Source organism: Malania oleifera, chromosome 6, assembly GCF_029873635.1.
Source record: "Malania oleifera isolate guangnan ecotype guangnan chromosome 6, ASM2987363v1, whole genome shotgun sequence".
In the NCBI taxonomy this organism is placed as follows: domain Eukaryota; kingdom Viridiplantae; phylum Streptophyta; class Magnoliopsida; order Santalales; family Ximeniaceae; genus Malania; species Malania oleifera.
In genome coordinates this window covers 11,264,137-11,336,225 of record NC_080422.1, presented here as the reverse complement: position 1 = coordinate 11,336,225, position 72,089 = coordinate 11,264,137, and the positions used below count along the sequence as shown (strand labels likewise).

At 34.5% G+C, this 72,089-nt stretch overlaps 2 protein-coding genes across 5 annotated transcripts; both read right to left on the bottom strand.

The window, feature by feature from the left end:
• Nucleotides 1-29,314: 29,314 nt before the first annotated feature.
• LOC131157156 (early nodulin-like protein 7) lies at nucleotides 29,315-30,242 on the bottom strand. Its single transcript, XM_058111076.1, has 2 exons — nucleotides 29,977-30,242; nucleotides 29,315-29,730 (listed from the first exon to the last, which is right to left on the bottom strand). Exons 1-2 carry the CDS (start codon nucleotides 30,182-30,184, stop codon nucleotides 29,366-29,368), a joined length of 573 nt encoding a protein of 190 aa, XP_057967059.1. The 5' UTR covers nucleotides 30,185-30,242; the 3' UTR covers nucleotides 29,315-29,365.
• A 2,352-nt stretch (nucleotides 30,243-32,594) lies between these two features.
• On the bottom strand, nucleotides 32,595-70,795 carry LOC131157155 (probable inactive ATP-dependent zinc metalloprotease FTSHI 2, chloroplastic). Of its 4 annotated transcripts, none has more exons than XR_009137233.1 (13): nucleotides 69,239-70,795; nucleotides 66,310-66,482; nucleotides 65,945-66,046; nucleotides 65,666-65,830; nucleotides 65,382-65,522; nucleotides 58,989-59,147; nucleotides 51,816-51,901; nucleotides 35,990-36,068; nucleotides 34,687-34,809; nucleotides 33,863-33,919; nucleotides 33,544-33,784; nucleotides 33,105-33,408; nucleotides 32,595-33,030 (listed from the first exon to the last, which is right to left on the bottom strand). XR_009137233.1 is itself a non-coding variant. In XM_058111075.1 (12 exons), exons 1-11 carry the CDS (start codon nucleotides 70,557-70,559, stop codon nucleotides 33,572-33,574), a joined length of 2,619 nt encoding a protein of 872 aa, XP_057967058.1. In that variant the 5' UTR covers nucleotides 70,560-70,795; the 3' UTR covers nucleotides 32,595-33,408; nucleotides 33,544-33,571. The 4 variants fall into 4 exon arrangements, 2 of the variants coding, with proteins under 2 accessions (XP_057967058.1, XP_057967057.1); XR_009137232.1 differs by having other exon boundaries at nucleotides 33,327-33,408; XM_058111075.1 differs by having other exon boundaries at nucleotides 32,595-33,408.
• Between the last annotated feature and the right edge of the window lie 1,294 nt (nucleotides 70,796-72,089).

Here is a 72,089-nt window from a genome sequence, read left to right as displayed (position 1 = left end):
GTATGGTCCAGATAGAAATCGTGGAATCTGTGACACAATAAACTATCTAAACAATGGAAAGTAGAATACATACAACCATGTCAATATATATAATACCAGAGTGTTAGAATTTTTCCCAAAATATGCATTCAGAACCATTCCCAAAATACCCTCATCTGGACCTTGGGACTACTCAAAAATGACTTCCCAAAAACACTCACCCTACAGACAGGACAGTACTATAGTCCCCTCTATCTGCGAGCCTGATCTGCTCGCCTACTTGGATCACCTGAAAAATGTTAAATCACTGGGATGAGACAACGCTTAATAAAACAGAATATGTTATTACTAGTATGAGGCAAATGAGTTTACATAATTATAAAATCTGATTTAGAAGTACTGCAAATAATTGAGTCTGAGAAAAAAAAAGCACATATAAATAATGTACAATATAACTCATACCTATGTTACCTAACATTAACTGTTTTTCTCAATTTTCTATTCATAATACTTCTAATATCATAGGTATGACTACGTTTTCTGTAAATCTTAATATAAAATAATTGAAAAAAATTCCCTGGATGGATAACTGAAAGTCATGATTTAACCCCTCATGAGAGGGTTGTGCGGCCCGCAGGCGGGACCTATCACTGGCTGGCCGATTAGGATAAGTCAACTGAATTTCGAAAGTCAGATCAGCCTCCTCAACCTTAATTGACAAGGAACCTGTCCACAACATAGGCATGATTGACTGCTGAAAATCCACATATTATCTGACTTATGTGGTTGCACTCTAAACTGAAAATGGTTACGATACCGTGCTCTACTGACTGAATCTGGTCCATCAGGGTCTGATACTATATATATATATATATATATAACTGATATTTCTATATTTCTGTTTTACCATGATTTTTAAATAACCATAACACTATAAAACTTATCTGAATAATCTGAAAATCTAAATAACTGACTGAATATTTAATATCTTTATATTTGATTATCTGTCTGAATATCTGAGTATCTAGGTGTTATGGTTCTGAAATCATGTTATTCAGAAAATGCTAAAAATATATGTTTCTACATATATATTGTAAATCAAGTATCTTGGAAATCATATAAATCATGGTATTCTGAATATTCTGTAAAATTTCTATCTGTGTATACTAAAAACTTATCATTCTATAGAACATTTATATATCATGATATTTTCTGCTAATATACTGTAAAACATGGTGTTTGTAGTTGCATAATTATTGTGTTAAACTGTTATGAGCTCATACCACACAATTTAATTAATTAGATTCACATGCTCTAAAATCTGTATTTTCTATTATACTAATATTTTATGATCTAAATGATAATATGGTAAAACATATAATTTATACTGATAACCATACTAAAATTTCCTAGCATAGCATATTTCCCTTACGTGACCATCTAAGCACTAATTGCTATTTATACTCTCACGCATGTGGCATTTATCATTTCAACATCCTAAGATAATACACATTTAATTTCTCAATCAAACAACTGAATTCACCTAAATAATTATCACATACATATTTCCCCAAATCCACATATGCACAATTTCTAGAATATACACCATGCATCATTTTACCTGGGTTCCTGAAATACCACCCACTGAAGTCCCCAAAACACCCTATTCTTGAAAATATAATAACCTGATTTTACTTCACAAAACTCCAGTATATTCTCATATAATTAAAATCTATGCTCAAATGAACTTGGTAATACAGGAAATACTCAAATAATCCACTCACTCTGGTTTTGGATTCCAAAACTTCTCAAATCAACATTTTGCTCCGGCTATGTTGTAGAGAATCTCCCCAAGATCACTGTGTTAGCTTCTGATCGTCGAACCAGAGAGAGATGGAGCCGGAACCCCGGAGAGAAGTGAGAGAAACCCATTTCTAGAGAGAGAAAATGAGAGAGGGAGAGAAATTCCTTCGCTGAAATTTTGTTTTGGGCTTTATATAGAGTGTTGTCCACGTGGCCTCGTCAACGAGCCACGTCTCTTCGTTGACGAGTCCAAGCAGTAGTCTCGTCAACGAACGCCTACCGCTAGTCAATAAGATTCAAGCCCTGAAATGGTCCTCTCAATAACTTCTCGTCGACGAGATGAATGTCCCTATTGACAAGCCCATTAGTTTTCTCATTGACAAGCACTTCTACACTCGTCGACGAGGCCCTGCTAAACCCTCTTATAAAATTCATTTTCTCTCATTTCTTTTATTATTTAATTGATATAATTCTTTAGGTCTCTACATTCTGGGCTGCCCTTGGCGTCATTGACTCTCTTGCCTGCACAGCGGGATTTTGAATTTGCGTCCTCGATTGTGGTGCGGGAATGGTGGTGGACTTCAACGGATGAAGCCGCGAAGGGAACTACAAAGCACATCAGGATCTGAGCGGGCAAAAGACCCATTTGTTCTAATTGAAAAATTCTTCGTTCCCTTGCTCTTCTCCTCTCCTCTCTTTTGTTGTGCTCATAGATTGCACAGAAAGGTGTATCCCTACAACCTTGTGTGTTGTTTCATTAAATCACCATAAATTTTGCTCAAATATTTCATATATAATATCAACTGGTGATGCGAAAATATATCAAATTAAACTTTTGACATTATGATTTCTTTTTAGATCTTTTGAATTTGACTTGCAAAACAAAACCAATCGAAATATGGTCGGACGATTGCCTTTAGATGCTTAAGTTAGATTAAGAAAAAGAAAAAAGAAAAAAAAAATGTACAAAACTTACCAAGCCTCTTGTTGGGTACTTGAGTGGATTGTTAATGTCCTTTTACACTTCAACCCGTATTTTCTTAGTTTCCTATTCAGTGCCAAATTAACACTCTTTTGATCCGAATGCACAATCAAGCTACACATTAAATTCATATTAATTCTTTAAAATTATGAACATTTTTTATAAGCGTTGATTTCTTTTGTCATTACACAAGAAACTTTCCAATAAAAAAGAATTGCACAAACATTAAACGCTAGTTTACCGTGGTTTAAGCTTTTATGTTGAACATCATTAATACAGTTGACGCCCCAAAGTTCCATTTAAACAAAATGATTCATTTCATTCAAAGTTTTGCCACAATAATTTCTCATAAATGTGCTCTGTTTCTAGGGAAAAGGGCAAAAAAAATTAAAAGAGGATCAGAAGCCTCGCTAGCTATGGATGTAAAATTTTCGGAGAAAAATCACAATCACAATGACAAATAAAGAAATCAAACCAATAAAAAATATTAATAAGAACCTAAGAAGGATTTCAAATAACCACAACAACAACAACAACAAAAATAATAATAATAATAATATTGCACAAAATAGTGAAATATCAGAGGCAACCAAAATAGTTCCCACTCCAGAAAATGGGTTAAATGGCACAGACTATAACAGTAGAGAAAGATTCAATTAACTGTACTAATTCTTAAAGATATCTAACGAAGCAAAGTTATTAAACAGAAAGATGGCAAAACTTTTACCCCAAAAAAAAAAATTATACCCGAAGCAGAAGAGTTCTGTTTGCAGCGTCGATTTGGCCGATGCTTCTTCTTCTTCTCCTTATCAACATCCTCTGTCCTCTCGATCACAGACTGATCAATGACATTACCTCTCATGATTCAAATCCAAAAATCAAAGACCCAAATAAAAAAAGCAAACAATAATTAATTAGGGAAAAATGAGAAACAAAATATATAAATGTAACGACCTGCCTATTTTACCATAATTTTTTTTAATAACATTTAACATAATAATTCTGATATCCTGATCAGCTGATAAAATATAATCAACCTGAACTCATAGGTACCAAGGATATACCTGAAATACAACTCTTATACCTAAGTAGCGGTAAACATAAAATCTTATACATATGAAGTCATCCAACCAACACAATACCAAAGTTCTACCAAACCTGTCATATACATATACACATCCAAAAAGACCAAAAAATGTCCTAGGGTCATAACCCAAAAATTCATCAAACCCTAGCATAACGACTTACCCTTCTAACAGGGTAGAACAGTCAACCTCTAACGCTGCGGAACTCTATCCACTCTTCTATCTAGGTTCCCTAAAATGTTTATATAGTTGGGGTGAGACATCTCTCAGTAAGAGAAATAAATTAACATCAATGTGTGGCAACATGAGTATTTTCGTGTTATACATATTACAGTCTATAAACCATATTTGACAAAATTGTCTGTATCATAACTGGATAAAACATAATTAATCATAACTTGGTATAACATACTGAGTTTCTATACATGAAATCATCATATATATCTATACATGAAATAACACCCTGGATGCATAGCTGACTGGTGTCATGTCTTACCCCCACATGATTAAGTTGTGCAGCCCGAATGCGAGACCTAGCAATGGCTGGCAGACCACGCTAGATCAACATAAGTCTGTAAATACGATGAGTTCACCCCTCCTGGTCTAGACTACCAGAGGGACACCTGCACTATCATAAAACCACATCAACTACTGTTCTCCCACAATCCCTTACGACGTGTGGTAGCACTAATATATATACATGATCATGAACATATAACTACGGTACCGAGCTTTGTGAAAGTCTAAACCAAGTCATCCGGGTTCTGATAACATATAATAAATCTCAAATAATGATACATAGCTGTTTCATAATAATATTTTTCATGATAATATTTTCATGAATTTTTGCATAACATATCATGTAAATCACGGCCCTTGCGTCAGCATATTTTAATATGTAAAACCCACGGCCCTTACGCCGGCATAATATATCATATAAAAATCACAGCTCTTACGCCAACATATCATGTAAACCACGACCCTTACGCCGGCATATTATATCATGTAAAATTACGGCCCTTACGCCGACATATTTTAACATACATAGTCTTGAAATCCCTGTACTATTTTAATATCATACTTTAAACATAGTTCCTGTACTGTTTCCTTGATTTCCCTGAAAATTAAGTAAAACATGCTTATCATGGGAAAATCTCAATATTTTGATATGATACAATTTCATGAAAATTATACTCATGCCACACAAAATTACGGCCCTTACGCCGACATATTTTAACATACATAGTCTTGAAATCCCTGTACTATTTTAATATCATACTTTAAACATAGTTCCTGTACTGTTTCCTTGATTTCCCTGAAAATTAAGTAAAACATGCTTATCATGGGAAAATCTCAATATTTTGATATGATACAATTTCATGAAAATTATACTCATGCCACACAAATATGGATAATGTTTTTTAAGCATAAAAAACCCTGATCTGAAATCATATTTCTTGCTAACATTAAATTCATTTTCCTGTTCAACGGTGGTATTCCCAAACATTATGCTAATACATACATAATTTCTGAAAATAAATGTTGTAATATGATAAACAATTTTATGAGAATTTCTAAATTAGTTTATCACCTTACCTGACTTATTGAAAATCCCACCAATTACTCCAAAACCACACCCGTGGTGTTCCCAGTCCAACACCCTGAAATTTACATTTTTTCCCAACAAAATTTCAGTATAAACCTATCTAATACCTTTCCTCGGCCCAAAAATATCAAATACCTTAATAAATATTAAAATAACTAACTTACTCAAATTTTGGAATGGTCCCAAGTTGGCCTAACCAACAAATCACTCCAGCAGATTTGTAGAGAATCTTCCTAGGAGTAACGTGGTGGCTTCGAATCGTCGAACCGGCGAAGAACGAGGCCGAAATTCTAGAGAGAAGGTGGAGGGGACGAAGTTAGAGAGAGAGTGGTTTCCCGCATGTTTCTCGTAGAAAGAAATGGATTCTTGACCTTTTATAGAATGCTGGTCCACATGGCCTCGTCGACGAGTTACATTCCCTCGTCGATGAGTCCAAGCAATAGTCTCGTCGACGAACATCTTCTTCTCATCGACAAGTTTCAGGCTCTAGAAGAAGTTCTCTTGGTTATTTCTTGTCGACGAGGCATGAGTTCTCGCGAATGAGCCGAAGAGCCCTGCTTGTCAACAAGCACTTCTACACTCGTCGACGAGACCCTACTGAAATCCCTTTCTAAAATTCCTTTTCTCTCCTTTCTTTTATTATTTAATTACTATAATTCTTTAGGTCTCTACAATAAAACTCTAGATAAGAAAAACCTAATCTAAAACTCGGGCATCTTCCGATGGCAAAAAATCTCCGACAACAAAGTCCAAAACACACGGCAAGCTCTGCACTGCAGTAGAAGTAGAATGGTACACCATGGTGAAAACTAGACTGAACAGGCAGCCAACAAAGCCCTCCTTGAGACAAACCCTAAAAATGAGGGACAATAGGAAACATTGACTTTTATTTGAGTTTCTCACTTTCTGTTGAACTCTCTGTAACGTAACAGAGAATCCAACCTCTGCAACTTTAGCTGTGACGCCCCAATTTTTCATACCATTTTTTAAAATCATCAATACACATCAAACATCACATCGGCCACGTCAACAACTCTGATACCACTCACATGACCCGACCCGCATTGGGTACCGGCTAAACAGACATTTTATTTATATTAACCTAACAGTGGAAGACATAAAGTACATACCATCCAGAATACAATACCCAAAGTATCAATATACATATATACACATTTCTATCATACCCAAAAACAAGACAACCCTAGGGGAATACACCTCCCTAGTCCAAAACTCACCCTACATATCAGCATTTCCGCTCCACACTATCTCTGATCCCTATCACTTGGTCTGTCTCTATTCCCTGAAAAGTTTAGATTATTTGGGTGAGACACATCTCAGTAAGACGGAATAAATTATTTACAGTGTGTGACAATATGAGTTCAGTTATAACACATTTTACTTTTCAAATCATCAATTCATCTGATAAAATACACTAATATAAATGTTCATAATCATATAGATATAAAACACAAGCTTTTATAAGCTTCAAAACCATTTCTCAAGTTCATTCATATACAACCCCTATTTACTAGCAAAGCTTCTGAGGATAGGGGAGATTGCACGCCCATACATGCAGCTCCCCTTTGCTCTAATATCGATTGTAACCTTACCTAATTAACTCAGGTTTGACTACAACTGATACTCATGGAGACACTCACCTTACTCAGTAAGCCCTTAGACAGAGAGTTTTACTTTGCCTCAATTATTTATGTTATAAAACACACACTCTTTCATTTCTCATATTCATTTCACATTCTAACTCATTAAATATCTATGTATACATAAATCCACATTTATGTACTTTACATAATACAACAGATCACATAATTTCAATTCTCAACACATTCACGATATCCATACTGAGCATACCTCCCCAACAGCATCAGTAGGAACTTCACAACACAATTTCCATATTGAGCGTACCTCCCCAATGGTATCAGTAGAAACTTCACACACACAATCTCAATACTGAGCATACCTCCCCAACGGCATTAGTAGGAACTTCACACACACAATTTTCATACTGAGCATACCTCCTCAATGGCATCAGTAGGAACTTCACACACACACACAATCTCCATATTGAGCATACCTCTTCAACGGAATCAGTAGGAACTTCACACACACAATTTCCATATTGAGCATACCTCCCCAACGGCATCAGTAGGAACTTCACACACACAATCTCCATACTAAGCATACCTCCCGAACGACATCAATAGAAAATTCGCATACACAATTTCCATACTGAGCATACCTCCCCAACGGCATCAGTAGGAAAGGGATACCCCATACCCACAATTATTATGTGGTATTGACATTTCATTAATCATATTTTAATGATCTCATTGCAGCTTCCACACTTTGCAATGTTCACATTTCCCAGAATTTACAATCAGTATTCTTAATTCAATCATCACATTTCAATTTCCATATTCCATTATTCACGTTGCAATATTCTCATTTTCTCATTCTCAAATCAACATTTATTTTACCATATTCACATTTCAATATTCATATTTCAATTCCCACATTTCAATATTTATATTGCAAAATTTTCGCATTGCAATATTCCCATTTCCCTTTTCGTAATTTCATATTCTCCAATCAGTATTCACATTTCAATGTTCATTTCATTCACGTACTAACATATATCATAATTCACGTGTTTCAATATTTCTCAAAATACCCATATCGGTAATTCACACATTATTTTCATAGAATCATTTCTATTCACATATAAATACCACATTTCAACATTTTCCATTAACATATCAATAATTTTCATTTCATTATTTTCTCAGAAATTACCCATCATTATATTTCACATTTTTTAGTATATATCATATGTCACACAATTTTCATCTAATATTCATAATATACTAATTTCATAGGGAAAAATATCATAACTTCATTTTCCACATATTCATTCAATCAATAATATCAAAATACTGTTAAAATTTATTCCCCTAACCTGGTTTCCTGAACTACGCCTGCAGGAATCCCGAAATTATACTCGCGACACTCACCCGAACCCTGAATTCAATAACCCTAGTTCAATCAACTTAACCTCAAATAAAATACTATTTGAAAATTCCCTAGGTTCATAAACTCCCAATAAAAAATTAAACTCTCATAAATAACCAATTTTCTTAATTCTCTAAATCTCACTCTCACTTTGGAGTGGTACCTAGGACCCCTAAATTGAAAATTTGCTCCTGTCAAAATGACGATGATCAAGACTAGGATCTCGTGGTAGTGTCCGATCGTCGAATTAGCCGAAAATTTAAAGGAAAATTGAGGAAAGAGATGGAGTATACCTTTCCCCAAGAGTGATGCCTACGTCGCTCCTACAACAAATCTGCTCCGGTAGAAATGTCGGTGCAGAGAATAGAGCCTAGCAATATTTTCAGATTTTCAATCGGCTGAATATTTGTTGAAAAATTAAGGAGAGTGGGAGAGAGAACGAGGAGAGAGACAAGAGTGAGAGACAAAGTGGGGGGGCTCTGGACTCTGCAATGCACATCAGGAGCTTTAGGTGAAACATATTTTATATATATATATATATATATATATATATATATAATATTAATAATATTATTATTATAATATTTAATAAATAATAATTTATTTAATTTAATAAAAATAAAAATAAAAATAAAAATAAATTTTATTAATTAATTATTTATTTTGTTACATTCCAAAGCATATAATTTTCTGTGGCATTACATCAGCTGCTGCTTAAACTTGTTGATGAAGTCATCGGCCTTCGCTCTTCGTCCTCGGCGATGATGTAGCCGACGACAAAGAGAGATGGAGAGACTAAAAGAGAGAGATCCAAGAGATTGAGAGATCGAGAGACGGAGGGAAAGGAAGAGGATTGGAGGGAAAGGAGTGAGCTTAGGGAAAGGATCGGGTGTCGGGAGTGAAGGAGGGAAGGGAAGGAGTATTGGAAGGAAAGGAGGGAGATTGGGGGAACCCTCGTGGGTTTTTCAATGTGATTAGTGACGAATTTTTAAAACCATCACTAATAGTGTTAAATAAATTATTTTTATATTTTTTAAATAAAAAACTATTAGTGATGGTTCTCTAAACCGTCACTAATAATCGACTAATAGTGATGAATCTTCGAAACCTTCACTAATAGTGTTCAATAAATCATTTTCATATTTTTTAAATAAAAAACTATTACTGACGGTTCTCTAAACAGTCACTAATAACCGACTAAGAGTAATGAATCTCCAAAACCATCACTAATAGTGTGGAATAAATTTTTTTTTTTTTTATTTTTTTTATGAAAAAGAACTAATAGTGACGGTTCTCTAAATCGTCACCAATAAGAGACTACTAGTGACGAATCTTTAAAACCGTTACTAATAGTGTGAAATAAATTTTTTTTTATTTTTTTTATATAAAAGAACCAGTAGTTACGGTTCTCTAAACCGTCACTAATAAGGGACAAATAGTAACGAATCTTTAAAACCGTCATTAATAGTGTGAAATAAATTTTTTTTATTTTTTTATATAAAAGAACTAGCAGTGACGGTTCTCTAAACCGTCGCTAATAAGGGACTAATAGTGATGAATCTTTAAAACCGTTACTAATAGTGTGAAATAATTTTTTTTATTTTGTTTATATAAAAGAACTAGTAGTGACAGTTCTCTAAACCATCACTAATAAGAAACTAATAGTGACGAATCTCCAAAACCGTCGCTAATAGTGTGAAATATTTATATATATATATATATATATATAAGAACTAATAATGACGGTTCTCTAAACCGTCACTAATAAGGGACTAATAGTGACGAATCTCCAAAACCATCACTAATAGTGTAAAATAATTTTTTTTATTTTTTTTATATAAAAGAACTAGTAGTGGCGATTCTTTGACTAATAGTGACAAATCTGAAAAACCGTCACTAATAGTGTGAAATAATTTTTTTTTTTTATTAATACAATAATAGTAGTGACGGCTTATTAACCATCACTAATAAATTCCTTTTAGTGGCGCATTGAAATCGTCACTAATACCCCAAGAATCATTGGTAATATTTTTCCGGGATAGTTTTCACGTGAAAAGTGGTTTCCCACACTGGTTTGAGCAGGAAAAACTGGTTTTTAGTGACTGAGGTATTAGTGAAGGATGAAATTCCGTCACTAAAAGTGCAGTATTAGTGGCGAATTGAATTTCGTCACTAATACCTAAACTATTATTGACGGTTTTAAAAATTCGTCACTAATACTGCACTTTTAGTGATGAAATTTCAGCCTTCACTAATACCTCTGTCACTAAAAATCAATTTTCTTATAGTAGAGAACTGAAGGCCTTGAAGCTCATCCTCTAACAATTCCCAAAAGTCCTATAAGTACCAGGAGGAGCAAATTCCAGATGTGATCCATCCTCCTACCAATTCTAAGTCACATTCAATACAAATATTCTGATATCTCAACTCTTTACGTAGCCGAACACCACTAGTAAGAGCCTGCAACTCCGCTCCATTATTAGTACGCGGCTCAAATTTTTTTAGAGAAAGCGGCCTTAATATTACCTGAAGAGTCGCGAATGATACCACCACCACCACCACAAGAACTCGGATTTCCCCTACAAGTGTCATCAATATTTAGTTTCAACCAACCTACAGGAGGCTTTTTCTAGACTACTTTTCGAGGAGTTCTAACCTTCAGTATCATTATTTTCACTTGAAACTCTTCCAATAAATTTTTATCAATAGAAGGTAGAGAACCCTTCACTCCTTCAGCAATTTTTGCGAGCCAAAACCTCACCAATAACCAAACTGCATTCCCTGACTCATACTTATTTTCTATGTTGGCTTTTCAATGTCTGAGCCATAGTTTCCAAGAAATTATTGTAGGCAACAAATCGATGATCATACCTTTTGTGTTGATTTTTTGGCACATCTGAACCATCTACTAATTTTCACCCTCTAAGGTTCATTAGCAAAATTTAGAATTCCCAAAATATACGCTACTCTCTTCCAAACCATACTTACGATGAACCCCGTACTTAGAACATGATTGATAGATTCCTCTTTTTTTATGCACACGCCAGTTGCAACATGAGACCATATCAACTCCGAGTTTCCACGGTCTCTCATTTATAGGAAGAAATTGGAACATGGCTTTCCACATACACATTGAAACTTTCTTAGATAGCAGTTTATGCCAGACCCACTCCATCCATGGGTACTACTCCTAATATTAATTTTAAGTAAAACAAGAAAGAGTTTGAAATGAAAATCAAGAATAGAATTCATTATAAGACCTAGTGTATCTCAAACTCGAACTGAGATGCTCTAGCACTACCTCCTAAGAGCAGCATGTCTACCGATTTCACCATAGAGGCTTTCTTGAAATCATATAAAATAATGAGTCACCATTGATATTGACACATCTGAGATCGTAAAATGTTTGGGAATTCCTCTATTCAATCCTTTTCCTTCTTCTTGTTGCTGGATATCTCGTTCGTACACATCTTCTCTTTGTTTCCTAAGCCTTTAGTGAGTTACAGACAGAATTCGAAAAGGTTAAATCATTGATGAAAACAGAAGAGGTTGTTACCTTCGTTATTTTGAAGTTATCACCTCCCAAGCTGAGGTAGTTGAAAATTTTCCATTAATGGAAGGCTTCCAAATAAATACATCCGGCCCGGACTTGTGCTTTATAAATGACAACAAAATCTCATCCGTTTTGGGGACCCCTACCAAATCTTTCAGTATATCAGTATCCCAATCCTCACAATTTCATATCTAAAATGTTTCACCAATATTGTTCATCCTCTTAGCCGTCCTTAGGGCATTTGTGAGTCAGTGACTTCTATCTCTATCTACTATTTAGCTAGCTCTCAGCAATGAAAAGGGCAATTCCTCAAAATGATAAAAACTCAAATAAAAATAAATATAAATAAATAAATAAAAACCTCCTGCAAATTAGTTAAATATTTTGATATTTGTTTCGGAGAATAGGTCCGAAATGGCGGGTGGTAATAATAATATTGATGGTTCGATAGAGTCGCTACTAACATGTTATTTTCCTAGATGAGGTTAGTTCATCTATTTACTACTCATAGATTGGTCCCTAAACTAATCCTAAGGCCAAGGAACTAGTAGTTGATTTGCTTTTACCAAAGTTGGGATCAGTAGTACAGTTATGCGAGGGGAAGATATTAGCATCCCCTACACACTTATTCTACGAATGTTACCTGATTAATTATGAATTACCCAAATTTGAATCATATCGTCCTTAATTAATTCCTAAACAAGTCCAATAAACATTGAAATTCCAAAATAAAATGCAATATATATTATGTGCGACTTAGGAATGTCTAATAAGACCTTTAAATAAGGGGATCTTATTAGATAAATTTCCTTCATAACTAATATAGGTGACATCTAAAATACCTCTTTACCCTTTATTTTATCATTGAGATGCATACATGTAACACACACACAAAATATGATATATACAAGTATAAAACAAGTAAAATGATCATAAAAATGCATAAAATTCAAGTGAAAAATATTTTAAAACATTCTCGGATTTTCAAAAAAGTTATCAAAATTTTTTCTAAAATTATTGAAAATTTTTCTACAATTTATGGGAATTTTTCTACCATTTTCTAAGATTTCAAAAGAATTTTCTATAATTTATTTATTCTTGGAATTTTTTTTTTTTCCATTTTTTTAGTTCCCTAGGTCAAAATGACTCAAAGAATTTTTATATATTTTTCTGATTTTTTAAAAAACTTTCTTGATATTTTATTTACTTTTCTGATTTTATGAATTAAAAGTGAATTAAAATAAATTAATAAATTTAAAAAAAAAAAAAAACGGGGTGGTCCAAGGATAGGGCTATGTAAATGGATCATAGGTATGGGATTTGACTTGGATTGAGCCATGTTGGTTTGGTTGGGTCAGGCTTAGTGTAATTGGTACATGGATCAATTGAATCTAAACTTAGGTTGAGTTAGGGCTATGCCTAATTGGGTCTGAGGAGGTCTGGATTTAATTAGGTAATGAGCTTGGTTTAAATGAGCTGAGTTAGTTTAGGATTTGGGTTGAATGGATATTGGGTTCAGCTTGGATTTGGACTATTATTGGGTTAAGGAATATTGGGTTGGTTAATTAGGCTAAGTTAAAACAAATAGGTTAAAGGGTTAGTTGACTTGGACTCGAGTCAAATTGATTCGGGTCCCTGGGTCAGGTTTGGGGTTTCATGGATCGAGTTTCTTAAACCTGGGTTCTCAAATCGAATGTTTGGGATTTTAGGCCAAGTTGACGCAAATCTTTGTGCCTTTCAACTTAGGTTTTAGTTAGGGTATTTTGACTCAAAATTTTGCGATTGTAAAAGACTAGGTTACGGTCTTTCATTTTGGGCTTTCAATCTTGGGTTCAAATTTTAACTAAGGGTTTTTTTTAAAAAAGGTTGAATAGAGAATAAAGTCAGTACTCAAATCAATATTGGCCAATTTTTTAGAAATTAATTCCAATTTTGCAAATTAAACACATTTTAAAATTCTGCAAATTGATTTTATCACACAATTCTCCCTATTTCTCAACAATTCTACAACATTTTCTTAATCAAACACATTTCATTAAAATGACCAAAACCACATGCATACATGAAAAATTAAAGGTACTTAATTACCTCTTAGTTTTTTCCTCTCCAGTCACTATCTTTATCAGCAGAGCTCTCCCTTCTTTAAATTCATCTCATCTAATTCTCTTATGCTCTCTATGCTACTTCTCAACAACTCTTAGCTACTCCTGTTTCTTTGAGGAGTTTTGACTTTTCCAGTGGTAGTGGAAATCAACTCTAGGAATCGGAATTAAAATGATTTTCATACCCAAGGTTTGTTTTACAGTAATCTTATTCTGATTCCCATTCCATGCAAGAATGGAATTTTCCTTTTTACCTATATTTTGGTTCCTAATTTTTACTCTATAATCAAATTCTGATACCTAAAAGCACAGTATTTATTATAATATGATAATTTATATTAATATAAGTATAGTATATATTACATAAATTTTAAAAATAATATTAATGTTATGATATCATTATTAATATTTTAAATTTTATGATATATTTTAATATAAATATTAAATCATCATTATTAATATTTTGTGTTATGTATAATAATGTTACAACATATAAAAAAAATTAATGGAGCTATATTAAATGTTAAATATTATAATATACTTGTAATATGATTATTGATTTATCATATTATTATTTTTAATCTTAAAAATAAATAAAATAAAATTGAATATTTATTATCATCAATTATAAATTATAATAATAAAATTTAATAATAATATAGTATAGAAAAGTATTTAATAGTTGCACATATGTGTTATAATATAATATTATATGTAATATAATAAGATATATACTATATAAATATAAAAAATAATATTAATCTAATACTATATATAATATAATATAATATAATATATTACATAAATCTTAAAAAAAACATTAATGCTATAACATCATTGAATATAAATAGATAATAATGTTTTTAATATAAAATATCTTAATCATTATTATTGACCTTTTGAGTCTGATCTCTGTTTTGATGCTAACAAAGTACTCATATATCATGTATTCATTTTGTGTTTTTTAACAGGTTTATGATTTAACACACAAATGAGGTAAAGGAGAAATGGAAAAGCGAAGGAGTTAAAGAACAAACTGTCCGGCGTATTCCATAAAGAACTAGAAGAGTAAAAGAAGAAGAAGAAGACATTTGATTTGATTGTAAATTCATTTTTGTTTCATAATTTGGTCTATAATAATGCATTTCATGCATGGTATCATGATAAAGCTCAGATGACCGTAGACAGACCTTAGGGCACCTAAACTTTAATCAAAAAATTTTTTTCATAAAAAGTTAAAATCAAACAAGGATTTTTGAAATATCTTTAGGGTCAAAATTGGGGCAAAAACAGGGCTAAAATTAATTTTACAAAGACTTCGGTCGACCGACATTGCATTTTTAGGCTTAATTAAAAAGTCTAGGCCGACCGACCACTCATGTACTTAAACTCTCGATTGACCGAACCTGCCGCGTGGGGCGGTTCTTTATAACCTCGGCCAACCGAACCAAAATGAACATATTGATTGGTGCAAAACTGCAAGTGCACAGTATTATAATTTTATAATATAGTGATGTGAAGGGTATCGTCCTCAGGGATTGATGTCTTAATTTTACCAAATACTGAAATTGTACTAATCCTGATTTTATTTAGAAAGATTAATAATTTTAGAATGCGAAATTGAAATAAGGCTACTTTAAATAAACTATTCAACGGAAAATAAAACTGGTTGCCACGTATCAAATTAATGAGGATGAAAACTTCTAAGAAACTGATTTCACCTAGTTTCTCACTATGTTTTACTCATCTAGCTAATTCGACCTCATTTTCTCTATTTGTTAGCAAATCTCCATTTTTTTTTTTTTTCAAAAACCTCTTTGGATAGTCAATCGGAACCTATTCTTGTTTATTATTTAACATAAGAGTATACAAATTAATAATGCAAGATCACAATAAGACCCTCGATTTTTTATGCTACGTAAGTTCATACAAGTCTTTCAATCTCTATATTTACCTATGCTGAAATATCCTAGATCTATCCTATAATTCCCCCTTTCGGTCGAAAATCACAAGAACAACATCTAATTAATGGTCAGTTAATTAAAAGCATTAAATGTAGAATAACTCAAACAAACATTAAAAAAAACTACTTCAGATTAGCATCGAAGACAAGCATAGTTTAAAACTGGGCTACATCGTTTTCCTAGAAAACAAAAATTAGCTTATGTCGAAAATTAAATAAAACATAAACGTTTTCACCATGCGTTCTTTTATTTGGAGAGTAGAAAAAAAAATCAACACCCACAGCGCGCCACGAACACCCTGAGCACCATTGTTGTTCGCTGCTCTCCAGTTCCTGAAAAGATTTTTATTTTTCAGCGTACCGCCAACCACCATTGTTGTTCGTTTCTTTCATCTCTGCAGCACCCCCAAAAGAAACCAAAAAATATCTCCCCAGAGCTGCTGGTCCCCCCCCCCCCCCCCCCCCCGCCTTTTCGAAAGAATTCTCTTTTTCTTTTTTTACAGCACAGCTGCCTCCCTCTTTTCACGGCCTCTTCCCAAAAGATTCCTCCAAAACCCTATTTTCCTCCCCTTTCCTTTGTGCCTCACACCCTTAAGGGATTTCAAACCCTATCTTCCTTTTCTGTGTGGTGCGGCCCCCTATTTCTCCAAAAAAAAAATTCTTTATAAAAACCCCCTTTTCCTTTCCACCAATCCCCTTCTTTCTTGAAGCCTCCTATCCATCCAAAATCCATGCAACGCACCTAGAAAGATGACCCGGCTGCATGGCCGGGTCACATCACCTTTTATATATTGTTAACTTTTTCTTTTCTTTTCTTTTTTCAAAAGCACACAGTCTGTCCTCCACTTTCAAACCATATTTCTACCATAATAAAACTTGTATCTCTCAAAACTGAAAACATAAAAGTTGTAGAGCTCTTTCTTGGCTTTCCACATCATTTTTAATTATCTTTATTGGAGCTTGGACAAGAAAGTTACGCCTAGTTTATGAAGTAATGCCGAAATAGTCCATAAAAACAGCGTATGGTAACTTCACGTCCGATTTTGACCTTGATGCAGTTAGTATTTCTCAAAATACAAAACATCAAAGTTGTATAGGGTTCTCTTATCTTTCTATAGTATCTTGAATCATCTGAATTGGAGCTCGTATAAGAGAGTTACACACAGATTACGAAATAACATCGAAAACGACCTTTCTTTGCGTGCATGGCTCGGCTTCCAAAATTATCCTGCAATAATAAAATATGAGTGTCCACAGATTTTCAACAAAAGTAGGCTAATTTATCTTAAAATTATCTGGTGAGTTTGATGATTAAAATATTACACAAAATCAGGAATTTTAATTAAAATTATAATCTTGATGCATGAATTTAAATGCATAATTACGCAACTGTGGCGTATAATCACATATCGTCCATGGTCGCCCGACCGTTCGGCGGAATCTTTTCAGCATCCTCAAACAACCAACTAAATGAACTAAAAATAGCCCCGGTCGACCGAACGTACGAAGATTTGGAAATCGTCCTTAGCACGGCCGACCGGCCCTGTGCTCAACTGACCAAGTCTCATATATTTTTGAATATCTTAGAGGGCTCAACCGACCGACCCTTTAAGTCAATCGACCAAACCTCTCAGGTTGCCCAAAATTTTTAGCGCTAAATAGGGTTATTTTTTAATTAAACATTTCTAAAAATCCCCACCAAGTCCCTGACGGATCGATTTTCTTGGAGACTCTATATATACCCCCTTCATAAGCAAGATTAGTAACGAGATTAGTCCAAGAGTCTTCTCTAATTTTTATGCTTAATTTTTACTCTCTTTCTCACTTTCATTTGAAAAATCTTCCTTGAAAGAGAGCTTTGATTCATTTTCAGTTTGGCATTTATTTATTATTGTAAGCAAAATACTCTCACTTACATTTTATTTTGAAAATCAATTTTTGAGAGTATAGCTAAAGGTTCTCCCATATAGTTTTCTTGATAAATATTTTTGGGAGAAACTTCATATAGGCTTGTGAATCTTTTGCACACTCTTTGCAAGATTCAAAAGCTCATTTGTTTTATTAGCAAAAAATCTTTATGAGCACAAGCCTTCACTTTCCTTGAACTTTATTTGAAAAATTATTTTGGGAAAACTTCTTGGGATATTAAAAAGAGAACCTTAAGCATATTTTCATTTATAAACCTTTACTTGAAAGGTTTCTCATTGTTATTATTGAGAAAATTATTTTTCACACTTTTTGTTTTGATTGAAAAAATATTGTTGTGAAAAATACACATACTCACTGAGCTCAATTCATATCTGCGTGAGTGCATCTAGTGCTTATTGTTATACACATCTGCTTAGTGAAGAAGCACTTTATTTGTACGTAAATTTTTATATCTGTTGTATTCTCGATGTGTGATCGTCGGAAGAGGATTACACTGGCTTGTAACGTGCACCGGATAGACTTAGACCTGGTTAAGAAAGTCTTAAACTAGTTCAGACCTAGTTATGAGAACTAGGAGCACCATCCTGTAAGTTGTAGTTGTAGGTTGGGGTTAACCCTGTAATCTAATCTGAGGTTTTCCTCACCCAGTAAGGAAAGGAGGTTGTAACCTGTGTTGCTCCACCTATAAGTGAGCATTAGTGGAATCCTTAGGCTGGTTAGCTAGAGACGCAGACGTAGGCACAGTTGCCAAACCTCGATAATATATCTCGTGTCACTCCTTCTCTTACATTATTTAATTTCTGCACTTATGCTTACATTTTAACTGCTATGAATGATTAGAAATTACTGAGATTGCTTTAATTGTTTAAATATTTGCTCAGTTAAATATTTGTGGATATTGGGTTTGCTTAAAAAGACCCTAAGTTGTGTAATACTGATTGCGATTTGAATCTAACCTAAGAGAAATTTTTAAAATCTCCAATTCACCCCCCTCTTGGGAATACACCATTCTCATCAATTATTATTTATATACAATAGACAACACAACCAAGCCTTAGTCCCACTAAGTGGGGTCGGCTATATAAATCCTTTTTCGCCAATTTATGTGATCATGGACCATTTCTTTTGATAGATTCAAGGATATTAAATCCTTACTCACTATCTCCTCCCAAGTTATTTTAGGTCTACCCCTACCCCTTCTACTGCCCCTCACAGTAATTAAGTCACTCTTCCTCACATGTGCATTATAAGGCCTACGTTGCAAGTGTCCATACCATTTGAGTCATCCCTTCGCTATCTTATCTTCTATAAGAGTTACACCTAACTTACCACAAATATGTTTATTTCTTAATTTATCTTTCAATGTTATACCACTCATCCATCTAAGCATTCTCATCTCGGCAACTTTTACTTTTTGGATATTATGTTTCTTCATCGCCTAACATTTTGATCCATATAGCATAGCTAGTCTTATAGCTATCCTATAAAACTTCCATTTCAATTTTAAGGATATTCTACGATCACATAGCACACTTGAAGCACTTCTCCATTTTAACCAACCTACTTTAACTCTATGCATTACATCATCTTCAATTTCTTCTTCAACTTGCATAATAGATCCAAGGTATCAAAATCTACAAGTGCTATTTATTTCTTCATCATTAAGCTTAACTTTGTCTCCAATATTCCTTCTATCATTACTAAAATTACATGGTCATATATTCTATTTTATTTCTACTTATCCTAAAGTCTATAGATTCCAAAGCTTCTCTCCATAATTCTAACTCAGCCTCTACTCCGTCCCTAGTTTCGTCAATTAATACAATATCATCTGCAAACAACATACACCATGGAACCTCATTTTGAATACTCTTAGTAAATTGGTCCATCACTAAAGCAAAAAGATAAGGAGTCAAAGCAGATCCTTGATGTACACCTATAGCAATTGGAAATTCTCTAGTTTCTCCATCTATAGTTCTTACACTAGTCATTACTCCATCGTACATATCCTTAATGACATCGGTATACCTACAACATACACCCTTTTTTTCTAAAACCCAACATAAAACTTCCCTAGGTATCCTATCATATGCTTTCTCAAGGTCAATAAATATCATATTGGACCTCAAATTCGAAGGAAGTCAATTTTCATGGTGTAACGGCCAACAAGGTTTGAGAAGAAGTTGGGCGAAATTGGATAGGGTGCTGATTAATAATGTTTTTTTCTATAAAATATGGTGAAGCTAAGACTTCTTTGTTAAAAAGAAATACTTCAGATCATTCTCCTATCTTATTACAACTGTGTGCGAATATGGAGAGGTATGGGCCAGCGCCTTTCAGGTTTTAGAACATGTGGACGTCACATGGGGATTTTTTGGAAATGGTTGAATCATCTTGGAGAGAACACATTGTGGCAGATTCAGGATTGTGTAAATTGGCGGGTAAATTAAAAAGACTAAAACAAAGGCTTAGGGTGTAGAATAAACAAACTTTCGGTCATGTTGGTAGTTTCATTCGAGAGTTCGAGGAAAGGGTGAAAAAATATGAGAATTTACAGTAGACAAAATACTCGGAATCAGTTGAAGAAGAGTTCTTTATTTCTAAGGCTGAATTGGAGGTTTGGTATAGAAGGGAAGAGGCTAGATTGGCGCAACAAGAAAAGATGAAATGGTTGATAGATGGGGATCAGAATTCAAAGTTTTTCCATGCTGTGATTACACAAAAAAGGTGAAATTCTTGTGTTAATTCAATGACGCTTCCTGATGATTCGGTGTTGGAAAATATGTAGATGGTCTATGATGGGGCTGTGAAGTATTTTGAGCAATTCTTGGGACAAAATAGTTCAATGCAAAGGTTAAACCTAGAAGATATCATCCATTCGGTAGTTTCTAAGGAGTCTATAGGTCAGCTGAGGGAAGAACCGACTAAGGAGGACGTTTATGAAGCTGTATTGTTTATTTCTATGAACAGTAGTCCGGGTCCGGATGGGTTTGGGTCTTCTTTTTATATTACCTATTGGAAGATTATTAAAAATGATGTGATGGATGCGGTAAAAGAATTCTTCAAATGTGATATGTTGCCTCGGTATTTTTGTTCCTATTACATAGTGCTTATTCCTAAGGTAAAGGATCCTCATTCTTTTGACAAATTTTGGCCGATAAGCCTTTGTAACATTATCTATAAAATTTTCTCCAAAATCCTTGTTGGTAAGCTTTCGTTGGTGATGGGCGATTTAATATCTTTAGAACAAGGTGCTTTTGTGAAAGGGATGAGTATTTTTAAAAATATAAAGCTTACTCAAGAGATGACAAAATTATTACATAGGCGGGCGAGAGGAGGAAATATAATGCTAAAGCTTGATATGAGCAAAGCGTATGATCGAGCGGAGTGGCAGGTGGTAGATCAGATTTTTTAAGCTCTTGGTTTTCCAAATTGGTTTTGTAAGTTGATTCAGAATTGTATTTCCACTCCATGGTTTTCTGTCATGATGCATGGCACTTATAGAGGTTTCTTCAAGTCAAAAAGGGGATTGAGGCAAGGCGATCTGTCGTCGCCGTATATTTTCATCATCATGGAAGAAATTCTTTCTAAATTAATTAAAAAAAAATTGGCTGAGAAGCGGATTTTACCATTTGCACACCCGTGTGGTGCACCTATTATATTGCATTTAATGTACGCGGATGATATTGTTATTTTTGCTAATGTTGGAAAAAAATCTGTTAGTCAATTAGTGGAGGTGATTAAGGAGTATAAAAACTAAACTGGTCAAAGGGTGAATAAAGATAAATCAGCTATTTTGTTCTCAAATAAGTTGGGTGTTCAGAGGAAAGGAGAAATTCTTCAAGAGACGGATTTTATTGAGGGTAAATTTCCATTTACGTATTTAGGTGTGCCAATAGTGGATGGTAAATTGAAAGGCTGTCATTTTGACCCTTTAATCCAAAAAATCAGTAAGAGAGTTGTAGGCTGGAAAAGTAGACTATTGTCTCAAGAAGGTCGTCTTGTTTTGTTGAGACATGTGCTTTCAAGTATGTCATTGCATCTATTAGCTGTTCTAAATGTACCGAAACTGGTAATTAAAAAGATTCAAGGTATGTTTGCTTCTTTTTTCTAGGGATTTAAGGATGGAAAAGAAAAAATGAAATGGAGGACTTGGAAGAAATTGTGTGTTCCTGTGGAGGAGGGAGGCATAGGAGTAAGGGACATTTCGGAAGTGCAACGGTCTTTGTTCATGAAGTTTGGTTGGCATTTATTAACTCAAAATTCTTTATGGGCTAGATTTTTTAAAGTTAAATATGTCAAAGGAGGACATATTGCTCTTTGCAAATCGCATGGATCGGATTCATCCTTTTGGAGGAAAGTTCTGTAGGGTATGCCTGAACTGTTAAGTAAATCTAAGTGGAAGGTTAGAGAAGGAGATGTAAAATTGTGGTATAATAAGTTTCTAAATTCGGGACCTCTGTTTGCAGATTGTTCAAATGGTGCACATTCTCATATCAAATTAAAAGATTTGGTTATCAATGATGCGTGGGATATGGAAAATTTGCAGAAGATTCTGGGGTTTAGTAAAGCGAATAAAGTCATGGAAAAGGTGAGAAATCTTAGAAATTCTTCGAACATTCTGTTATGGCTCCCGGAAAAGGATGGTTACTTTAAAGCAAAATCCGCATTGGATTATCAAAGTTAGAGCTCCAAATTTTGATTGGGCTAAGTGGGTTTGGAACAAATGGTTACCGAAGAAAATTTCTATCTGTATGTGAAAGGCTGCTTTTGAGTGCCTAAGTGTTGATGAAAAGGTGAAAAGGGTGGGGGTTTCACTTGTTTCGGCGTGTAATTGTTGTGAGATGAGGCAATCAGAAGATTTGGAGCATGTGTTAAATAAGAGAGACCTTGCTTCTAAGCTTTGGAGGAAGGTTTCGGTGGAGGTAGGTGTTCCTTTCCCAAGGCAACAAAGTTGGAAAGAAAGAGTCCAAATGTGGTTTAATAGGGCTTCCAAGTTCTCTCAACTGGGTTCATTGATGGGTTTGATTCCTTGTTTAGTAGTTTGGAGGTTGTGGAGAAGGAGATGTGTGGCTAGAATGGGAGGAAAATTAGAGAGTAGTACTAATGTGTGGCTCTCCATTAAGTATTGGGTGGGGGTTTTGAGTAGGAACATGACAGAAATGGTTCAGTTAAAGGATGCTGATTTTCGGGTATTACAGAATTTGGAAGTGCAAATTGTGAATAAAAAAATTAAAACTATGCAAAGTGTGAGATGGCTAAAACCGAGGCAAGGGAGGTTGAAACTAAATTTGGATGGGAGCAATATGGGAAACTCAGGGCCGACGGGTGGTGATGGCATCCTTAGAGACCATACAGGTTCTTTTGTGATTGGTTTTTCAAAATATTTTGGTTATTGTTCAAATAATGAAACTGAATTGAGAGTTGTATTGGAGGGAATAAAGATTTGCAAACATTTGGGCCATACATGTATCAATATTGAATGTGATTCGAATATTGTAGTTAATTGGATAAGAGCTAGGAAGTGCTCCTTGTGGTATTTGTGGGATTTTTGGGAGCAGCTTATTGGTTTATTGGAGGGAGTTGATTTTTCGATAAATCATTGGTATAAAGACAGGAACAAAGTGGCAAATGTTTTGGCTCGACAAGGTGTTATAAGAAGGAATAGTTTGTTTACAAATAGTAGTCAACTCCCTAGAGTTTGCAATGGTTTGTATAAATTGGAGAAGATGGGAACGGCTTATATGAGGTATGTTTAACTAATTTCCTTTTGGTTTTTGCTTATGCTTTATGATGTTTATCTTTTGTTTTATTTTGTTGCGTGAAGTTTGTTTTGTAGGTCTTGTTTTGTTTTGTTTTGTTTAGACTTGTAATCCGATATTTGGCTGGATGTTAGGTTTGTTCTTTGGGAGGTTTTTAACGTGTTGTCTTTTGTTATCTCCCATTGATTGTCTTGTAACCACGATATTCTTTCGCCAAAAGTGAGGGGTTATCAATAAATAATTGGAGGTGTCGTCCTTCTTTTTAAAAAAAAAAAAAAATGCAAGTCTCTCTTATTTTCCCTAAACTTTTCCATTAATCTTCTTAAAAGATAAATAGCTTATGTGGTAGATCTCCCAAGCATAAAACCAAATTGATTTTCTGAGATCTTCATTTCTAACCTTAATCTTTGTTCAACTACCCTTTCTCATAGTTTCATCGTATGACTCATAAGTTTAATTCCACGATAGTTATTACAATTTTGAATATCTCCTTTATTTTTGTATATAGGTATTAAAGTATTTTTCCTCCATTCATTTGGCATTTTCCTAGTTTTTACAATTGTATTAAATAAATTAGTTAACCATATAATTCCGTTATCACCCAAGCTTTTCCAAACTTCAATTGGGATGTTATCTGGTCCCATAGGTTTCCCATTTTTCATATTTTTTAGTGCAAACTTAACTTCGTTAACTCTAATTTTGCAAATAAAACTTATATTTTTAGTCTTTTCCTCATTTGACAATTTTAAGTTTAAGCCTTCTATTTGGTTTTCATTAAACAACTTACTAAAGTAACTTCGCCATCTTTATTTAATATCTTCGTCCTTAACCAAGACAATATCTGTAACACCCCGACCCCGAGGGGCCTGGGATATTAACTTTTTACTACTGATTTACAGCGGAAGCAAAATAAACTCAATTTTTATTAAACCAGAGCACTAATATTCCATGTTACAATCATTTATTTCAAAAGAAGACAAATTACACAAATATAAATATCTGAAACCATACTAATATTTCTAATAAATCTTTATTTTTCTAATCCCCACCCGCATGCTTGTTAAGCCTGATTTCTGACATGTCCTTCAGAGTTATCTGAAATAAAATATGATTGGGGTGAGACGACGCTCAGTAAGTAAATAAGATTATTATTAGTGTGTGGCTAAAATGAGCTTTTAAAGAATTTCGTAAAACAATATTTAATACTATAACTTCAAGACTGCTTTTAGAATAGATATAAATTTAAAAATTTCTGCATAAAACTTTTGTCATCAATTTCAACAGTAAATTTTTATAATCATATATTATAACTGTTAAATTAAACTTTTAACTTTAAAACTGTAAAAACATTTAATGATAAACATACATATACTTTTCCTTATACGTTTTCCTTAGATCATCATTTAAGTACCAAAATGATCCTTTTCACGTAAACTTACACTTTTCCTTCAAATCATCAGTAACTTTGTACACGTAATTAAATATGTATAAACATATATTGTAAAAACCACCCTTAGGCCTGTTTGCCGTAAGTCATGTTTACCCCCATGACTGGGTTGTGCGGTCCGAAGACTGGACTTAGCTGGCTGGCCGACCAAACTAAATCAACGTACGTAAACTTTAAGTGAGATTTTCCTTATTAAGTCCTGGTCCGGAACCAGGTGTGCACTCAGGAGAAATCCACTAACATAAATAACCACTCTGTAAACAATGTGGGTGCACTCTGATCCGTATAAACTTTAAGCTGCGGTACCGAGCATCTGTAACTTTGAACTTTCGTTGCCATAAGGGGTTTTAAAATCATCTTATTATAATTTATGCAATTTAAAATAATATCGTGAAAATCTCATCTTTACTCATATTTTCATAAAAAAATGTAACGTAAAAATAAACTCATGCCACACAATTTTTGTGTTAAAAATATATATAATTTTATTTTTGAATAGAAATAAATGCTGAAAATTTACCCGAGGGGATTAGAACATTTCTTAACCCAAATATAGATGCAAGTATATTAAAAATAGAACTGGTATAATTAAATATGCGTAAAAATAAACTCATAGAAATTTTGTGGAACTAAGTAACATAATTAAAATTTACGTACAAAATAAACTCGGGTATGAATTTAAAATAAAAAGAAACTAACATAATCAAAATTTACTTACCTTCTTCTTTTACCGTGTGCTACGAACACAATAACTATCTTTAAGATATGAGATCGGAAAGAGTGGGTGAGTGAGAACTTACTCAAAATTCTCACTCCACCACAAATTCTTTCACTCACTAATCTTTCTCTTCCTTAGAAAATTGTTGTGAAAAATGAAGGTTGAGAGTTCCCTATTTATAGGAAAATTTTGGGAAAGAAATGGAATTTATAAAAGTGTGGGGAGATTGGTGAAATTATAATTTTTTAAAAATTAAAGAATGGGCAAGGGATGGGCAAGGTATGGGTTGAGTATGGGATAGGGATGGAGGCCATGTGGGAGTGCTTGCCACCATTCCCACTAAATAATTTTTTTAATTAATTATTTACCTAATTAATTAATCAATAACTTAATTAATTATTCTATTATTTTATTATTTTTTTTTCTAATCATTATTATCATTATTATTATCATTGTTATTAATTTTAAACTACTTTTAGTATTTATTTATTTTATTATTTATTTTTGAACAAGAATTAAATTTAAATTTTAAAAACTCATGTGGGCCCCACATGGTCTTGTGGGCCCCACACAACTTCGAGACCCGAATGGATCCTACGTAACTCGAATAACTCTTATACGATTTTATGCATCCTACATAGCTTTGAGACTTGTGAAAACCTCCATACGGCTTCGGGACTCATGTGGGCCCCGCATAGGATACCTATATTATTATTTTATCATATATTTCTACAAATTATATCAGTTAAAACATTATTTTATGTACTTATTTACGTATATAAACAGTGTCTTGTGGCTCCGGGACTCATGTGGACCCCACATAGTCTTGTGGGCCCCACATATGATACCTATATTATTATTATCTTATTATGTATTTCGACAAATTATGTCTGTCAAAACACTATTTTATGTATATATACTTATTTACGTGTATAAATAGTGTCTATCCTGTTTATCCTATGAAATTCCATTTTGACCAGGCCGACCTCCAGGGAGCGACTGAGCCGCAATGGTCTCTGAGCACTCGCTAAGACAAGGTCTTTCTTAGGCATCAAACATAGAATCAAGGACCCTACAGAAAAACACTTCTATATTGATATTAACTTAATGACCATTTTTATTTTATTATAATTATGCTTTAATCGTATATATATTTTTGGGTTATCACAATATCATCCTTACTTTTAAACATTTTATATTTCCTAAGTCCTTGTTCTTCCTTTCTCTAGTTTTAGCAAGTTTAAATATATCTCTTTCCCCTTCTTTTGTACATAATATATCATACAAACTATTAAATGATCTATATTTTAGCTTTACTAACGGCCCCTTTTGCATCTTTTCTTGCCTCCTTATATTTTTCAAAGTTATCTATGTTTCTATATTTTTGCCACGTTTTATACGAAATTCTTTTTGTCTTTATGATTTTTTGTACATTTTATCCCACCACCAACTCTTTTTGTTATTCGAGAATCTTCTTTTTGATTCACTTAAAATTTTTTTTGCTATCATTTTAATAGCGCTAGCTAATCTATTTCAAAGAGTATTTGTATCTATCCCATCCTCTAAGGTCCAATCCCCATCTTTGATCATTTTATCTTTAAATTTTATTATATTTTCTCCTTTTAGGTTCCACCATCTAGTTTTCCTACACTAGTTTATTTTATCATTTTTCTTCCATTTTTTAATACATATATCTAACACTAAGACTCTATGTTATGTGGTTAGGCTTTTAGCTGAAATAACTTTACAATCCTTGCATGATAAACGATCTACCCTCCTAGTTAAAAAAAAAAATTCTATTTGACTTCTATTTTGTCCACTTTTAAAGGTTATTAAATGTTCTTCTCTTTTCTTAAAGCAAGTATTCATTATACTGAAATCAATTATTATTTATATGATATATAATAATCTTATAACACATAAAAAGTAATAGAATGGTATTAAATTATAGAACACAATGATATAATTGTGGTTATTGTTATGAATAACCTTAAAATAAAATAAAATAAAATATTAATGATTAATATAATTAATAAAAATTTATAGTAATAATTTTTAATAATGATATAATACTTAAAAAAGAATAAGCTACTATTGTATAATAAAATATAATGCTATGGTGGTTTTTTATTATATTATTATTTTATATTAAATAATAAATTATGTTATAGTGTTATAATACATGAGATTTTTGTTTACATTTAATAAATTACATATTAAAAATAATACTTATAAAATATAATATTAATAATAGTTATAATAATAGTTATAATAATAATAATAATAATAATAATAATAATAATAATAATAATAATAATAATAATATGCAAGTTATAATCAAATACATAATTATCAAAATGACTTTATTGTAAAAAAAAATATTTATTATATAGATTAATAAAATAATAGTATGTAATAATTGCATATTTATAATGTTATTATTCTAGATTAAATTAATTGAATAAATTTTTTATACTATAATGTTATTATAATTTATAAATTAAACTCATTTCCAATTCCTATGTTTATATATATATATCTCAAGTACTATAATACAATTTTGATTCTAATTTCTTGTTGAATCAAACCTACTAGAGGAATCTGACATTCGTTCGCTACATTGGTATAATCTTGCCTTGTCTTTTTTAGCTTCTTAGCCTCGCCATAGTTTTTCATTTCTCAATTTTTCCTTCCCCCACCACTTCTTTGGAAAACTCTATTTATAGGCTAGAGTGAGAACCACCAATTTAACTTTGATTGATCAATCAAATTTAAAACAAACTAAATGATTTTTTTTTTATTTACTAATTTGATTGATCAATCGAATTTAAAACAAACTAATTGATTTTTTTTTCATTTACTAACTTGATTGATCAACGGAATTTAAGACAAACTAATTGATTTTTTTTCCTTTTTTTTTGATTTATTTACTAACCTATTGCTAACTGAAATTTCTCTAATGATCTAGGCCACCAAAATTTTCATTTTTATTTTTTTTATTGTAGTAATAAATTTTACAAAAGTAGCTTTTACTAAATAAAGTCAAGACAAAATAGGGTTGCTGAAGGTGATCTGATTTAATTTCCATTTATTGAATTAATTCATCTAGTGAAATATTTGAGAAAGAAAGGAGAACAAAGCTGCTGATCCAAATGAATATGATCTGAATTCAAATATAGCATCCATAAAAATCCAGCAATAACAATACATGCCTAAATAATCAGACTCAAACTCTCAAAATATACTAAAACTAGCTACCAATGTTCATCTCTGATGAATAAATCATATGAAAAGAAAATGCTCAGACACAGGATTCCAACACCCGGAATCCGACGCAAACGCAAAAGAAGTCGAACCAGCGCAATGGATCGACTGCAACCACCATAACCCAAAATGGCTAAGGTGCTCACAGTACCAAAGCTCCGAGGGCGGCAATAAGAGCCATTGAAACTGGAACCATTGTCTCTGAAACTATGGCCCCTGAATTCGAAAGAGGTGACGGTGCAGGAGACGCTGAAAAATAAGGCTCAGTTGGAGGAGCTGTGGAAGGAGGAGATTGTGAGATTGGGCGCGGTTCCATCACGTCCACCAGCAACCGCTGCCCGTTCTTGCAGTGGTTTGCAGTCCCACTCACGAAGTAGATCGGTCCAGGCTTGTCGAGCTTGATGAGGCTGTTTCCATTGCTGTAGGCAGCGATCGGCTTGGATGTGTTGCAGTGGTAGTAAGCCCATTTATCCACTACGAGAACCGAATCATTGCTGTACTCGAAACCTACACAAATAAATGACCAAAAGAATGATCTGAAAGTCCTTTTTTCCAGCACAATGACTCTAGCTCTAAATCACATATTTCTGTTAAAAAATGGATCTTGATAAAACCCATATATTGTTCATCATTATACAACCAAATACAGTACACAAACTTGCATATATTCGTAATCAGCAGAATTCATAGAATTTCGATAAACAAACTTCATAAACTCCAATACAACCACAATGTAATCGATCTAAAACTCACGCAGAGAATCTCCAACTTGGAATCTGTTGCGGGAAGCCCACAGAGAATACATGGCCGCCTCGTTTTCGGCGGTGGGCTCCCTCCAGCCGTCGGCATCACCGACTTTGAAGTCTTTCGCAGCACAGACTCTGGCATTAATGGCGGCAACGATCATTAAACTAGTACAGAGGAGGGCCAGAACAGAACCCATGCTCGTGTTCTTCCTCATCTTCGATTCTCTCAAAAGGGTCTGTTGAAGCTGCGGAATTCTCAGATCCTCAGATCAATGTGATGATTAAACTAAATGTGGTTTCAAGCTCCTTCTGAGATGCATATATAGATATCAATAGAAATAGAGCGATAGAGATAAGAGATAAACGTATAGAGATAGTGAGAGAGAAGAGAGCAGAGCAGAGTTCGGATTTTAAACTTTGAAATTTAAAATTTGGCGGTTAATAGCGGTTACGGGGGAGAGGTAGTTCCGGGCACGTCCCTGAGAAAGTGCCGTTAAGGGAGGCCGTTGAGGAATGGATGGGATCAAGCGAGATTTGAAATTTGGAGGGAGGGACGTCTGGTGATGACACGTGTAGTTAGGTACCCCAGAGGGCTAGGATTGCGTGTGTCATGTAGTCCTGTAGTTATGCCACGTGTATGGGTGGATGAATGAACGGTCTGTGATCAAACCAGGTGGATTACTAACTTGTAGGCTCTTGTGATCTTGAATAAAATAGTTTGATTTTGGATTACTAACTTGTAGGCTTTTTGAAAATATTTTGTTGATAAATCTGAAATTGCAAATGGAAAGGATTTGAATCTTAATCTCTTAAATATCTCAAGTAACTAAAAAAAAAATTATGAAACTTTATATAAGAACTTAAAGCCCCATTTGGAATTTAGAAAATATTAAGGAATCCATTTTTTCATGTTTGATTATTAAGAAAAGTGAGAAAGAAAATAAAATACTTACCAAATTTTTGTATAAATTTTTGTTTTACACATCATTCATATTTAGTTTTTCCTAATTTTTAGTTATATTAAAATAAACTTTCATTTTTTTTTATAGCATTTAATAGAGAAGGAAAATATAAAAAAAAAATGAGTTTTCTTCTTATTTTCCTTTCCATTCCTTTCTTCAAGCAGAACTCTTGATCCAAACGGACCCTAAGTGGTCTTCAATTCTCTTTTCTCTTAAATCATTTTTAAATAATACTCTTAATTTACAAATTACTTTATGAGTATAATATTTACGTCAATACATAAGTAATTTAATATATTATCTTTTATTTTAAAATTTAAATAAATATTTTCAACTTCCCATTATCTAATTTAAAAAATTAGGCTCACGCTTCAAATTTTAAACAAATCTTTATAACTTCTTTTTATTTTTTAGAAAAATGGTAAATCAAAAGAAGTGAACAATAATTTTTTTTTTTTTGAAAAACATATTTTTTTTAATAACGTGTCGCTTGCAAAGAATAAGCTAATAGGTTACTTTGATTTTGAAATATATATATATATATATATATATATATATATATATATGTAATTAGTGTTTATTGTGCCTTTATATACTCTTTTGATTATTTATTTGAGTCTAATAATAATAATAATAATAATAATAATAATAATAATAATCCTGCACTTTAATATTTACAATAGGTATTTAAGTTCAAGAATTTTGTTGCCAAAAATTTTGGAATATTCTTGGCAAGTGAGATATTTAAAGGACCATTTTCACGATTCTTCAAAGCTCAAACATTCACCTCGAAGAGTATTAAATGACCAATAGTTGCAAAATTATATGAAAATTAAAAAATTCAATAGAATGTTGGAGAACTCAGAATATTGTGCTGACTCACCTTTTGAGACTTTTCTCTACATCATAAAGAGAAAAATCTTATTCATTCTTTATTTTCTCTTCTTCAATGAATTTCTATGTTACATTTGGTGATAATTTGGGTTGAATGTGTGAGAGTTTTTCTTTTTCCCTCTTTTATCTTTTTTGAAAAGTTAAGAACCCATTAGGGTTTTAAGGAAAATACCTTCATATGATTGGGGTTGAGAACTCATTAAAATTATATTTGGCAATTTATGTATAAACAATGCATGTGTAATAACAATTATCAACGAAGAAAAGTTTGAGTCGAGCTCTTTGGGACCACATATTGAATTACTTACACGCTTTCACACTTTTTAGGCTTGTTTAGTGAAAGGATCTAAGATAAAGTAGTAACTTTTCATGCACATTCAATTTAAGATTTGTAAGACATTACATAAACTTCTTTAAAAAGTTCAAAAGGTTTGGAGCTAAAACTTATTTTAATAAAATGTAATACAAAAATTGTATTGAGTTTCATGTAAATTCACATAAATTCAAATCTAAAACTCAAAATATATATTCCCAAATATAACCTAAAAAATTGTAAAGCCCACATATACTTGTACGATTACTGAGACTATTTTTAAAAGAAATCCAAAATACATAATAAGAACAAAAATGTGATTTTGCATGGTACTAACATTTTTGTTTTTTTTTTTTACATTTAATTGTTTTTGAATAAAATTTCCTTGCTAATATTATTCAGGAAAGAGAAAACTACACGGAGATTGGTTTTATTTTCTTCTTTAAGAGGAAAAGAAGAGGTAAATAATGACTGTCATTAGATTCAGAAATGGGGGGAGGGCTGACACCTTGTGCACTGAGTGCAGCATTCCGGCAAGAGAGTGGAAAATGCCTATGCAGTTGAAACTGGAAAATCAAAATTACAAAATCTCAGCAATTGCCCAATATGCTAGGGCACCTGGCTTGTCCAAGATGAAACAAGATTGGCACCAACAAAAACATGAGGGATACAAAATTTAACTCAGGAGAATACAATTATTTGGATACAACCCTAACTAGTACAAGGTTAGCCTTCTTTTAAGGCTAATGATGCCCATCTCAAGAGCTTGGGTCAAGATTTATCGAACACCACGCCTTTGTTTCTTGGCAAGGAATCTGGGAACTGCTCATGCATTCTTCAGAGTTGGCTATGAGATGTGTGCAGGTCAGTGACAAAATGGGATACGCTCAACCTGGAAAGGAAGGGCAAAAGTTAGAACTAATTCCTCATATGACAACACTAAACTTTCAGAGGTGCAGAAAGTACTTTAAAACAGCATTGTTTTCATTGTTAGGCCCCTCCTTCCCCCCAGAAACAGTGAAAACACCAAAACCATTGTGCCTACCAAAATCCCAAAATGGAGAGTTGGGTGGGCAGAATTATCCAAAAACATATGAAACAAATATCATTGGTCCATGAAAACTAGTTTCTAAACAAGCAATAAGCTCAAGGGTAAGTAGTTTTTGCAAATTTCCGACTGATACTCGCATCTAGTGGTCCCAATTTCATCAAGATGTCAATCTCTAAGTTGCTGTGCCTTGCGCCATGCACCTATGTCAAAGTGCACCCCCTATAGACAAAAATATGAATATACAACAACATTTAATATAATCCTAAAGCACGAACTGCAAGATACAAAGACGTAAAAATTTTCCATTTAATCCAATATATAGACAAAACAGTACATAGAACACAACATATGCACCTGACAGAAGCTTCTCTGGGCAAATTGCTCATACACTGCTCCCTAGTGTGGCTACCTTCCGGTTCATTAATTCTTGGAACTGTTTACGCTTGGCAGCCCTGATATCAAGTATGCTAGGAGGACTTGGCTTGAGGGAGCCATAAACCTCTACTAGTTGAAAGAAGTCTTGTTTGGTCAGACTTTTCTTTCGAACAAGTTCATCAACCACCGCATCCATGAGCCTTCGGTTTTGCTGCAGGATCTGATGTGGAAAATTCACGCGATTAAATGGTTGCAAAACGTTTGCTAGTAACTATTTCTTCCACATAATTCAAAATACCTCTTTTGCATGTTCATAACACATCTCTATAATCCGACATGCTTCCAAATCAATTTCCTGATGAATGAAATTTGCAAAAAACAACGCATAAGATGCACAGTCAATCCCATGCTTGACCATAGAGAGAAGCAGAAACAAATTTTTTTTTTCTTTTTCAAAATTTCTTAGTCCCAATAGAACAAACATTCTATTCCGTTTTTAAGCTAGATATAATAAATTTCAAATGCTTCAGACCTGCCACTACAAAGTTCTGGTATTTTTTAAGCAATTAAGATTATGTTTTAACTATTGTATGGAGAGAGAATAGTATGTGGGGGCCAGGGAAGGGGATCAAGGAGAGATGGTGTCATTCCAAGGCAAATGACCACACAAAAATTTTGTGTTATTCCAACCAGCATGAAAAAACAAAGAATACATATTCCCATGGCAAGATCTGGTAATAGCCACTTATTTTCTTTTCCAGATTAGTAGGAATAACACCATTTTGTATGGGTACTTAACCTAAAATGACAACTGTCTCACTCTCTGTAAACTATTATATCACTATACAATAGCTACTCTATTCCAGTCTTATTCCATTCAAGTAATGTAACATAAATTTAACATCCACATTCAACCTTACATTCCACATTATCTGTCATAGGGACACTTAATTATGAAAAATTATGTGAAATGTACGAGGCAATAACTTGGACTGCATATAGGCCCGTGTCTTTCAAGTTTGAAGGAATTTCATAATTTCAGCAAACATAATTGATGCCAAAATGAAATTTAAGGCATTGAGCAGAACTGAAGAAGTAAGAAGTATCAGAGTGAATCCATACATCAATTCGATCAGCAACCCAGAAGTCAGATAATCCATGATATTTCTCAGAAAGCCCACCAAGAACAAAGGTTCGTGCTGCCGATCTAGCATTATCTGCAGTTTCTGCCCATATTGTGCTTAACTGGAATTTTGAAGTGCATCAGGGATTCAATTGCACCAGCTCAGGAAAATGAAATTCGAAAGGAATTATGAAAAATTCTGTATCCAGACATCTTGGTCTCAAATCCTCATAAACAATGATATAAAAATCTTGGAACAGGCCAGGAGGTAAAACTCTCAAAATACTAACCGGCAAGCAGCCAACGATGCAGTAATTTTAGAATGAAAAAACACAATAGTAAGGCAATAATCATTGAAGATAAAGCAATCACACCTCAAAAATAAATTCAAAACAAAAGCATAAATCATAAAAAGAAAGAAAGAAAAAAAAAGAATTTCAAATTTCTCTGAAAAAGGTAACTAAAATGATCAGCTATTTAAAAAAAAAAAAATTGATCATATCAAAGCATGTGATATGGATAGCTAACAGATCAAACCTGCAAAAAGACACGGACAAGGTAGGTAACATACTTAAGATCATGTTTGGGTGTGTGTGTGCAAGATAAGTGTCAACAGGGTTGAAGAGTATCTGACACAAGTCCAACTTGTAGAAGTGTTTATGTTACATAAATTAGTCATTAAGATAGTTTTACGTGTTCTAAACATACTTTTAAGTGCTGCACTCTTGCTACAAGCAGAAGAAAAAGTAAGAATAGAAGTCAATTGCCTTCTTTTCGTTTATCTTAATTCTAGTGAGAAAAAACCATCACTGAATATGTTAATTCTAAAAATTGTTTTACTTGCAAATTTTCAACAAAAATAGTTCATAACAACTTTAGTTTTTATCAACATTAAGTAATATGCTATTGCGCATGAAAATTTTTAGATTTTACACTTGGTATAATAAAGTATTGACTCAAAATATTGTAAGATGCATTTTCCAGAAAAAAAAAAAAATGATACGATTTCTATTCTTAAGAACTGATAGAATGTCAATGCCTAGAATAGTTGAAAGTGTCTCCACCTGCTCTATCATGTTAAAGCAGTGGAAACACTTGAACAAGATCCAAGGAGGAGAATTATCAATATAATTACTAAATGCTGATGAAAGTTCAATAAAAATGTTATGCAAAAATATTTAGATAATACAAGCGCAAAGTCATTCAGAAATCAGAATAACTCCAATTGGTGCAAAAGAGCACTCAGACAGATATTTCACATGCATGTGCTAGCACACACAATTGAGTAAAATGATTTCATACCTGACCCTCACCATGCCAAATCTCATCAGCTGCACGTGGTGCTAACTGGACAGTGATATGATCCAGAAGGGATTGGCGACTGCATGCAGTTTAACAAAAAATGAAGTAAAGAAAAAAAGGAAAGGAGATAATGGAGAAGGTGTATCAACTGCATTTTCAAAATAGCTATTAATAGAGCTTTTAAAAAAAAATTAAATACTCCACGCAGGACATTGCCTTTTCAGAGCCCTGCATTATTATCCTCATAGTAGCAGTAATGCTGTTATTATTTATCCCCATTGCAATAATTTATTATTACTTATTTGTGTTGGAATTATAATTATCACTAAAACCAAATGTTTTAAAAAGCAAAATCGAGGCTCACCTCAAGATAAGGCATGCCCAAAACGCCCTAAGGCCTGGTCTAAAATATGGAAGTCCTGAAAGGCGATCACATAATTTTGCGGACCTAATAACCGCCAGGAGCATATCAATATGCGGTCAGGAGTGGCAAAATTCCGGACCCCAGGTCAGAGCAAGCAAAGAAGTAGTTTAAAAACAACAAAGAGGAGGTTCAGATGGTAGAAAGATGCCAAAATATAAGGAACTCTAGGAAAAGAAAAGAGGCTCAACAGGAAGTCTTATGTCATTTAGTGGTTAGTACTATCACTCCAGTCATAGCAACATATCGGCTCTGATTTTAGTACTGAGGTAGGCCAGGCAGACTACAGAACAGAGGGACCATAGGGAATGGAAAAGGATTGAATGCCAGCCCATACCCATGATGTGTGGTGAGTTATTGCCCCAATTATTGAGAAACCATCTGATTGTGCCAATACCCACAACACCGGCACACCCTTCTTATATGATGCCAACGCCAAATGCAAGTACCATCTGGGGTGCTAGGGCATTTGATTGAGAATTATGGCCAATTAAGAACATAGTACAGGTGCTAAGGGAAGCAAAATTTCTTGACTTTGGTGACCACAAAAGCCCTAGGTACATTTGTGCTTTCTAGGGTTGAGGCTTAAGCATTTTAGATTTTTGAATTTTAAATTAGATTTGGTTAGCAAATTAGGGCTATCAACATTTTGTTAAATGTTTAAATAAAAATATCATAGAAAGTTCTAATCTAAGCAAATCTCAAAACTCTCGAACCTAAACTTTTTCAGAACAACTGATAGTTATGTTACTAGTGTCAACGGAACAGCAAAACAGCAAAGCAAAAGATTTCTTTCCTTACTTCAGCCCACATTTATTTCCTTATATTCAATTCATTATTTTGTACAGTTTGCATATATTTAGTTTACATGTATGGGGCTTGACAGATTATAGTTTACTTGTATAGGGCTAGAATCATGCTAGACCTTATTTACTTTCCATGTATTGCATTCTTGTAAAGTCTGTATATAATATACAGAACTCAAGGCCAATTTCATTCAGCCATTCACAAAATATTTGACATGGTATCAGAGCCAGCCGAATGCTAGGTTTTTTTTCCCCTTCGATTTTTTGTCTTCTTGGTTTCGTGGCTGTTGGGGTTTTATTTTCTCTTCTGGAATTTTTTTCTCTGTTCCTTTGGTAATTCTGCAGCTGCGTGGCTGTCGGCACAGCAGGTTTCTGGGTTGCCATTTATTCCTCCACTTTTCGTCCTTGTGATTCTCGGCAAGCAGGCAACAGTTTTCTGTTGTTTGTGACTTTCGGCAAGCAGGCACAGCAAGTTTCTGGTTTGCCACTTATTTCTCCAGTTTCTGTTGCTGTTTGTGACTCTCGGCAAGCAGGCAACAGCTTTCTGTTGCTGTTTCTGGCACTTATCTTGGCACAGCAGGTTTTTGGTTCAAGATTTAATTTTTAGTGCAGTTTTCTGGTTCTAAATTTAATTTTTTAGTGCAGGGAGGTTGTTCTTGGTTTTTCTTTGTACCTGTGCTGTTTATTTTGGGCTTCTAGACTTTCTGGTGGTCTGTTTCTTTCGGCACAGCCTGTTTTTTTTTGTGCTTCTCGATTTTTTCCATTATTTAGCATGGACTCCGCACCTGTGTGCGCCAAGTTACGGGCAACAATTATTCTATGTGGACTTTTCAGTTTGGACTTTGCCTGAAGGGAAAAGATCTTTGGGGTCATATTGATAGCACGGATTGTGCACCCAATCCTGATAAATCCAAGGAGTCCACAGCTTGTCCTTCATGGGCTGTGCTTGATGCTCGGATTATGTCTTGGCTTCTTGGCTCGGTTGAACCACATATTGTCTCCAACTTACAACCTTATCACACCGCTCAATCTATGTGGACTTATTTAAAAACAGTTTATCATCAAAATAACGGTGTCTGTCGTTTTTAGTTAGAGCATGCGATTACCATGTTTCAACATGACAATCGTTCCACCCAAGACTATTATTCGGGGTTTCTAACTCTTTGGAATGAATATTCTAATCTGGTAACTGCGGATGTTCCTATGGCTTCTCTTCCCATTATTCAACGTTTTCATGAGACTAGTCGTCATGATCAGTTTCTTATGAAACTCCGCCCCAACTATGAATCTGTTCGCTCGCCTCTGCTAAATCACTCTCCTGTTCCTTCTCTGGATGTTTGTTTTGGTGAGTTACTTCGTGAAGAACAACGGCTTAGTACTCAAGTTATTCTGGCACAATCTCATGGTAGTTCCGGGTATATCCCTGTTACTTAAGCTGCTCAACGACGAGGACCAACTGCGCATTCTAGCACTTTGCAGTGTTTTTGCTGCAAAGAATTTGGACATATCGCTACTAATTGTTCCAAGAAATTCTGCTTTTATTGCAAGAAGAAGGGTCACATTATCAAAGAATATCATATCCACTCGCAGAAACATCAAACCCAGGCATTCCAGACTTCAATTAGTGTACCGCCCCACAATGACGTTTGCAGCTCCTGGCTCTTCTTCAGGTAACTTCTCTGTTCCTGCACCTCCTCCAACAAATTACTGCACACCCAAAATGGTGCAACAAATGCTAATTTCAACATTATCAGCAATGGGGCTTCAAGGTAACAATTCTACTAATCTCTAGTATGTGGACTTGGGTGCCTCGAATCACATGACGAATAATCCCACTACCTTGTGTCATGTTCGGCCCTACGCTGATCAATCTGCTATTCAGACTGCCAATGGCAGTTCTTTGCCAATAGCTACTATCAAAGATGCCTCTTCTAAGTTCACTAATGTGTTTCTTGCACCTCAGCTTTCCATGAATCTTATTTCTGTTGGTCAATTAGTTGATAACAATTGTGCTATTAATTTTTTTAGTAATGGTTGTGTTGTGCAGGACCAAGTAACGAGGGAGCCGATCACAAAGGGACCTAAAGTGGGGCGCTTGTTTCCACTACTTTTTCCTATTCCAGCACGTTCTCCATTTTCTTCTATTTAAGTCTTTTGCTTGTAATAATGTTTCAAATCTTAGTATGGTGTGACATCGTCATTTAGGTCATCCCAATACTTAAATCTTATCTCATGTATTGAACTCTAGTTTACTTGGTAATAAAGAATGTTCTTCTTTATCACTTGAGTGTGCCTCTTGCAAACTTTGTAAAAGCAAAACTCTTCCCTTCCCTTTGCATGCTAGTAGAGCTTCTCAGTGTTTTGAGCTTATCCATAGTGATGCTTGGGGACCTTCCCTGGTTAGTTCACATTAAAAATTTAAATACTATGCGACTTTCATTGATGATCATAGTAGATTTACTTAGGTCTACCTTCTTCGCTCTAAATCTGAGGTTTTTCGTACTTTCACTAAGTTTTTAGCGTATGTTGACAATCAATTTTCTACTTCTATTAAGACACTACGCACAGATTCTAGTGGTGAATATGTGTCTACTGAGTTTCAGGCATTTTTGGCTTCTAAAGGCATTATTCATCAACATTCATGTCCTAATACTCCCCAACAGAATGGAGTAGCCAAACGAAAAAATCGTCATCTTCTAGATGTGGTCCGTACACTCTTGCTGGAATCCTATGTTCCATCCTTGTTCTGGGTTGAGGCTCTGAAAACTGCTACTTACTTGATTAATCGTTTACGTTCTCAAGTGCTACTCATGGAGTCTCCCTATTTCCGTTTATTTGCTTACGATAACCTCCATACCTTTGGTTGTATATGTTTTGTTCATTTACCTCCTCATAAGCGACATAAATTATCTACTCAATCTGTTCAACGTGCATTGTCGGGATACAACGTGTGTCAAAAGGGATTTATTTGCTATGATCCTACATTACATCGTACACGCATTTCTAGGAATGTTATTTTCATTGAAAATCAACATTCCTTTCCTATGTCCTCTGTACCCTCCTCTCCTACTGTGATTCTCCCCTCCTTTGAGGAGCAGTTCTCGAATCCTGAACCAGTCAGATCTCGTTTTAAACCAAGTATTGTGTATACGTGGTGTCCCAGCCCACCGTCTCTTCTGATCGCTCATCTGATATCTGATCCTACCATGCTCCAAATTCAGTCAGTTGCAGCACCTCCAGAGCCTTTGGTACGTCGCTCTTCTCAAGTATCTGTACCCCTACCCCCAAACAGGTATGGGTTTCCCTCTTCAAGTTCTAATAACTCTATTTCAGCTCTTACTGCTGCATTGTCCAATTTAGATATTTCTACTTCCTACTCACACGTTGCCAAGCATGATTGTTGGCGACAAGCTATGCAGGAAGAAATTTTTGCTCTAAAGGTCAATCACATTTGGGGCATTGAGCCTTGTCCTCCCACCATTGTTCCTCTGGGTTGTAAATGGGTTTACTTAGTCAAGGTCCAATCTGATGGAAGTCTGGACCGTTACAAAGCTCGCCTTGTTGCACTTGGGAATAATCAAGAATATGGTGTCAATTATGAAGAGACCTTCGCTCATGTGGCTAAGATGACTATTGTTCGTACGATTCTGGCTACTATTGCTTCCAGTGAGTAGCCACTACATTAGATGGATGTCAAGAATGCTTTTCTTCACGGGGATCTTGAAGAGTGCATTTATATGAAGCCACCCTTGGGCTTGTTTCCCTCTCCAACTTCACATGTGTGTAAGTTTCGTCGTTCTCTTTATGATCTCAAACAAGCTCCGAGGGCCTGATTTGATAAATTCCACACCACTTTATTACAATTTTCATTCAAGCTAAGCAAGTATGACACTTCATTGTTTCTTCAGAAATCAGACATGGATATTGTTGTTCTTTTGGTTTATGTTGATGATATTGTGATTACTGGTTCCGATTCTGCTTTTCTTGCTCAGCTCAAGACTCATCTCTCAGAGTGCTTTCATATGAAGGATCTTGGGTCTCTCACATATTTTCTTGGTCTTGAGGTGAATCGTAGTCCCTCAAGTATTTCACTCAATCAACATAAGTATGCTAGTGACTTGGTGGCCGCAACTGGCCTTCAAAATGGTACTTCTGTTCATACTCCCATGGAATTAAATGTCAAGCTTCGCAAAGAGGAGGGTGATTTACTTGTTGATCCAAGTTTATACCGAAAGTTGGTGGGTAGTCTAATCTGTCTCACCATTACTAGACCAGACATTTTTTTTGCTGTATAGCAAGTCAGCAAGTTTCTTTAGACTCCATGTCATCTTCATTTAGCTTCTGTCCGTAGGATCATACGCTATGTTCAAGGCACTTCTGCCCGTGGTCTATTCTTGCCTGCAGGCAATTCTACTCGCCTTGCTGCTTATAGCAACGCTGATTGGGCTGGTTGTGCGGATACACACTGCTCCATCACTGATTGGGGTGTGTTTTTAGGTGATGCATTGATCTCTTAGAAGAGTAAGAAGCAAGACAGAGTTTCTAAGTCATCGACGGAATCTGAATACCAAGCGATGTCTCTCACTTATTCTGAAATTGGCTTTGAGGCTTGCTTGCTGAGCTAGATTTTTTGGAGACCGATCCTACACCTCTACATGCCGATAATACGAGTGCTATCCATATCACGGCCAATCCTGTCTATCATGAGCGCACGAAGCATATTGAAGTCAATTGTCACTCTATCTGTGAAGCATTTGAAGCTTGTGTTATCACTCTTCCACACATTTCCACTGAATTACAAATTGCGGATATCTTTACCAAGGCTCTCACTCGTCATCGACATTACTTCCTAAATAGAAAATTGATGCTTGTTGATCAACCCGCATCAATTTGAGGGGGGCTGTCAACAGAACAGCAAACAGCAAAGCAAAAGATTTCTTTCCTTACTTCAGCCCACATTTATTTCCTTATATTTCAATTCATTATTTTGTACAGCTAGCATATATTTAGTTTACATGTATAGGGCTTGACAGATCATAGTTTACTTGTATAGGGCTAGAATCATGCTAGACCTTATTTACTTTCCATGTATAGCATTCTTGTAAAGTCTATATATAATATACAGAACTCAACGCCAATTTCATTCGGCCATTCACAAAATATTTGACAACTAGTTACTTTAGTAATTTAGTAGTATTGAGGTGTGTTATTGCAGTGTTAGCATGTGTGAGTTAAGTGTGAGAGTTCACAAGGATAATATAGTCATTGTTATGTACTCTCGTATGCTACAAATAGAGGGAAAGACCTATCAATGTGATCAGGTCTTCCATTTTATCCAATATTTTAACATGGTATCAGAGCAAGGTTCCCATACCTAAATCCTAATTGCCAGTCACCATCAAACTGAAGCCTAAAATCCTAAATCTGCAGCCTGTCTAACCATCATAGGAGTATTGCCAGCACCACCTTAGGTCTGAAAACCAGCCAGCAGCTTCTGAAAGCCACAGCAGTTGCCGGATATTCCCTGGGCAACACCGCCAGTTCAGGAACACAAAAACCCCTATAGGTTTTGCAGAACCAACACCATAGCCACCCACAGACACTGCCGACCTGGATACCACTGAATACCCATTGCTGGAGCTGCTCCCACACACCCCTCACGTGGTAGTTGATGGCAAGTAGGGCCAACCCCACGTGGCAGAACGTGAAGCTTCATACAGGCATGTCTTTGGCCTGAGTTGATCCTACACTGTTCGAATCCCTCTATAACCATATTGCTGAGTTTTTGGTGATTCTTTGCCTAAAGATCTCACCTTTTTAGTTGTTCATGTTCAGCGCTCGAGGAATGATTGTTTGATACTGCCTGAAGCTGTTTGTCATTTTACTAAGTTTATTAGGGCCTGAAAAGGTGGCATTTGTTGTGTTTGTGATTTGTTCGGTTGTTTATCTTGTTCATTGTGCATTTGTGGTTCGCTCAGTTGCCGAAGGTTGTGCGTGTGGTGATGGAGTCCACAAACCCCAAAAGTAAACTGTTCATTGTGTGCTTCTGACTTGCTCCCATAGTTAAGGTTGTGTATGTGTTGGTATGAGTCCACAAATCCAAAGTATGTTTCCCTCATCAGTCACCATTGGTGAAGAATGTAATCTAACTGTTTGAGGAGTATTCAAGGTTCCTGCAGTATGAGACATCCCAACAAGCATATCCTCACAATGCATCGTTTGCTCAAAAAGGTAATCCTATAGCATGCTCTCCTGCTAGTCCTTGGGTTATCGACTCTACTACCATAGACCGTATCACGCACACATGCGCAGCCAACTTCTTTTCTGCCCTCCACTATTTAAAAATCAACCTCAAGTTACCCTTGCTAATGGGTCCATTGCTATAGTTAAAAGGGATAAGGACAGTAAGTCATTCTCTACATTCCTAAATCCCTCCTCAATCTCATGTCTATTAGTAAAATTATGAGGTCACTAAATTGTTCTATAACCTTCTTTTTTTATTTTGTTGTTATTCAAGATCATGAGGAAGCCAATTAGCACAGGATGTGAGGCTGGTCAACTTTACTACTTTGAGTCACTCTCTCCTCCTACTGCTTGCAATGCTCTGTTGTTACGCTGCTTCAAGTCCATTATTGCCAAGGTCATCCTTCATTTGACAAGTTAAAATAGCTAGTTCCTAGTTTGAGTTTTGTGTCTAATCTTGGGTGCAAGTCTTGTCAATTAGGAAGGCACCATTGTGTTCCCTTTGCTTCCTGAGTCAATAAACGGATTGTCAGCCCTTTCATGTTAGTCTATTCCAATGTTATGGGTACTTGTCATGTCACGCCAGCATTCAGGTTTTGATACTTTGTTACATTTGTCAATTATTACTCTAGGATTTGTTATATTTGTCAACTACTACTCTAGAATCACTTGGTTATATTTAATGAACGATCATTCTAAGTTGTTTTAGCATCTTTATGCCGGCTTCTCTCAAATAAGAACTCAACTTGATGCACTAGTCAAGATACTTCATAACTACGACAACAACAACAACAAAACCAAGCCTTAAGTCCCACTAGGTGGGGTTGGCTATATGAATCCTTTTCTGCCAATTTATGTGATCATGAACCATTTATTCTAACAAATTCAGGGCTGTTATATTCTTACTCACTATCTCATTCCAAGTTATTGTAAATCTACCCCTACCCCTTCTACTGCCCCTCATAGTAACTAACTCACTCTTCCTCACTGGCGCACTATGTGGCCTTCGTTGCAAGTGCCCAAATCATCTGAGTCGTCCCTCCGTTATCTATTCTTCTATACGAACTACACCTAACTTACCGCGAATATGTTCATTTCTTAATCTATCTTTCAGTGTTATACCACTCGTCCATCTAAGCATTCTCATCTCAACAACTTTTACTTTTTGGATATTTTGTTTCTTCATTGCCCAACATTCTGATCCATATAGCATAGCTGGTCTTATAGTCATCCTAAAAAACTTATTTTTAAATTTTAAGAGTATTCTATGATCACAAAGCACACTTGAAGCATTTCTCCATTTTACCCAACCTGCTTTAACTCTATGTATTACATCCTCTTCAATTTCTCCTTTAATTTGCATAATAGATCCAAGGTATCGAAATCTACAAGTGTTATTTATTTCTTCATTATTTATAACTGTTAAAGGTTATTTGGACATTTTGCATTATTAGTATGGGCTAGAGTTATGTACGTGTGAGATAGTTAGGGTATTATAGGGAGCATTTGTTTGATTTGCATGACCTTTGAATAGAGGCTAAGTCTAAACTAGTTCACTAAATAAGTGAACCGATTAGACATTAGAACGTTTGGTGCGTTTGGTGGTAGCTCTAAATTTTCTTAAAATTCCTTTGATAGAATTAGACATGGAAACATGTCTAATTCAGATTCAGAGATCTCTTTCCCAATTGCACCCCTTATAAAATATGAAAATGACAAAAAACTCAATACCCAAGTGATAAAATTAAAATAATAAATTTTATTTTGAATAATATTAAAATTATATTATTCTTATTTATAATTAAAAACTTTAGCTTATGTAATTGCTCACCAATATATCAAATATTTATACTCTTAAGATAAAATTGAAAAATGGCACATATGATACGAAGCAATTAAAATAATTCAAATTTTAGATCAGTGACCAGTTCAATTTAGAGTCGGTACACAAAATCATATTTGAATTCAGTGTTCAACACTTAACACTTAATTTCACCAAACACTCCCATAGTCATTGGTATGTACTTGACATATATTATAAATAGAGGGAGAGATCTATTATTGATGTTAGGTCTTCCATTTTACCAAATTATTCAACATAAGTAAGCTCCAAATATGGATGATTTGTTGCCTAACCCAAGACTACACCGAAGGCTTGTTGGAAAGTTGAATTATCTCATAGTCACTCGACCAGACATATCTTTTGCAACAAGTATTGCGAATCAGTTTATTGATTCTCCCAAAACAAGTCATTGGGACGCAATAATTTGCATTTTGAGATATCTAAATGGTGCACTAGGAAGAGATCTCTTATATCAGAACTGAGGTCACACTTATATTCAAAGATATGCAGATGTAAATTGGGTTAGGTCACCATTCGATAGAAGAACCACAATCGAGTGGTAATTTGGTTTCTTGGATGAGTAAGAAACAAATTGTTGTGGCTAGGTCAAGTGTTGAGTTAGAGCCTCACACTACATGTGAACTTGTTTCGCTGAAGAACATGTTGGGAAAACCAAGTTTTCCCCATCCTTCGACAATGGAGTTGATTTGTGATAATCAAGCTACTATTCATATTGTCTCCAACCCGGTCTTCCATGAGTGGACAAAACACATTAAAGTTGATTCCACTTTGTTCAGGGGAAACTTGTACAAAAGCTCATTACAACTTCATGTAAATCTGATTTTTAGTTTGCTATTTATTCACTACAGCCTCGAGAGGTGCTCATGTGAAATTCATTTGTAACAAGCTAGGAGCATATGATATATATGGTCTAGGTTGAGAGAGAGTGTTAATGGTGATTTGGTCATTTAGCATCATTAGAATGTGCTAGGGCCTAGAGTTATGTTAGTAAGTTTGAGTTAGTAAAGGTATTATGGTAATTGGTAATCTACTTAACATACATTATAAATAGAGGGAGAGACCTATCATTGATGTTAGGTGCTTCAGTCTTTCATTTTACCCAAATATTCAACAATAATGATAATGCCAAGGAGTACTTCGGTACCCACTCACTACCTATATGACTAACTTTGGTAATGGTCCATCAATCATCATGTGCGCACGCTCTACAACAAAATGGAGTTGCAAAGTGGAAAAATAGACATTCTCAAAGTTACTCATACTCTATTATTTTAAAAGAACATCGCCAAGTTTTTGGAGTGATATTGGGCTCACTGCTTGCTCTCTCATCAATAAAATGTCATCATTTGTCCTTGGTGGTAAAATCCCATTCAATTATCTTCAAGAAGACTCCTTTGTTCTCATTTCTTCATTTTATGGTCATATATTTGGCTGTGTCCTTTGCCTATTAGTTACATGTAGGAATGTATAAGTTGGATCCTCATGCTACCAAATGTATTTTCTTGGACTACTCTTGTACTCAAAAGGAATATCAATTTTATAGCCCTACTTTACACCAATTCTTTGTCTATCTCACCTTCTTTGAGTGTACCATACTATTTTTATTACTTGAGTTCTACCAACCTCGATGTATGCCCTTCCTCTCCTTAGCCTTCCCAATCCTAACCTATTATCCCTACCCAATCCTTGGGCTTCTTCATCTAGTTAAAGCATCTCGTCACTTGAATCATCCTAATTTGCTACGATTATTGTCACCCTCATATTCTTGTTTTGTTAGTACTCTATCTTTCGTTACTCTTCCAAAATCTAGTTTTAAAGCCTTATCCCATTCTGGTTGGAAGATTTGAATCGTTCAAGAGATGCATGCGTCACAGGATAATGATACTTGGGAACTGGTACCTCTTCCTCCAAATGAGTCCATAGTTGGTTGTTGTTGATGGTTTTATCACTTGTTTGAAGGCTGGTCTCGTTGCTAAGTTATACACTCAGGCAATAGATTATTCTGACACATTCTCCCCAATAGCCAAACTTGAGTAAGCTCATTTGTTCATCTCTTTAGCCACTACATGTTTGGCCTTTGCATGGTTAGTTTTGAAGAATGCCTTCCTATAGCAGCGGAGATCAATAAGGGGGAGTTAGGATTAGTGCGTCAGCTCATGAAATATTTGGATGGTCTAAAGCAATCTCCCAAAGCATGGTTTGGTTGATCATGTCATAGTAATTGAGTTTGGTCTTCAACGGTGCACAGTAGATTACTCTGTATTTTATTATCATACTGCTTCTTGTAGGATTCCGCTCATTGTATATGTGAATGATATTGTGACTTTGTGATTGCTAGTGATGATGATCAAGGTATCTAGCGCCTGAAGTATTCTCTACAAACTAAATTTCAGACCAAGAATTTAGGGCCATTGAAGTTCTTCTTGGGTACAGTAGAATCCAGATGTTGTATAGGGACCGTTCTACCACAGAGGAAATATGTTACACACCTTTTAGATCAGACCTATTAGGATCCAAACCTGTCGATCCACCCAGGGATCCTAACAAGTAGTTGGTGCCAAATGTGGGTGATTTGCTAGGTAATTGAGGAAGATACTGGAGGCTTATTGGAAAGTTGAAGTCCCTTGACCCAATATATCTTTTGCGACAAGTGTGGCGAGCCATTCTTTGAGAACAAGTCACTAGAATGCAATCATTTTTATCCCAAGATACCTCAACGGTGTACCTAGGGAGGTCTCTCATAATAGGATCAGTGTCACACTTATGTTTTAGCATATACAAATGCAGATTGGGCTAGGTCACCTTTCGATACAAGATCCACAATCGGGTACTGTGTTTTTATTGGTGGTAACTCAACATCTTGGAAAAGTAAGAAACAAATGGTGGCCTAATTGAGTGTTAAGTCAGAGTATCAGACCATGGCCCACACTATATGCAGGCTTATTTGGCTAAAGAACATGATGAAAGAGCTTGGATTTCCACATTCTCAGCCTATGGAGTTGATGGGTGATAATCAAGCTAGTATTCATATTGCCTACAACATAGTCCACGAGTAGAAAAATGCATTGAAGTTTTTTTTTTTTTTTATCATTAAATGTAAATGTATTGACCAAAAAACAAAAAAAAAACCATTGAAGTCGATTGTCACTTTGTTTAAGAGAAACTTGTGCATAAGTTCATTAAAACTCATGAAGTCTGAATTCCAGCTTGCTAATTTTATCACAAAAGCCTTTGGGGTACTTGAGTTAAATCCATTTTTAAGAAGCTCAGAACATAAGATATCTACACTCTGGTTTGAGGGGGAGTGTTACTAGTTACTTTAGTTATTTAGTATTATTTCTGCACATTATTTCCATGCAGTAAGTGTGAATTAGTGCATAGTTAGTAAGGGCAATATGGCCATTATCATGTACTCAGCATATATTATAAACCGAGGAGAAACCTATCATTGTTGGTTAGGTCTTCCATTTTATCTAGGAAACAATGATGCTCCTAAGACGCCAAAGTGTCGGTCTCCAACACGTGTTGCACATGGATGCAGACATGCACCCAACATGGCCACGTATGTGTTCAAATGTGTTGGAAATTAATTTCGGTGCTTTATTTTCAAACACTTTTTGGACACTCCCGGACCCAACGCCAACATGTCCAGAACAGGCCTGCCGCTGAAATGCTGTGTTATTGCTTCCGATCTCAATTAATACAAAACCAATTATTAAAAAAAAAAAAAAAAAAGGCAAACAAAGGCTCAAAGACCTAGCGTGAACCTCTACCTGGCTTCTTGCTGCTTCATCTGACCTCCCAGCCTCCTGGCCTGCATCGCCGAATCTCCCACCCAAACTCTTAAATGACAAAGGCTCTTCTTACTTCATTTGACTTTGATGGAAGTAAGAAGTCCACCAACTCCACTCCTTCCCTCCTCCTTCCCCCATTCTTCTCTTTCTCCCGCCCACCCCTTCCTTTCCATATGACACAATTTAGCAATTTGTTGTTGGCTGCTGCCCACTTAAAAATTTTCCTTTTCTTTTTTAGTCTATTTCAGATTGTTTTTTTTTTTTAAATTTGATAGATGACATTGTTAGGGGACATATGAGGTGAGCCACTGCATCATTGTTCTCTTGCTTAGGGTCTATTTGGTATTGTGTTGGTTTTTTTTTTTTTTTTCTCTTGCTTAGGGTCTATTTGGTGTTGTGTTGGGTTTTTTTATTTCAGTTTTCGCTTTTGTATGGTGAAGAAACAAATTATAAAAAATATGTTTGTTTATGTTGTCAGTTTTATGTTCCTATTATCGTTTTTCAATTGTTTTTGAAAAAATTGAAAAACCAAAAAGCCGAACCAGACTGCCAAACTGAACCAAGCCAAACTGAAAATTCAGTTAACTATTTTTTCGGTTCAGTTTCAGTTAGGAATTTTTTTTATTATTGGTTCAATTTCAGTTCAAGCCATTCAACAACCACAATTAACTGAACTAAATCGATATATTATAAATATATTTGAAAAATACATGTTATATATAATATAATATAAAGTTTTAATAATTTAAATTTAAAAAAAAATGTATTGATCTAATATTCATGCCCAAATTTTTATTTTGAATCTTTTAAATTTATATGTTGATTATTATGAAAGAAAAATATTATTTGTAGTGACCTTAAAATTTTAAATTATACTTAATGGTTCAATTTGGTTAACCAATGGCTATTAGTCTAAAAACCAGTTAACTGAATTTTGATTAATCATTTTAAATTGTTTGGTTTCGGTTTTCATTTTCTAGTGAATCAAAACTTCCGTTCGGTTAACAGTTGGTTAACTAAACCATGTCCAACCCTAGCCTTCAATTGTTTTGGCAACATGCTGCCAAAATACTTTAATGTCCAAAATTAATTTTTATGAATAAAATCATTTATTTCATACATAAATTTTAACTAAAAATAAAATAAAATGACTACATGAATCTAAAATATATTTAAATAAAAATATCCATAAATTTTCAAAAAAATTCAAAAAATTAACGAAAGTCAATTTAAAATATTTTAACTTTTTTTTTTTAGTTGTCATGTACAATAAGATTGTTCTTGTGAAGTGAATTCTGAAATATAATCATTAAGTAAATTGTAATTATTTTTATTTTTTGGGCAAAAGACACTCGCCTCCCTTGAGAATTCAAAAATGCCACAAACCTCCCTTGAGGTTCCAAAAATGTCACATACCTCCCTTGAGGTTTCAAAAATGTCACATACCTCCCTGAGGTTTGCCTAAAAAATATAGACCTCCCCTAAAAAAATTTGTTATTTTTCAAAATACAAATGGAGGTTTGTGCCTTTTTCACAAACCTCAAGAGTGGTCTTTGGAATTTTTGAAACCTTAGGGTAGGTCTCTAAAATTTTTGAAGCCTCGGGGGAGGTCATTGTATTTTTGCCAAACCTTAAGGGAGGTTAGTGTCTTTTACCCTTATTTTTATTATAAAATTTAATTTGTATTATTTTTGTACTTCTATTATTTTGATCATATTTTAAAAATTATTGTTTGATTCAAGGACAAAAACGAGCATTTATTCAATCAAAAATTTAATTTGTTTTAAAAATATTAACCAAACAAGTTGCTAATTTTCGATTTTTAATTTCTGTTTTTGGTTTTTAGTTTTCATTTCAAGCTTTCGTTTTCATAATTTTTTAAAATGATACCAAATTGCCTCTTAGTTGCTCAACTTGATTTCATTTGTTTGTGTGTCTTCCTTATGCTTTGTTATTAAATTTGTACTTGAACAAAGGTTTTACATTTTTCTTGAAAGTCTCCACAACTTTTTGGTTGCTGATGAATAATGAATTTTGAGTTCTCAAATATGAATATGGTTAATGATTAAGCAATTCATAATTGTGCATGAATAATGACCATATTTCGTTTTAAATTAAAATTACTTGAATATTTGTCATTTAAAAGGAAAAAATGCCTATATATATATATATATATATATATTAATTAATAACATAACTTGGCCATGTCATATCCTCATTTTTTTTTTAAATCACAGTATCACCATGTTGGTACCATGTCATATCCGTGTCCTATGTCACCATCTGTGCTTTCTAGACTTTTTCCAATATTATAACGAGTTACATCTTGGATCATGGGCAAAATCTGAACTTTATATTTTAACGAGTAATGCTAGTAATTGCCAAGCATTACTCAAGTGAACTTGAGACGGTATGCTTAAGATAACCAATAAGCAGTTTACAAATTGTATTTTAAAATTTTATTTTATTTTATTTTATTTTATTTTTGCATTTCCCAAATTTTTATTATGTTTTCAATATATATGCAATTATTTTATGTATTTTTATATAAAAAAGAAAAAAAATTCCCAAAAGGCCTATGCCTTAATGCCTTGAGGCTTACGCCTCAGCCCACTAGGGTTAAAACCCCTAAACATTATGCCTTGCCTTTTAAAACAATGATTTTCCAGTTTCAAAATTTGGGTCTTCAAGGTCATACCTAAGCATTCCTTCTTTGAATTTGATGTGATCCATTTTCATCCGAACATAACCCAATTCCCTGCCAGCTCGAGGTGATATTGTGACCTGTTCAAAGCCAAGGAATGTTAATAAATTTCCAGTTGAAGTATAATATGAATCCTATAAAAAACAGGGGAACCAAAAAAAGTGATTATATGCTACAAGAACATATTTTTAAGATGACCAATATGGGGAAGTAATCCTCAAGAATTATAAAAGCAATTTCTAATGAATACATTCACCCAAGTAAAAAACCAAAATTTAAAACAAGACGTAGGCCAAGGATGCAGTTTTGAAAAGTACATCTAATTTCTATTAATGTAATAATTAGTGAGCTATACCTAAAAGCTCAAGGAAACTGGTGGGAAGGATAATCTCATATATGATTAATTTGTCAGATGCCCAAATAAAGTACACATTAGGTGCCAAAGTGTCATGGTCCCACATCGAATGTGTACTAGGGAGATCTTGGGCTAATAAGGATGGTTTGGGCTCTAACTATGTGAGACGTCTTTTACAAGACAAACCTCCGAGGCGAATGAGTCAAAGCAGACAATACCTTATCGGAGTTCATAGTAGTCAGAGGCGCGAGGCGAGCCGAGGCGCAAAGGGTCTTTGAAGCCGAGGCGCAAGGCGCGAGGCGAAGGCGCGCGCCTCACGAAGGTGAGGCGCACAATGGTGTAAAATATCTATTTGGGGTAATTTATATATGAACATATGAATATCTAGTCATATTAGAATTTAAAATGTCAAAACATTCAATAAAAAAATTGGAAATTTAATAAAATTGCCAAGACAAAGCCCAAAAGCCTCAACAATTCAACATAGTTCAACATCAAAAGAAAAGAGTACAATAAAAGATTTCAAAATATAAAATCTAAAAATCCTCCTCAATCATCACTCATCACTCATCATCAACTAGAATCCATTTAAGATTTTAAACTTGGTATCCCGTATCCTAACTGAAAAAACAATGCATCATATATTTATAATTTAAGACTTACATAATGCATTTCCAAACAAATTAAAAAACAGTACCTAAATTTCAATAAAAAGAATAAATATTATGTATTAGTTATAATTTATAAACTTACATTAATTAAACTAAATATTATAAATTAAAAAACAGTAGCTAAATTTCTGTAAAAAAAATAAATATTATGTATTAGTTATAATTTGTAAGCTTACATTAATTAAACTTAATATTATAAATTAAAAAACAGTAGCTAAATTTCTGTAAAAAATATACATATTATGTATTAGTTATAAATTGTAAGCTTACATTAATTGAACTTAATATTATAAATTAAAAAACAGTAGCTAAATTTCTGTGAAAAAAATAAATATTATGTTATTAGTTATAATTTATAAGCTTACATTAATTAAACTAAATATTATAAATTAAAAAACAGTAAGCTTACATATAAAGAAGAAGAAGAAGAAGAAAAAAAGCAGGCAGCAGTCAGCAGTCAGCAGTCAGCAGCACGCAGCAAGCATGCAGCAGGAAGAAGAAGAAGAAGAAGAAGAAGAAGAGAAGCAGCAGCAGAAGAAGAAGAAGAAGAAGAAGAGAAGAGAAGCAGCAGGCAGCGGGACGCAAGCAGCAGCAGCAGCAGCAGAAGAAGAAGAAGAAGAAGAAGACTTACAAAGGTTCGAAGTGTTGAAGGCAACGTGACGAACTCACGTCGTGCTCGAAGGCAGTCAGACGAACTCACGACTGCTTCGAAGGCAGGCAGATGAACTCGCGAGGGCTCCGGCTGGTTCGAAACGAAGTTGCGCAGGTCGTGCTTCTTCAAAATGTCGAAGATGAACTCACGATCCTGGTCGAAGCTCAAAGACGAAGTCGCGAAGGCTTCCGGCTGGTTCAAAGGCTCGCAAACGAACTCACGAAGGGCTTCGAAGGGTCGAAAGGGGCTAGGGCTCTGTTCGTTTGAGTCAAATAAGGGATACGAGTCTGGCTTGGGCTATTTGTCTCCTTTAAATGGCTTAAAAATACACAAGGCGCGCCTCACTGCGCCTCGCGCTTCACTGCGCCTCGTCTCGCCTGGGGTCGCCTCTTGCAGGTCGCCTCGCCCCACCTGGTATGAGGCGGCGGACTCATCGCCTCACTGCGCCTTGTGCCTAGGAGGCGCGCTTTTAACTACTATGTCGGAGTTAGGCCCAAAACAGTTACATTTGGTATTAGAGTCACTTTGAAGGTACTATCATGTGGGTTGGATCCTACACAGACATGTAAGCCACTCTGACGAGGGCGTCAAAGATCGAACAAAAGAGCATGTCATGGTCCTACATCAAATGTGTACTAGGAAAATCTTGGGCTTATAAGGATGGTTTGGGCCCCGACTATGTGAGGCGCCTTTTATAGGGCAAACCCAAGTGGCTAGCGATTCAAAGCGGAAAATACCTCATCAGAGTAGGGGCCCAAGACTGTTAAACAAAGCCACAACTCAAATATAACCTTTTGTCAAAATCATGGTCAATATAGGACTATATGAAGAAGGACTAATTGGTAAGATAGAACAACCCAAGGAAAATAAAACAATAAGAGAAAATCACGGGGAAAGAAAATATATTAAGGTCTACTAAGAAAAAATTAGGGAAAGGAAATATGAAAGATTCCTCTTTTTTGGGTTTGGTTATCAAGGAAAGATAGAAAGAAAATGAAATCTATTTTAACTCAATAAACAAAATTTTGATTTTACACATCATTAATATTTGATTTTTTTAATTTGCAATTTTATTATAATTTTTTAAATTTTTTATAGTATTTAATATAGATAAAATATAATGGAAAATGAGTTTTCTTCTTATTTTCCTTTTCTTTCCCTTCCTTCCCTCCCCCCCTCGCAAAGCGAGGAGCCTCGTGGCCCAAGGATTCCCCTTTTTAAGGTTCTGATTTCTGAATCTCAATAATGAAATAAAGCTTTTATAAAGATTCCCCCAACCCCCAAAAAAAGTTTGTGTGCTACTCTCGACATGATCGATGCATGGTAGAGGAGGCTGTCGAAGGAATTGCTCCACTAATTGAATATTTTGCAGGCATGGATTGAGACTAGGATATGCAAATGTGCCTCTCCTTAATATTGAAAATGGAGCTAATACTCATATCTGGTGGTAACTCAAGCACACACACATTAGGGCCAAGCCAACAAATAATGTGAAAATGACCAGAGGTTTGAGCAAGCAATACTTAAAGTTGTTGGTTTAATGCATAAGGAAAATACATATCATCAGATAGCAACCCCCATTAAAGCCCACATCCCTACTGACAGTCTCAAGAGCAAGTTTATATTGTGCAGTTCTAAAAGCTATCTTTCATCTGATGTCAGACTTTATTCCCAACAACGCAGCTTAGTAAATCAATCAAGCACATGAAAATTTTAGTCAGGTGCCAACAAATTTTAGAGGGTTTACCAAAAGTAACAAATGAATTTCACATCTCCATCAGCCACGACCAAGATGGGCAACTACAAAGCCTACCAACATCACAAAAGGATAATTTGAGCCATGTGAGCTGTGCTGATGGTCTTGCTACAGAGAAATAACCGAGCCATTTCAGAATACCTATCTCAACAAGAATGGAATTAAGATGTGTAGAGATTGTTGGCAGCTCTTGCAATGCCCCCCGAAGCCAACACTTTCCCCCAAGCATAAGACCATGGAGTCGAGAGAAAGGTCGCAGCACAGCCCTAAGCCGTCACCTTCCTCCAAGATCGCAACAATGGAGGTTCCTCTTTCGGTATTTACCTCTCTCCGGAACTTCACTGGATCTTTCCTCCTCACCTTCTTCTCCCTTTGTACTCTCCTTTTCACAACGAAAATCCTATTCTTCCTTTTCCCTCTTTCTCTGTCTCTGATTTCCCCTCTTACACACTTTTTAGCTTCTGGTTTTTAATTCTTCAGCCTTTGATTATGGCTGACCTAGTTATTGAAGGCGAGAGAGGCATTAGGTTATGCTGAATCGATCAGTTCAGATCAAACAAAAAACCTTCAATCTGCCTTTAGACAAGGTCGGGGGAATTTCCTCTTTGCTTGTGGCAAAAAATAATGCCTCCCGTATCAGGTGGGTGAGGTTTTCCAAAGAAGCAGTGGTCTGGTTTGCTGATAGTTTGTCTTCTTTCCATCGGATGCAAAAGGGATTTCATACTTTTCGAATAGGATTCACAAAGTATTGGATGTTGATTAGGTGAACAAAGGTGCGAAAGTATTTGTACTTAGGGATGAGGTGGAAAGGAAAGAGATTTTTAGTGTTTATTCCTGGACGCGCTAAAGGTGATGGATGGCAAATCTTTGTAAGTTGTTTTTGTAAGATTGCAAAGGATTTTTGTGTGGATTCTGGACATGCTGGTGATGATAGTTCTACAAACCAAAGATCGTGGTGTCACGTGGTGCTGGATGGAAAACAGAGGGATAAAGACGGTTTTAGCCAAGCTAATTCTGGAAATCAGGGTGTGTTAGTCGGGAAAGAAGAATTGTGCCGTCATTGTGGAGATGCAATGCAACTGAATGAACCACAGGCCATCACAAATTGATCAATCAGTACATGAAGGAATCTAGGGTTTCGGATGGTGTTGTGATCATCTCAGAGGCAGCTAGGGCTGCTTTTGAGGATGAGGCTTCGAAAACAATTGAGCCAGGTTGTATGTTACTTGTTTTGGAAATGGCCCCAAGTTACCAAAAAAGGAGGGTTTTTTTTTATTTTTTACTAAATAAGGACAATTATTTGAACAAGCCCAATGTCTAGGAAAGGTTGATTCTTTTGGATCCTAAGGAAGGCCCTCTTCAAATGGGTTCCCAAGCAGAAGGGTCAAGGTGGTGTTCAGGCTCATGTCTGCAGTAATGGTGACATGAGTATCTCCTTATTGGCTCCAGATACAGTGCGGGTTCAAAATTTTGCTCCTGGATCTCAGGAAATGAGTATTGGGGAGGAGAACTCTAAACATGCTGCTAATGCCAATTCCAGCAAACAGTTTTCCGAAATTTGAGTTGGGATGACCAACAAGTTCAGAATTCTAGCAGCATATTAGTTTTGAAACAACATCATGGGGTGAAAATAATGTCAAGTATTGAGGAGGTACTCGAAGGCGGTATGGAAAAGAGTAAAAAAGAAGAAGCTAGGTTTGAGGGCAAATCTGACAATTGGTTTCTTAATGTTGATAGATTTGACAGTAAAAAGGTTGATGCTCATAGGAGGGGCAGCTTCTATGGGTACTGAAATGAAGAAGGTTTTTCAAGAAAAGAGAGAAAATTCTGGTGAGTCGGTGCTAAAGTTACTAAGGAGAAATTCTAAAGTAGAGTAAGCATTCTGGAAGACCCTAACGAAAAAAAGAAGGCTGGATGTAGAAAAGAGGTTAGTAAAGGAAAGATGGAAAAGAAATGGGGGGAATTTTTCAGATTCAGAGAGTGATGATATTAGTTAGTTTGATTGTGGTGGGGGGTTATTATTGGACAAGATTCGAGAACAATATGGGCACATTTATGCTTCTTGCGATTAAATAGGGGACTTATAGTATGTCCATCCATCCCCATTGGAAGGCTTGGAGGGAGTTTCTATTTTTGATAATAATGGGTTGGTGAACAAGTCACAGGGTAGGAATGGAATTTTGCCTGCACCTGTGGTGGATATTCCTAAGAAGGATTTAGAAGCTTAAAATATTTTGGATAATATGGATTTGTAGTTAAGTGATTTTGGAGGAAACAAAGTGCGTACGAATGGTGGTAAAAGTCGAAAGATGAAGGGAGAAAGGGAATTAGCAAATTTGAAGAGCTCGGTAAACTCCAATGGAAAGGGTTTGAAAAGGGGGTTCCTTGGCTAATATTGTTTAGTTTTTATCTTTTATTTATTTATTTAATTTTTTCTCTTTTATTTTTATTTTGTTCTTTATTTGGTGGATTTTTGTCCCCACACATTGTACCTTCTCTTCTTTTCATCTAATATATCTTCTTTTGTTATTAAAAAAAATGATAATGCCTAGAGATTGTAAGCAACCTAATAATCAAATGCATTCCAAATCCTTCCCAAGTGAATGTGGAAGGAGAAGTGGAATACATAGCCCAGTCTTCCACCTTTTAGCAATGGGTACTTGGCCTATATGACACTGAAACATGGCTCAAGCAACATCTTTCTTCAGGAAAGCCCATATCATCCACCAAGACAGTTGTCTTATCTGTACCAAAATTATGAGCTTGCTCTATAGCATGTAGCTCCCCAATGAAGAAATCATGAAAGGAAGTCCAAGTGCTTAAGTGCATGCACCATAGCTTCGAACTCTTTTTTCATAGGCTGTACATCTCAACTTACCATCACTGAGTTTCTGGCTGAGGCTAAGGCGTAACCTTCCCAACTTAACACTCCCTCAATGCCTATACTAACTGTGTCATAGGCAAATGCAGAAACTTTGGAGAGGCCTGGGTGCCATATATCTTAAGTTTTATCTCCTTCAAATGTCTAATGGCAGCAATGGACGGACCAATGGAGCTCCCTTTCCTTCATACAATGAGGGGACCCATAATGGTGCTTAAAACCCCTAATGAACCATCTAAGAAAGGTGGCCAACCCATGTGTTAAAGCTTGATATATATTGTTGGCCACAACCCAACACTACAAGCTTTTAGGTTAAGTAGGAATCTAACAAGGCATCAGAGCCACGGTTGCCCAGAGGACCAAGGGTCCCCACATTTATTTTGCAGTGATCAAAATTATCTTCTATAATGGGTGTTATTTATCATTTGTTTCTCTCTCCACGTGCAATTCAGCTGCACGTATAAGCATCCCCGCTCAGGCGCTCCCATATATTTTATCACCCTTTTATAGTTTAAACTGAACTGAAAACAAGTGGCCTCTCTTCATAAATTTTAAAAGTTTTTCATGAATATATTATGATGCATGGATCATTAACAATAACTTAAATTCGTTATGCATTACATGCTATTTTTTCAATATTTCGTAGAACTTAAACTTTCAAAAGTTCTCTCAATAACTCTTCTATGGCATACATGTTTATTTTTCTTTTCTTTTTTTTTTGGGGGGGGAGGGGGGGGGAAGGCAGCAATATGTATATCACTGCTGCTAAGCATAAAAAAGAAATTCCATATGAAAATAAATATATGAAAGCATCAAGTTGAGAGTTGAGAGACAAGGGCTCCAGGATCATACAAACTCAATGTTTCTAAGATCAGGGAAATTAGCAGCTACTATAGCCATTGCAGCTTCATTCATAGCTACTTGCTTCCAAATTTCAGGACTCCTCTCCTTTTTATCAAGTATTCCTCTTTCTTCTATTTGTACTGCTTGTAACAAGTCATCAGTTGTAATCTGCAGAAACACAGAAAAATATTTACTACCCCCTCACTAGAAAGCAGATAAAATCCAGGCAGAAAGCTTAATTCTCATTCAGAAGAAACTCACATGACAGCATGAATAAGAAAAGAAACAAACTCAAGAAATTTGGATAATGAAGCATATATATATATATATATAACACATGGCAATGTGAGAAAATTCAAAGACATGATGTTTGATGAAGAAAAGCTGTCTTAAGGAGTATCCAGCAGTTTCCCACCCACAAATATTCAAGTTTTTTATTCAATATTGTCCTAGGTAGATACTGTCAATTTAAAATGCTTAGGCCTATAGAAAAACAAGACATTTTATTGCTTCATCAAGTCCGAACTTTTGCTCCTTTTTCTTTTTTGATTTCAAACTATATGTATGCACGCATGCGTCAATGCATGCATCTATATGAGTATGAATTTATGTATGTATATGCACATACACACATATATATTCATATTTGCATTTCAAGTCTCTGTGCATGCATCTATATGAGTATGAATTTATGTATGTATATGCACATACACACATATATATTCATATTTGCATTTCAAGTCTCTGCAGATGTTATGCAGAGTGTAAACATCATCCAGAAAGGAGAGGATTTAAATTGCCACAATATCACCAGTCAGTGAAAGCCTCAACAAAGAAAACAAGGATATATGGCAGAAGTGTGGAAACAATGATCATCTAACCGCAAAAATAGACAAGATACATAAAAGATTACGGGCTTGTAACAATATAAACAAATCGTCTTGCAATTATTGATAAAGCCGGAAAGGGAGAAGAAAAATTTTAAAAGAGAATTTGTTCAGATGGAATATATTGACAAGCTGGGATTGAGTTCTGTTAGAATACCACTTTACCTAAAAGCACTGTTAGGTTGTCGGCCAACAATGCAGATCAAGCTTTAACACTCCCTGAACTGCCACAAATGCAGCCTGACAGCACAAGGAGAGATGAACACACAATAACACCCATTACAGGGAATACAATAATTTTTTAAACACCACGCAATAAATGCAGGCAACAAGACTAGAATCCAGACCTCCTGGCAACCAGCTATAATACTATGTTAGATTACCATTTTACCTAAAATCTGAGGCTAGCTTAAGATTTTAGGTAAAGTAGTAATCTAACAAGTTTATCTAAAAGGAAACTGACATTTAGTATAAACTTTGGCAAAAACTTTGGTTTGACAACAACAATGCTGAATTTGAACTTAAACATATTTTGCAGATAACTAAACAGAATGGGAAGGAACCCAAAGAAAAATTTTTGGGGGGGGGGGGGGGGGGGGAAGGGGCAAATCTATGCTTCTATACTAAATATAAAAGTACAGATAATGTAAATAATTTTACAAACAAAAATATCCTTATCTTTTAAAAGTAACACAAAACATTCCTAAAATAAAGTAAATTCAACCAAAATTACATAAAATTATATTTACAATGCCAATTATAGATAACTTAATGTTTGAACATAAAAAAAACATTTCATTTGGTTTAAAAAAAAAAATGAAATGATCTAACAATATATACACATATCTATGTCTATACTATATATAAAAGTATGAATGGTGTAAAATGTAAATCCTTTTGTGGAAAAATTATCTTCATATTTAAAAGTAAGACAAACATTCCTAAAAGAAAATAAACTTGACCAAAATTAGATAAAATTACATTTAGAGAATCTGTTATATATAAGTCACTGTTTGAACTTAAAAGGAAGACAATCCATTAAGTTAAAAATTACAATAAACTAGCAGTATATATACATATCATCCATAATATATATATAAAAGTATGAATAGTGTAAAAACGTAAATCATTTTGTGAACAAAAACATCCTTATCTTTTGAAACAAAAAACTAAAAACTCCTAAAGGATGTAATTGTAAATCAATTTGTTGATAAAAGTGTCCTTATTTTCAAAAGTAAATTTCTATAAGACCTACATGTAAAAAAAAAAGTAATTTTTATACTATAGATAGAAATATGGATAGTGTAAATCATTTTATTTATTCTTATCTTTTGAATGGAAGATCAAATACTCTTAAAAGAAACAAATTTCTATAATATATTTAAATAAATTTATTTATTCTTAAAAAGTTCTATAATATATTTAAATCATTTTATTTATTCTTATCTTTTGAATGTAAGATCAAATATTCTTAAAAGAAATCAATTTCTATAATATATTTAGAAAGTAAATTCAACTAAAATTTAATAAATTACATTTTGAATGTCTAAAAGTTAATGTTCTAACTTAAAGAAAAAACTTCAATTTAATTAAAAATAAAATAAACTAACATTATCTATATAGAGATCGATATATATATATATATATATATATATATATATATATATATATATATATACACACTATAATAACAAATTAATAAAATTACAAATTAAATAAATCATTTTGGGGTAAAAATATCCCTATTTTTTAAAAGCAATACAGAAAAATTTGAAAAGAAAATATATTCACCAAAATTAGATAATAGTACATTCATAAAATGTCTTTTAGGTAAACCAAAGTCTAAAAAAAAAAAAAAATTAGCCAAAAAAAAAAAATTTAGCCAAAAAAAAAAAAAAACAGCGTATATACATAACATTTAAAAGTACAAATAGTGTAAATAATTTTGTAGACAAAAAAATTACTATCTTTTAGAAGTAAGACAAGTATTTCGAAAAAATTAAATTCTATAACATTAGAAAAATCTACATTTAAAAATTTTATTTTGAATCTATGAAGATTTGGACGAAAAAATTCCATTTCATTCAAACAATAAAATAAATGCAATGGTATTAAAACAACAAAACCAAGCCTTATGTCCCACTAAATGGGGTCAGCTATATGAATCATTTTCCGTCAATTTATGCGATCATGAACCATTTCCTTTGACAGATTCAGGAATATTAAATCCTTACTCACTATCTCCTCCCAAGTTATTTTAGGTCCCCCTACCCTTTCTATTGCCCGTCACAGTAACTAACTCACTCTTCCTCACAGCCGCACTATGCGGCCTACGTTGCAAGTGTCCATACCATCTGAGTAGTCCTTCCCATAACTTATCTTCTATAGGAGCTACACCTAACTTACTGCAAATACGTTCATTCCTTAATTTATCTTTCAATGTTATACCACTCATCCATCTAAGCATTCTCATCTCGACAACTTTCACTTTTTGGATATTCTGTTTCTTCGTCGCCCAACATTCTGATCCATATAGCATAACTGATCTTATAACTGTCCTATAAAACTTCCCTTTTAATTTTAAGGGTATTCTACAATCACAGAGCACACTTGAAGCACTTTTCCATTTTACCCAACCCGCTTTAACTTTATGCATTACATCATCTTCCATTTCTCCTTCAGCTTGCATAATAGATCCGAGGAAATGCACTGGTATTACAAATGTTAAATAAAATATATGTCCCAAAATAAAATACGGAAATTCCTCTAATGACTTCTAAAATTATTTTGAAGAGTGTAACATCATTTATATAAATAATAAAATGATTTCTAAAAGATAAAGCTTAGAAATTAAACCATAGACCTAGAAGTACCCTCTAAATAAAAACTTCTCAATTTTTTAAAATTTAAAAAACTCATTAATTAATAGTTAAGTAACAAAAAATAACAATAACTAAGATTTTAGGTAGTAAATCACAAATACGAAATTGTAATAAAGTTATTAATATTTTTATTGGAAGAAGTCATATGTTAAAATTTTTATAAAAAATAATAATAATGAAAAATCTATGCATTTCTCATAATTTTATGTAAACATTAAAATTTAATATTTCTCATAATTTTAAATAGAACATTCATGTCATACCGTATCTTATAATTTTTAAGATTTTTCATGTCCCAATATTTATGTGGTGACATTATAGTAGTACCTCATGTCGATGTTTGTATTTTATAAACTTGAAACCAAGTGTTAATTTTTTAGAAATAAATTTGAATATTCACACTTTAATATTTGTAAACTAAATTATGACAACATATTATTAATTTATTTTAAAAATACGTCTAAAATTTATTAAAAATTATAAAAATTTTTACACAATATTATTCACATGCAATCATGTGCAACACACACGACAAGTGACTAGTATACATAAAAGTATGAATAGTGTAAATCGTTTTATAGACAAAAATACTTTTCTAAAAGAAATTAAATTCAATAAAAAATTAGATAAAAATACATTTAGGAGGTTTATTTTAAATAGGTTAAAGTTTGAAATTTTATTTTAAATAGGTTAAAGTTTGACCTTAAAAATCCATTTTATTAAATATAAAGTAAACTCATTGGTACTACAAATAACAAACAAAAGGTATATCCCAAAATAAAAATAGGTAAATTCTTCATGTGTCATCCAAAATTATTCTAAGGTGCCTAAAATCATTTAGATGAATAACAACCTATTTCTGAAAGATAAATTATAGAAATAAAATTACAGATAACAATAAAAAATTTAAATTTATTTGAAATTAAAAAACTCATTAATTTATGATTAAGTAAACAAAAAATGATAAATATAAACATTTTAGATAGCAAATCACAATATTGCATAAATTTATTAATATTTTCAACTAAAGAAGTCATATCATAAGATTTTCACAAAATTTTAAAAAAAAATGAAAATGTAAATCTACGGATCAAATTTTTATATATAATGTTATATAAATACTAAAAATTAGTAATTCACATAATTTTAATCAAAGCATTCCTGTTGTATGGGATCCTATATTTTTAAGATTTGTCATGTCCTTGTATCTATGCAGTGACATAGATGTAGCTGATGTCCATTTATATTTTAAAATTTTAAACAAAATATAAATTATTGTGAATAACTTTGAATATCCTTACTTTAATATTTGTAAACTTAGTTATGACAATATACTATTAATTTGTTTCTAAAAAAAACTAATTTTTTTATTAAGAACTATAAAAGATTTGAGAAGATTATTCGCATGCAATCACGTGCAATGCACGAGACATATTTACCAGTACTAAAAAGTCGAGTGTAAAGCAATGCAATTAACACCAGAGAGTAAAGCTGTAAAAAATGACTTCAAATGGAAGATTATACAGCAACAATTAGTGGGTGTCTCTGAGAAAGGGTATTCACGGTGATGAAAATAGAACAATGAAGCAATTAAGAACATTTCTCATTCATGACCATAGGGAAAGCAAGTGATGGAATCCCAAATAAGATGGCCCAAAATCATCTAGTCAGGCTAATTTTTGCATAGTCAATGCCCATAGAGGCACCCAAGTAGTGGATGGTACATGTCCAGCTATTTTATATCCAAATTCAAATACGATTATTAAATAAATGATGTTTTCTTACCAATAATTTTTTTATAACAATAGGCTATCATATTGAAATCATTTGCAGATTTTAATCATCAATGTACTCATCTAAGAATCATAGATTCGAACAACTATCAGATACCAATATTAGCTCTTGAATTAATAAGGGAAGCAAGTCACCGGTCTGCTCACTTTCTGAATCCCAAAACAACCCCCCATGTTTCCAGAATATTAGTCACTAATCACTTATACGACAACAAAAACCAATGAGTTTATTTATTTATTTTACTTTTTTATATTAAGGGCATTGTAGAAATTTAAGAACATGTGATTGACCAAAGGAAATCAGTGAGACAGACAACTAATCCTCTCTTAGCAGAAACTGCTGTAAACTTCAGATCCACCAGAGCAGTAGGCTAATTTTCTTTCCAACCCTATCATGGGATAATTAATGGAGTTACGAGGACGTGCAGTTCTTGTGCTCCCACCCCAAGTCACAAGCATAAACGAGGGAAGGCACTACACATTTGCCAACAAGTATGTCCTTAGTCATAATAGTTTTCTAGATGATGCATATGGAGTTGTTACGTTATACTATTTTTCCTAGAAGCTTAAGCTGTTAGGTTGAGCCAACAATGTATATCAAGATTTAACACTCCCTTGTGTGTGCAGCACAATAGCACGAGGAGAAATAAACAACGATAAATAACATCCATTACGAGGAATTAGATATTTTTTAACAACACACAATACATGTGAGCAACAAGTAGAATCCAGGACCTCATGGCAACCATGGCTCTATTATCATGTTAGATTAACACTTTACCCAAAAGCTTACACTGTTAGTTTGTGGGCCAACAACGTATATCAAGCTTTAATAATTACCTCTGTCCTTCCATCACGCATCATATTAATAGCAGCAACCTCAATTATATTGGCTAGCTCTGCACCAACCATTCCATCAGTCATGCTAGCAACAGCAATGTAGTCGACATCTTCAGCCATAGGCTTCTTACGAGCATGAACCTTTAACCACAAAAAGAAGCCAGAGTAATGCTGATAGGGCTAAAGGGATTTGGAAGAAAAGCTACATAATGATAACCTGGCAATGCCATGTACACAGTATGAAGCATAATCATGTGCTAATGCTACAAGTTAGTGGACACTACCTGCAGTATTTCAATGCGACCAATAAGACCGGGTTTAGGGATATAAATCTTTCGATCAAACCGTCCTGGTCTGACAAGTGCAGGATCTAGGATGTCCGGTCTATTTGTGGAAGCAATAGTGATCACATTTCCTTTTCCTTCAAACCCATCCAAGCATACAAGCAACTGAAGTGCATCATCAACAACACTTAACATCAAAGCCTACCCAGAGATTTAGCCAACTAAAAGCAGTATCAATTGTTTTTACATTCATAAAAATATACTATGCCCCAGGCCAACCTGATTAAGAGTAGCATCACGTTCTTGTCCACCAGAGCCCTTTATCAAACCACGCTCCCTTCCAACAGCATCCAGCTCATCAATGAAGACGACAGATGGAGCCTATAAGAACCAACACAATAGTTTTGACACATCTAAAAAAATTGTGCGCCTTCACTAGAAATGCACTGAGAAAAATGTGAAAGTGCAAAGTGGGAATAATGAGCACAGACATAGAGTGATGCAAAAACAATCCTGAAATCAGAGCCCATACATTACATGAACATCACACAAGTAGACTCAAAATGCTATGACATGAAAACAATTATACAGAAAATGAAGAACAAGAAGAAAAGTAAAATGGAGCAGCTTAAGAGAACAACTACCATATCCTTTGCTTCTTGATAGAGTGCTCGGACACGAGAAGCACCAACCCCAACATAAATTTCTACAAACTGGGAAGCAGAAATGGAGAAGAAGTTCACGCCTGCCTCACCAGCCACTGCCTTTGCCAGTAATGTCTTCCCCACCCCAGGCGGACCGCAAAGCAGTATGCCACCTAATTAAGGAACATATTTTGAAACAAGCATTTCAACCTCAGTCGAGTCACATGCAGCAAACTGCCAGACCAAAAGGCCAAAGATTGAAGCAAAAATAAAATCATAAAGATTTTTCCAATTGCAAAAGGACAATGAACAATAAGAGTAGACAACTACATCTAACCCATGACAAACCACCAAAGAGAAGTCAAAATAAATTTAACTCGTGACAAAACAATGATATCTTTTTTAATACACATTGTACCAAGTCAAAACCAAGACGTTAGAGGGTCAAATCACAAAAATACAGATACGGGCTCTGCAGAACTAAGAGGTAACGCTGTCCACATCATGCCCCCCCAAGGCCTCTTGCATAGAATGGGAACCTTCGGTATTAGGCGATGTGCACAGTTGTCAAAATTGTATCATTCTCTATTAAATCTTTAGAATTATACGACTATATTTGATTCACAGGCCTATCATTCGAATCTAGAGGGCAAATCAAAGGACGAATGAAATTACCATGAATCATATGATTCTTGCTTCAAATCTTACAATTTTGATTGAATCTTAGAATCAAATGAGCATTAGATCTATCCTAACTATTTAAAAGCACAAAATTTTACAATTTTTTCATACAAAAGCCTCAAAACATCCACTAAAATTTATCTCTCCTTTGAATTATTTTAAATTGTTAAGGTTTCTTAAACTTATTCTAGAGAGTTTGAAAATCTTCTAAGGTCTTCATTTGTTTGGTTCTCAATAATAGTTTATTGGACACAATTTGGATATGAAGATTTTGTCAAATGTAAGCTATTTTGACCTTTTTAACTTTCTAATTAATAATATATATTTCATATGAACATGGATATGCATGCATATATATTTGGATATGCATGTAAGCATTTAGGGCACATGACCATTCAATATTCATCAATATATTTCATTTTTCTAAAGTATTTAATTTGTTTGACACTGTCGAAAATTCCCACTTGTGAGAGTTGTCCCACATCAGGAAGAAGAGTGGGGGAGTGGCTTATATATGGATGGCCCCTAATACTTAATGCCTGAAGCTTTTGAGGTCATGTTGGCGCTCACCCATGTACATCAAGCACGCTCAAGAGAACTCCCTGGTGCCAACAAGTGGTATCAAGGCCGGCTAGTAATTGTGGGTGAATGAAACTGCAAAATTGAGGTGTAAAAAGCTAATTCTCTCGACGAGCTAGTTCTAGGAGGACTAAGTGTGTGACCGACTTCAATAAGGATCATTAAGGCAAAGGAAATGAAAAGGGTTAAAAAGTGGGAGTTAAGATTGATTCAAAGGCGTGTGGATTCAATTTAAGGCACGTAAGACGCAGGGTAAGGCCCACTTGAGCAACTATAGGAGAATTGGGCTTGCTCACAAGGCGGAGATGGTTTCTGCTCAAGGGAGAGTTCTATAGACTCAAATGAGGGGAGATTGTTGAAAATTTCCACGGGGGACCAAGTGTGTGGCAGAGGCCTCTAAGGATCATTTAGGCCAAAGGGATGGATCCAAATGAGATCACAACGTGGGAAGTAAGATTGATTATGCGAAATGCAATTTGACACACATAAGGTGCAGGGGTGGGGCCTACTCAAGCAACAATTGGAGAAATGGGCTTGCTCCCAAAGGGGAGACAATTTCCACTCAATTAAAAGAGTTCTAGAGACTGACTAGCAAGGAGTAGATCGTTGAAAATTTCCACTTGTGAGAGTTGTTCCATATCAGAAAAGAGAAGGAGTGGCTGATATATATACATGGGTACAGGGCTGGCTTAAGTTTTGGGTCAAGTTGGTGTCCACCCAACTATATCAAGCCTGCTCATGAGAATTCCCTGGTCCTAGGAAACCAATAAATGTATTTCGACTATTTTTTTAGTGCCAAAGCTTCTAATATAATTCAACTCTCAAATCTCAATCCACAAAACTAAGATGTTGATTCACTATGTCAAAACATATTGTTCACAAACAATTAAGCTAACCATGATAACACAATGGACTCAAAATTCACGACAGACAAAATGCCAAAAAGTCTGCTTCTAAATTAATATGGAAGGCAACATAATATGAACTAAACCAATTTGACATGATGCTTCGCAGCCTTTACTTCAAAGGTGGTTTAAGTCTTTAAGATGAAGACCAAAAATTTTCATAAAAGATTATTTTAGTCACGTCCAATGAAAAGTGCATCCATATAATTATAAACAAAGAAACAGTTTAGGACAGGGAGGCAACTTTTTTTGGAGGAGGAGTCGGGGGTTTCAAAAGAACATGAAAGCTAGGTTGGGAAGTTCAAAGAACATGAATCATGTTAAAAACAAAATGAACACCAGAATCATTTAACAAAACGCATGACTCTTAGAAAGCTATACGATTGAACAATATTCATGCAACTGATGTAAAGCAGTTAACATAGATTATGTTATTGTCCCAAAGTAATGATTCATCATATTTATATTCAAGGTCTTTCTCAAGAAAGTCAATTCCCCATTAAGAAACAATAAATTAAAACAATCTTCTAGAGGAACTCTAAAGGGCATGCAAATGGACTGATTAACTGCCTATTCTCAACACCCTCCCCCTCAATATATATACATGCATAATGCACCATAGATTATTTTATTAGGTTCTAAGTTCCCTTGGAGATTTTCTAAATCTAATAAGGAATGCACAACACCCATGATGCATTGATACATATCAGGTATACTGGAAATGCACCACCAAAATATTTTGTCAGGGTTCACAGAAATCCAACCTGGTATTTTCACTCCTCTTCGACGATACATTTCCCCATGTGTGAAAAACTTCACAATCTCCTCAAGCTCAAGTCGTATTTTCCCAAGCCCAGCAACATCAGAAAACTTCACATCCACATCTCTCTCCAAGTACTGAGGAAGTCTTCTACTGCTTGCCCGACGAACGCGAGCTCCTGACTTCATAAACTGCTTAGCTACCTTCAAATACGGATTCTGCTCGCCTCCTTCTACCTCATTCTCATCATCTGCACCTTCAATCCCTGCCAACTCCCTCTCTAGCTCTCTCATTTTTTTCCTCTCCTCTGCATCTGCTTTCTCAATCTTCAACCTATCCTCATAATCTTTCTTCTGCCTCCGGTAGCTATAAACAACCGTCCTATAAAATATAAAGAAAAAGATGAGCCCAAGCACTGTGGCCACGTTTGAATCATTGGCCAAGTCTGCCCACACGTTTGCCATATGCTGGTAATTCTTCCTTGCCTCACGCAATGACTCCTCATACTTCATCTTCCTTTCCTCCCTCTTCCTCCTCTTGTCTTCCATCCTTTTCTGCTGTCTAAGTGCCTTCTCCATTTTCTCCCTCTCCTGCCTCATTTTTGTTAACTCTTCCTTCCTCGTCCTCTTCAATTCCTCCCTCGCCCTTTTCAACTCCAATGCCCTCTTCGACTGTGGCTTTGGCTTAATAAATGAAACGGCAAAATTCAACATTTTTGGCAAAAACCCTAAATAAGGTGAGGGAATCTCTGGTCTCTTAACTGGTGGACTGTACGCATTAACACACATAGAATCAACTTTCAACTCATCCCATGATTCCCAAAACTTTTTATCCCTCTCAACGGACGGCAAAACTGCCCTCAATGCCCTAGAATCATCCAAAACCACTATAATTACTTCCGGGCGTTGCTTCAATGCAGCCCTAGGAGGCTTAATTATGTGCTTAAGTTTTCCTTCTTGCTTCAAATTCAACAATTCCGTGTAAGAAATACGGTCGGCAACCACAGGGAGCCCCTGGGTCCATGATTTCAATTCTTCCGGCGTTAAAGCTTCGGGTTTTTTGGCCGCTCGCTTCCTTTCGGACACTCTAGCTGCTAAAGAAGGTTGTGACAGAGAAGCTGAGATAACAGTGAGAGTTACAGAGAGTTCAAGCAAATTGAGTCGACTCTTCTTCTCTTCATCATCATCGTGAGGATTTGATTTGTCAAAATGGCAAGAAATTGAGTGCTTCAAGTGAAAAGATTGTCTGAAGGTTCGAATTTTAATTCGATTTGACAGAGGAAGAGAGGGGCATAGAGAAGAACCGAGAGCAGAGAAACATGCCATAGAAACAAAGAGAAAAAATTCATAGAAGTGGAAGCATTGACATCGTTACGTGAATATAGGAGACAGAGCTGTCTGCGAACTCGATTGAATCCCCATTGAAGTCGCCTAACGCCTCCTGCATTCTGGGGTATCCATTGATGTGAGCTCCAGAACTGAGGTTCGGAAGTTTTAAAGTACACAAATCATATGAAAAAATAAAAAATAATTTGCTTCTTTAAAAAATAAAATGATATCATTTTTGTATTCGTGGTGATTTCTCCCGCTGATTATTAAACATTTTTCAGTTGCTTATTTAGGGTTTAGAAGTCATGACAATTTTTCATTAGTATAACAATTGGATACATTATTAATAATTAATAAACATAGATACCAACACGGGAGATGATAAATTTTAAAGACACAAATTATCAATTGTGGAGTAATATGATGAAAGATAAATCTCTATATTTGCCTATTTTTACTAACCAAAAACTCAAATATAAGACTGGCAAAGAATGGGATTTTGAGCATTGGCAAGTTTGCGAATTTATTCGACTTTTTTGTTGAAAAAAATGTTGATAATCATATTCAACATGACAGGCATGAATGAACTTTGTGGGATTGTTTTTCATTTAAAAAGATGATGTAATTGAAATACAAAGAAAGAAGTTCAATGGCTGATCATTTAAATGAATTTCAATGAGTTATTGATCAATTTCGAATATGGACATATAATTCGATAATGAGATTATAGGACTTTGGACACTTGCTACTTTACTTGATTCTTAGGAAACTTTTCAAGTTTTACTTGTTAATTTTGCTCCTAATGGTATTGTGACTATAAAACTTGTCAAGAGTCGTGTTTTGAATAAAGAAATGAAAAGAATATCTCAAGGTTCATCCTAAAGGTGCTTGTTATAGAAAATAGGAGGAGAAGTAAACACAAAAAATGAAAGGGATAAAGATTAAAGTCGAAGCAAGTTAGGGTCAAGATTTAAAAATCTTGAGTGTCATTATTGCGGTAAGACTAGCCATATTAAAAATTATTGCTAGAAATGGAAGAAAGAAAATAAGGGTGGCGATGATAAGCAAGAGAAGAAGGATTATGAAAGTAATGATCGTGTTACCACTACTATTGTAGATGATCTGGTTCTTGTCTATGATGATAATGTGATTAATATTACTTATCATGACACAAGTTGAGTGGTTAATAGTGGTGCCTCTTTTCATGTAACTTCAAGGAAGGATTTCTTCGCATCTTATGCTCCTAGTGATTTTGGGGTCCTGAAGATGGAAAATGATTCAATGGTATTAGTAATAGGCATTGGGACTATTTGCTTAGATCCAACATTGGCACAAGGTTGGTACTTAATGATGTCAAGCATGCACCTAGTGTTCGCTAGCATTTGATCTCTACTAGAAGACTTGATGACAATGGTGTTAAACATCCCAGTCGGGAGTATATAAAGTAAGAAGGGGGGTGAATGGACTCTTTTCGTGTATTTTAACTTTCTCTACAAAATAAAAAACTTGGCAAGAATGCAAGCGATT

Excerpts from the sequence above, each read along its gene's own strand:
- LOC131157156 (XM_058111076.1), bottom strand. The coding sequence starts at position 30,184 with ATGAGGAAGAACACGAGCATGGGTTCTGTTCTGGCCCTCCTCTGTACT. Across the intron at positions 29,731-29,976 it reads CCAAGTTGGAGATTCTCTGC|GTTTCGAGTACAGCAATGAT; the intron begins GTGAGTTTTAGA and ends TTATTTGTGTAG.
- LOC131157155 (XM_058111075.1), bottom strand. The coding sequence starts at position 70,559 with ATGGCATGTTTCTCTGCTCTCGGTTCTTCTCTATGCCCCTCTCTTCCT. Across the intron at positions 36,069-51,815 it reads TTCAAAGAAGGAATGCTTAG|TCGCCAATCCCTTCTGGATC; the intron begins GTATGACCTTGA and ends AACTGCATGCAG. Across the intron at positions 33,920-34,686 it reads GGGTTGCTGATCGAATTGAT|GAAATTGATTTGGAAGCATG; the intron begins GTATGGATTCAC and ends TTCATTCATCAG.